This window comes from Neomonachus schauinslandi, chromosome 11 (genome assembly GCF_002201575.2).
Source record: "Neomonachus schauinslandi chromosome 11, ASM220157v2, whole genome shotgun sequence".
NCBI lineage: Eukaryota > Metazoa > Chordata > Mammalia > Carnivora > Phocidae > Neomonachus > Neomonachus schauinslandi.
The window spans coordinates 101836561-101903243 of record NC_058413.1 but is presented as its reverse complement, the minus strand read 5'-3'; the positions used below and the strand labels follow the sequence as shown (position 1 = coordinate 101903243).

General features: G+C 41.0%; 2 pseudogenes; one reads left to right on the top strand and one right to left on the bottom strand.

Moving 5' to 3' along the window:
- Nucleotides 1-10325: 10325 nt before the first annotated feature.
- On the bottom strand, nucleotides 10326-10730 carry LOC110586407 (annotated as a pseudogene).
- A 1987-nt stretch (nucleotides 10731-12717) lies between these two features.
- On the top strand, nucleotides 12718-45280 carry LOC110586408 (annotated as a pseudogene).
- Nucleotides 45281-66683: the final 21403 nt, after the last annotated feature.

Sequence of the window (66683 nt, the reverse complement as noted above, 5' to 3'; positions counted from 1 at the left end):
CTCACTGATATGAGGAATTCTTAATCTCAGGAAACAAACTGAGGGTTGCTGGAGTGGGGGGTGGGGTGGGAAGGATGGGGTGACTGGGTGATAGACACTGGGGAGGGTATGTGCTCTGGTAAGCGCTGTGAATTGTGCAAGACTGTTGAATCTCAGATCTGTACCTCTGAAACAAATAATGCAATATATGTTAAGGAAAAAAAAAAAAGAAGAAGAAGAAGGTAGCGGGAGGGGGAGAATGAAGCGGGGGAAATCGGAGGGGTAGACGAACCATGAGAGACGATGGACTCTGAAAAACAAACAGGGTTCTAGAGGGGAGGGGGGTGGGAGGATGGGTTAGCCTGGTGGTGGGTATTGAGGAGGGCACATTCTGCATGGAGCACTGGGTGTTATGCACAAACAATGAATCATGGAACACTTCATCTAAAACTAATGATGTAATGTATGGGGATTAACATAAGAATTAAAAAAATTAAAAAAAAAAAGTGCAAGGGGTGATCTGCACAAATATCGACCTACTGAAGTGGCCCAGGCTTGTAAATCACAACAATGCTGGGGTGTTGGAGCAGATGTCAGCTTTGTAGCTGCTGGTAGGTGGGGAGACCTGAGGAAGCTTGGAGGAGGGTTGGGGTGCACAGAGTGATGGGCACTCTTGTGAGGTTCAGGGAACTGGCTGGGTATAGCCAGTATGACATATTTCAATACTGTAACAACACATATGACTGTACTGCAGAGTCCTGGCTAATGTTTGGCTGGCACCTTCTGATGAGCTCCTTGGAGCCATCCACCTGTCCCTGGAACACACAAGTCAGACACTAAAGAAGAGAGGGGCCACAGAATACACTCTCCCATTGCATTAGCTCTCCACTTCTCTTCCTTGTTCCCAGTTCTGTCCTACATTTGATGTGCCTCCTGCCGATCTCGCTTCCTCTCCTACTTCTGTTCTCCCTTCATCATTGGATTTGACACTCGGCACCACTCTCCTGGCCACAGGCCTGTCTTCCCTGGACAAGCGGGTCTGCTGCTAGCCCTTGGGGCCTCGGGTTGCCTTTTGCAAATACCCCTTGTGTTTTCCCTTGTCTTGGGTTTCTCCAATCTCAGCTCTAAATTTCAGGCTCATCTGGTCTCAGGAACAAGAAGGGGCTCTGCCCATTCAAATCTCACATGTCTAAGTCAAGATCCTCCTTGAAATTGGCCTCCTGTGAAAAGTTTTCTCTGCTATTCCCAGTTGTCTAAGTGGAAAAAATGAAATGCTACTCAATCTGAAGCGGGTTGTGACACATGGCAGTAGTGATACATGCTATGGGAGCTGAGGAGCATGGAGCAAATGCAGAGGGCCAAGATGTTGAAGAGTTAAGCAGACCTGGAGGGGGGAAGGGCAGGAATCTTGGTTTGTTCATCCTTGATTGTGTCATCTTGGGCAAGTTCTTTGTGTTCATCCTTGATTGTGTCATCTTGGGCAAGTTCTTTGTGAGTGCTATAGTTTCCTTCTCTGAGAAACAAAGGGTCCATGTGGGAATCAAATCAGATGATGTTTGTAAAATGTGTAGCACAGGGTCTGGCATACAGTAAGTACTCAAAATGGTACTGGTTGCCCATTGTCCCATGTCCCATTTCTGTTTCTTCCATGAGAAGTGGTCCGACATGGTGGCAAGTGCATGTACTTTGAAATCCGGACAGATCTGAGTTCAAGTACTCATTCGGCTGCCAAATTGCTGTGACACCTTGAATATGCCACCAATCTTTCTGAGTCCTCTGTTGGTAGGACAGGCCACTCATGTCTTCCTTGTGATGTTTGAGGGAGTAGTAAAGGAGGCAGATGGTGTTAAGTGGCAGGAGAGTGGCTGGTGTCCAGTAGGTGTTCCACGATGCTGGTCCCCTGCCTCCCCTTCTCTACTGGTGAGCAATCTGTGGCCACAGTGACTGAAAAAGAGAGATGGATCCATTTGCTTGATAAGGGGTAGCTTTCTGTCCTTGTTTTTGAACCTGGCATAAAGGTACTAGAGGAAATGGAATTATGGGGGAACCGTCTTGTTTTCAGAAACATTAAATAAATTAGGTTACATATTTGTTGTTCCTGAATACTGTGCAATTATTTATTTCCCTCCTTTGAAGGTGCCTGTTCCAACACCCCAAAGCAATGCTTTATTTTGTTCATGCTTGATGTGATCAGCTCATCTGATTTACACCTTGTTCAAATGAACTTGCTTTAATACAATTTTAATTGTTTCTAATGCTTTAAATTAATTATAGCCATTTGAGTGGCTCCTCTGTGTCTTTGCTGTTTCTCTGTTTAATCTCCATGGCAACCTTTCTTACAAAGAGGGAGTGGGTGCGAGCATGGGAGCATGCGTGCGTGCGTGTGTGCGTGTGTGTGTGTGTGTACATGCATATTCTGTTCTAGATGTTCATTTCAGTTTGCTTCTAAACTCTGTGATATCTGCTCCTGGGGGAAGGATTCTGGGGTAACATCAAGTGAAAGCTGTTTATCATTTTCCACTGGGGAACAATGCCTGGCCAGGAATATTAGCTGTGAACTCTGCTCCCCTCTCCCTGCCCTGTCTTCTCAGCCTGGAAGCATCTCAGAAGGAAGACTGTGTGGGGTTAATGCTGAGATGACTTTAGTGCAATGCTCAGAATTAATAAATTAATATTCATGGAGCGCTTTTGTGTGCCAGTCAGGGCTCTTTACAAATGTTGGCTGATTTGATCCTTGTAGCCCCCTTGTGAGGCTAGAGTTATTATCCTCACTTTAGAGATGAAGAAAAGGCACAGAGGTTAAACAACTTGGCTAAAATTGCTCAGCCCGTGAGCGGTAAGCCCAGGGTTTGATCTCAGGTTTTGCTGATGTCCAATGGCAGGTTCTGTTCCCTCCATCACAGCGTCTCGCTCCAAAGGGTGGCCACACTTTTGGACTCTTCCTAAAGCTTTCCTGACAAACCAACCAGCCCACGTGCCCCTCCTATAACTCCTATGACTCTCTGTTTTCTGTACTTTGGACCCTTCTCTATTATCATTTGGATTCATCCCTGGTCAGCGCCTAGAAGCAACTTGAGGCCAAGCTGGTGAGCCTTGTGGTCCCTGCTGTCTTTGTACCCAGCATGATGCTCCCCATAATAGTAATAGTATTGAGCCAATTTGGGGAAAACCACAGATGGAAAGGCACAGGTGTTTTGGACAGTTATCCTATATTGTAAAAAGGATAGTGGTTATTCCTTCAATCACTATGTTTTGCTGATCTGTGTAGATGCTGGGTTCCATGTTCAGACGTGCTTGGGAGAGCAGGGTGAAATTCAGTCAGGCACTCTGTGAGATTAACTAGTTTCCTGCATGCAGGGGCCTTGGGCTTTGCCTTTGAAGCACCTGAGAAGGTCACTTTTGGACAGCCTAGTTGGAGCAGAATTGAAGAGCTGGTGAGCCCTGGTGTCAGGATGTGGTCTGACTCAGGAAATGGCAGGAGGTCCAGGTCTCTTGGTTTGGCTGCCCAGGCAGGAAGGGAGGTGAGAGATAATGGGAAAAGCTATGCGACATGAGTGGGCGGTGTGGATCTGGGGTACCCTTTGTTCTTCCCCTTAGCTCTCCATGGGCTCAAAGAGTAGGTACCAAAGAGGTTCCCAAAGAGGAAGTAGGAGAATTTTACAGGTAAGCAGAGCTACGTGAGGAGACAAGGGTGTAAAGCTGTATTTTGAAAAATTATTTCAGCACACACATCCCAGTGGACACATGCCCAATCCCTTCCCTCAGCCTGAGGCGTGCACTGATTCCAGAAGGGCAGCCTTGCTCAGAATGGTACTGAGAGCTTCTCCATGGGAACAGCCTTCAGGCCTGGCTGGTTTATGAGCTGTGGAAGCATGGGTGCTACACCTCATGAAGCAGCTCCGTGCCCTGCAGTGTGCAGGTCATCAGCCACCCTCCAGCCCTCTGGAAAGCCTCTCACCTGCCCGCCCTCATTCAGTCTGAATGTATGCACACCGCCTGGCCTGCCCCCCAGCCTTTGCCACTGCTGTGGCTTGGTGGCAAAGAATCCTTTGGGTCCTTAGCAACACGGTGGAATTTGGCAGCAGTTTTCTCAACTAGTGTCACTAGGGCACCTGTGCACTTGGATTTGTGGCTTGAGGTGGCTTCTGCCCCAGGAGGGCTTCCTTTTGTTATTTGTGGCTCTTCTGTTTGGAGTATTCCACTGCCTAACACGACGGGCTGCCTTTGGGGCTTGATCTTGGGGGCAATGAGCTGGCAGGGGCTTGGGGGGCTGACATCTGCTGTGTAGGTTTCAGTTCTGTGACCACCCTGACCCGGCCAGCACATTGGTCTTTCATGTCAAGAGCATGTCAATGAACTATCAGTTTAGTTTCCTTGAAGGGACGGCTAGTTGACCATTGCCTCTGCCGGCATCACCCAAAACTTCCTACGAGATTAGTGGCCAATGGGGCTGCCAGTCCTGGATCTTGGGCATCTGTGTGGGTGATTAAGGCGGTCAACCTCAGCAGCTTTGCCTGGAAAGTAAGGGAGTTACCCCCACCCAAACAGATGTCTGCAGGAGGCAGAGGCATCGTGCCGACTTCTGGAATTCTGTCATCTAGCAACCCCCCTTTCAGATGTCTACTCTGACTCTGTCCCACACCATTGGAACAATTCCCTGATCAGCCAGTTGTGCCTAGATTGTTGCTCATGGAGCTATTTGGGCCATCTTCTCAGGCTCTGAGCCCTTTGCACAATGATTTGTTCAGGGCATAGTAGAAGGGAGGGCTTCTGGAAGATCCCCTCTGAGGCTATGCTAAAGAGAGAAGGGGGTTGTCCTGTTGCTGTTTTTCCTTCTCCCTGTCTCTTTAAGCACTGAAAGAGAAAATTCTGCTCCAACTAGGCTGTCCAAAAGTGTCATTTCAGCACAAATACAAGGAAGTACACATACACAAGCACACACACACACACATACACACACACACACAAGCTCAGTGCTTCGGCGTCCAGGGCTCAGCACCCACTCTCCCCTAGCATGACTCTGAGCTGCTTAAGCTGCCAGTGGGTGATAGACCAGTGGCCTCTGGTTTCTTTTCTCCCATGAGGATCCAAACCTCTTTTGGCCCAGGGTTATCAGCAAACAGAAGCTTGGAGGGAAGAGCTGCTGCCCCAAGCCCTGAATACAGAGCATGGAGCGAGATCCAGATAAGCTTGGGGTGGGAGGGGGCTTGATTGGGTCCCCCCCTCCCCTTTCAGAACCTTCCTCCCCACAAAATTCTGTTTTGTCCTGGTCATGGGGGGGGGCATGGAAATTCACAAAGGGGGAACATTCAGAATAGAAACTGATGCTTTAATCATTTTGTCAAACCAGGTTTAAAGGGAAAATACCCTTTAAAATTCCCAGCAAATATGTATCACCTCTGTTTGACCCTCATCCCTTCCTTGGCCTGCACTTCATCCAGATGCCCCCTCCATCTTGACCCCTTGCCTTTGGGGTGAGGCTCCAGGCACGGGGAGGCTGGAAGAGAGAGTTAGGGTGGGTTGAAAGCTCAGGAGTGGGATGGAAGTGTCTAAAACTAGTCACAATTTACTCATGTTGTCTAGGCTTAATGATTTTTTTATTGACATATAACATTATATGTGTAATTGACATATAACATTAGTTTCAGGTGTACAACATAATGATCTGACATTTGTATATATTGTTGGCTTAATGACTTACAACACTCTTGCTCTCAAGAGTATCGTAATTTGGATGAGTTACACGATCACCCAGTTTAAAGCCCACTTTACTTGCCACCGATCTGCATAACTTGTTTCCATATTATCTCAAGAGGTCCCTGTATCTAAAAGGTTGCTTCAGAATGTCTCACAGCCATCAGCAGAGCCCAGCTCAGGTAGGGAGGATGGAGACAGTAGTACAAATGACCTCAAGCCTGCCCTGGAGACCACACCTGGCTTTCTAGGAGCTTCCTGTCCATTTTTACAGGAAATTCCTAAAGAATGCCCCTCCCTCCCCCAACTGTCAAGTCTGCAGTGTCTCAGCTGGTGCTAGAGAGTGTAGGTTGGCAGTGGGCTGTTTTGGGGAGTCTCCTGAACCCTTGAGCTTCCCCAGGGAGCCAGAAACTATCTGAGGGCTCCTGGGCCTGTCCTGGCAGCCTGCAGATGCGGGCAGCTGGGACTCTGAGGAGCTGGAGTGGTGGGGATCTTTGTGGAATAGCAGGCCCAGCTGGGGCTACCTTTGAGTAGATCTCTGGGTCTCCTCAGAGAAGATGGTTGATTTTTTTCCAGTAACTCACAGCTTTGCTGCAGTAGGACTGGCTGCCTTACCATATTAATAGGAAACAAACACATTGTTTTGTTGTCTTTGATTTCCGTGTTAGGCTGGAGTCTTCGAGGGCTGTTTAAAATTTAATAAGTGAGAATAAAATAAGAAGAAAAAAAATTCCTTTGGGGCACTGACTGCATCAGATTTGTTAATTCTGGCTCTGCATTTCCAGCAATAGATAGCTGACCCAGCAGGTATGGAGTGTGGCTGCCCATGTTCCTTCAGGGCTCAGGGCTGGATCCACCTTCTATACTGGGAACAGACTCAGCCTTGGGAATACCACACAGTTGTGGCTCAGGAGATAATCGTTGCTCTTACCACCCCTCAACCCCCAACAGTGAGCAGAAGCCAAGCTGGGGAATGACTTTACGGACGTCCAGCTGATATCAGAGGTTTCCACAGAAAAGATTCAGGACTGGGGCAGCCCTTCCATGTGAAAGGGGTGGAATGTCCTCAGAGAGGAGAGGAGAGATCCTGGATGGTGAGGGCTTCCAGAAGAGATGGCTGGGGGAGTGAGGGTAGTTAAGTAAACCTCCCCCTGATTTATACCTTATACCACCCTTATACCAGGTGGTAGGGGCAAATTAGCCAGGTAAAGTCCCCTCACCTTTTCCTCTGACACTACCAGGATACTTTCTAGGGCCCTTCATTAAAGGGGAGCTTGACTCTGTTGGAACAGAGGCTATGCTTTGGTTCTGTGAAGATGGCCATAGGGGTCTTCCAGGTGAGAGGCGACACTCATCTCTATCAGATGACAAGATAAGACCCTTCCTGTGTGGATGAAGAGGAAGGTGGGTTCCACACAGGAGAGCCTGGGAGGCCGACTCCTTGGATACCCTCCCACGTGGATCTCTTCAGAGGATGCAAACATACACAACAGGTGAAGAAAAGCACCTCTCCCAGCCACTGAAAGGACACTTGGGGAAATGTCAGGTTCTTTGAGGAGGACACCTCTAGGGACTTGTACCTGTGCTTGAATGAGGCCATGTTAGACATCTGCAGATGTCAACCTAAAAAGCAAAACAGCCTGCTATTTTATTAGCAAAATAAATTTAGGAATGGCGATGGAATTGCAATTCGGGACAAGCAAACTATGGAAGAATCATAGCCAAGTCTGAAGAGACAAAAGGAAGGTCAGCTTTTTTAGGTTTTAGGAGAAAATTGAGGAGGGTTGAACAAAAGTTCATTAGACAAGAACAGGAGTTTGAGGGCGTGGTGGTTTGTGCATCATTGCTGGGGTAGGGAGTGAACGTCTTTCTTCCTGCTGGTTCTGCAGGCCGCAATGAGTGGTGTGTGTGAGGGCTCCCCCTTCAGGGCTTCCTGACTGACTCCATTTTCAATGAGGTTTACTCATTTTTACATGGACCCAATGCTATTTTGGAGGGAGAAAGGCCAGCTCAGAGCTTGCCCAGCCCTGTGGCTCCACGTGGGCTGCACACACAGGTGCATAAATTCTCTGTGTCTGGACAGATTGGTGGTCTCACCACATTCCATAGCAGCTGCCCCAGAGCACCGCGCAGCATATTTCCGGCAAGTAGTCAACCTTTCCCGGCAGCCTTATAATTTAAAAACAAATTGATATGCTATAATTGCAAATGTCTGGATTGTTTGGCCCTGGCAGGAATCATCTGAAAGGCAAACAGTCTGGTCCAGCTGGAGGAGGTTGTTTCCTGACAAATGCACTCTGCTAATACGAGGATACTTTTGCATCCTCAGTCCTTCCCCATTTTACTGCAGGATGTTAATTCTGCATAGGGGATTTTTTTTATGATTCCTTTTCTTGACGCTTGAATTCTGAATTTCATTTCTCCTGAGAGAGGCGCTGGAATCATCCAGCCATCCTCCTCGTCAAAGTTATGGGTAATTTGACCTGCCATTTGGCCATTTCCAGGAGCGGTTGAGTAGTTCTTTGGGCCATTTCTGCCTTGAAGACAACACAGGGCGTGTTATCGTCCATGCAGCTGAGGACCCCAGACCGCTGGCTGGCTAAGAGTGGTTGCCCTTGCGAATGTTAATTCTGCCTCCACTGGCTGCTGAAGGTTTTACCAAGTTCATGGACCCTAAGCTGGGGCAGGGGATCACTCACTTCCCCTAAGTGACGGATTTAGTTTCAAACAGCAAGCAGATTGAATAGGCAAAGAAGGGAGAGGATCAACCACAAAGAATATCATGTTACAGAGAAATTTCCAGAAGCCAGAGTAGGTTCTTCGGGTCTGTCCTGAGTCTAAATTGATAGGGAAAATGTGAGCCGGCTCAATGTGTAGTATGCTCCTGTAATATTGTGATTTATTATATTTGGTCTTCATCCTGTTTCTGGCCCAGAGCTCCTAAAACCCTTAGAATTTCCTAAGTGATAAGAGGAATGGAGGCGAAAGGAATATTGTTATTCACAACAAGCCCCTTTCAACCACACCGACTTTATGTTAATGAGGTGATTTTTGGAAAGCCTCTAGGTAACTACAGGTGGAAATGGGTTACCAGGGGAACCAACCAAGTGATTAGTGGGTTGGAACTTTCTGCCACACCCTTCCCCAACCTCAGGGGAGGGGGCGGGGAAGTGGGAGGGGCTAGAGGTGTGCTCAGTCGCCATTGGCCAATGATGTAATCAATCTTGTCATAAAATGGCGCCTTTATAAAAGCCGAGGAGCGCGTCTGGGTGGCAAATGCCGAGGCGCTAGGAGGACTGAGGTCTCTTCCATTTGGCTGTTTCTAAGTTTCAGTGGTTGCCCCCTCTGGCCACCCTTACCGGCAGTTTCGCTTTCCACAGCTTTAGTTACTTGGGGTTTACGGAGGTCCCGCAGCCGGTCATCCTCCTGACGAATAATCAGAAGCTCAGTAGTGGCCTTGCCGTACCTCAGCGTGCCTGCGTCCTTCACTTGGCGTCATCCTGTCACGTAGGCGCTTTACCTCCCCTCAGGAGAGGAACGGTGAGTACTGGACCACAGCTATTCTGAGAGAGAGAAACCATATGCACATAACCTTTATTATAGCATAGTTTGATTGTATTTTATTACTAGTCATTGTTAATTTCCTGTGCCTAATTTATAAATTAAACTTTATCGCAGGTACATACGTGTGGGGGACAAAAGTCTGTATTGGTTCAGTTCTATCTGCAGGCATCCCCTTGAGGTCCTGGAATGTGTCCCCGCCGATGAGGGGGGGCCACTGTATATCCTCCAATAATTATAGTAAACTGGAAACGCATCAGCCATCTAGTAAGTCAACTGTTTGCCTGAGTTCTGTGAGCCACTTCAGATTAATTGAATCTGAGGCGGGGGCGGTGCTGGGAACCTCTGACCTGTAGCCATCGGGTCAGAAGCACAGCTGACAACAGTTGGCATCTCAAGTGGGATGGGGGCAGTCTCGTGGGTCGGAGCCCTTAACCCGTGGAATCCCACGGGCCCTCCAGGTAGGTAGCAGCAGAACTGAGTTAAATTGTAGGACAGCCAGCTGGTGTTGGAGAATTGCCTGGGGAACCCCATGGCATTTGGTGGCCAGAAGGATTTCGAGCATGTGGAAGTCAAGGAGAAAAAGTTTTTCTGTCATAGCTTCTAACTTCTTTCATTTGCCAAAGCATTTCTGAGCACCCGTAGTGTGACAGGTGCTGGAGATGGAGAGTAGCCTTTTCTTTTTTTTTTCCCCTTGGTAGTTGTGAAACAGGCCTGCCTTGATCATTTCAATCCAGTGTGGTTATGTGCTCAGATGTAGGCATAGCTCAACATTTTGTGGGAGTGGCGGGTTTAATCATATCAGCTCACCTTTGCTGAATTTCTACTGTGCAATAGGTATTATGCTCAGTGCATTCCTCCAACAGTCACATGTGCTGCAACAACCCTATGTGGCAGATTTTATTCTGCCCATTTTACAGATAACAAAGCTGGAACTTAGGCTAAATAACTGGCTAAGCCACATAGGTAGTAAGAGGCAGAGCTGGGATTCAAAAGTCAGCCCTGTGCTCTTTTTTTTTTTTTTTTTAGCAAATAATTTCTATTTTTTTTTTTTTTTTTAAACAAATGCACCAAAGAATCAGGCAATGCTGTCAAGCGTTGGATATAGTCCTGGGCTACAAGTCTGCACACTCCTTTGCTACTGGTCCTGTGATAGCAGAGTCTTTCATTTCACCTTTATTGTTTACTATGACCCCTGTTATCTTCAAAATAAAGAAACACCATCTTTTTCCAGTATGATTTCCGTTGTTGAATTACCACTGCTGGATGTACCTTCTTTTTGAGCTCTGGTTTGCCTTTCTTTACTGTGGCCTTCACGATGTCACCCACACCAGCGGCAGAAGTCTGTTCAGTTGTCCCTTGAACCCCTTCACAGATATGATACACAGATTTTTGGCTCCTGTGTTGTCAGCGCAGTTAATCATGACTCCTACCAGAAGACCCAGAGAAATCTGGAATTTCCCACTGGAGGACCCACCACATCTGTGCTTCAACATCTTGAACACCAGAAAGGGACCCAAAACCAGCCTTTGGGTGTGCGTTTCCCACCTCCTTGGCCTGCAAAGGTTTAGAGAAGGCTTCGGGACACCCAAGGTGAGCCTTAAAGGCAGGGTAGGACACCCCAGTGTTAGTCAACATGGGTTTGCCTGAGGGATGTCTGCTCTGGAGGGGTGGGGTTGGAGGAGACCTTTGCCCCCAGAGCTGCTGTCCTCCTCTTTCCAGCCACCCTTCCTGGCTCCTCCAGGAAGACAGGCCAGAAGCCCCAACAAGAAGCTGTGAATCGGTGGCAATTGAATTGAGTTTTACTGAGATTGGAGCCAGCTGGAGATGAGGAGAAAGCAAAGAGGGTCTTTGAGCTGGATCTAAATATAGCCTTGCTAATGTGCTTAATTTTTTCCCCCTCACCATTTCGTTGTTGACTTTGAAGGATCTCAACTCCCTGGAGGAAATGTTTAAAGCTGGAGAAATAGAGTTTTTCTTAAGTTTGTCTTTTGTGTAAATAAGAGGAACACGAAGCACAAATGTTACACTGGTTCTTATTGATTTAAGTCCTAACAAGTTAAACAGTTTTACAGTTGCCAGCTTAGTGTCTTTTCATGGCAGTTCTGCAGCTAATTGTGAGGAATGCCATGCCTGAGGTGATGAAACTTAATGCCCTGGGTCCCAGTTCCCCATGACTTTCCTGTGTCTTTGTCTCTCTACATATTGTTACTTTTTCCTGGTTCTCTTTGTAATGTCTTTCTCGTCATCAATGTCTCTTCTCCATTCTCTTAAATCTCCACCAGTCTTTCCCTTTTGTTCTGTTTTCACTTGGGATGCTGCAATGAATAGAGCAGACACAGACCCAGACCTCAAGAAGTTTGCAATATGCTCTTTCCATATTGTTCAGTATCTGTTAGTGGCTTGGTGCAGCTGGTTGCTGTCACGTCTGCTTTTGTTGCTGTCATCCTAAGGATCTGAGAAGGAAAGAGAAATCATGCTTTTTTAAAGTGACCTAAGTTCTCAAGAGCACACAGCTCACATAGCTGTCTGTGAATCTTGGTAACTACTTCATGCTAGGTCAGGGCTTCTCAGCTTGAAGTCTGTGCATGAGCTTCAGGGGGATGAGGGAGACTCTGAAATAGTAAGCAGGTTTTTAAATACATGTGCATGTGCATCTTTGGGGGTCAGTTTCACAACTTTCATTGTATTCTCAAGGTCAGTCATGAGCCAGATACTGTCAAGAACAACCCACCCCCCTACCCCAACTAGTGAGGCCCCAGGTGGGGAGCCCAGGGACTTAAAAGAGTCAGAATTTGTTCAACTCTGAACAAGGGTTCTTAGTGGTTCTCTCAGTCAGGAGCTGTATTTACCTTCTCAGGGCATCAGTGAAGAAATAAACCAATAGCCACATTTGACCTTTCATTTTATCTTAAAAAAAAATAATTTCCTTTGTATTTAGTCTTGTTTGTGGGTTGATTTAATACCGAAATACTAAATTATTGAACTTCGTTAGGCGATTGAAAGAGCAGAATATTTTCCTTCTATGAGAAGGATGGAGCTACTATTGCTTTATTCTTTGCTATATTCTAAAGCTATAGAGTTGGAACAGAGCTAAAACTTCATGTAGTCCACCTTGAAGCATCAACCCCTGTTGCCTCATCCACAATTTTCTCTAGAGCACTCCCATCAAATGGCCATGTAGCCATTTCCAGGGACAGAGAATGCTATTTATTCATTCATCCATTCACCTGTGTCCTCCCATATGCCATATACTCTGCTAGGTTCTGGGAATTTGATGATGAAGATGACAACAACACCCTTGTGTTCAAGGAACTAAAATTGGCAATCTAGAAAGACAAACATGGAAAAAGGAGGAGTTTTAGAACAGGGACAGCTCTGAGGCTGATGAGGACCACTCTGGTTTGTGGGTGGTAGTGGTTCTGGAAGGGTTCCCAGAGCAAGTAACCTCCAAGCTGAACTGAAGGAGTGGGAGCTAGCAACATGAAGGCAGATGCAATAGGGAGTGTCATAGGTAAAGGGAATGGCATATTCAAGGATCCAAAAATGAAAGTGGAGCAAAGCTTAGTGGGGAAAGTGAGAGATTAACATGGCTGAAACAGAAAGAGAATGAATGAAAAAACGGATTCCATGGCAATTTTTGACAGCACTGAACCAGAAAGTCCTCCCTGACCATTAAACTTTCCATGTATGCTCCCAGGTAGACAAAAGTCTTCATGAGATTAAGACAAACAGCCAGAAGTTTCCTCTTTCCATTGATCTAATCTGGGTGGAACTTTTCAACAATTTTTGGCCCTGCTATACCCTTGCCATGCCCACCACCTGGAATGCTGTCCCTAACCCCATCCATTCCCCTCGAAGGTTCTGTATGTGTTTACTTGTTTACTTCCCCCATCAGACTGTGCTGTGAAGGGCCGGGATTATGACTAATTCTCTGGGGTGTTTGGTGCAGGGCCTAGCACACAGCATGTGCTCAGTTAGTAGTTTGTGGCTGACCAGTGAATGGATGAATGGCTTAGATGCTAGTCAGTGATAAATCTCATGAACAGAAGTCAGGATGAAGTAGAGACCAGCAGGAAAGCTGGACAAGTCACAGCAGGAGCTGTCAGTGCCACCTTAGAACATTGAGGTTCTTTCTAGGTCCTGGATTTCATGGATGTCATGATTACATTTCTTGGCATGTATTTTTCTCCTCCAAACTACAATATTTCCCCCAGTTATATATTACTCAAATTTAATATCCTGAAAAATGGTTGTACAACATCCATAATTAGATTTTAGAGATCTTGGAAACCTTGCATGACCAACAAACAAAACAGCCCAATGTGTCAATACTGCAAAGCCCAGAATGTGAAACTGGCAATAACTACCTTGAAGAGCAGGCCTTTACAATCTTGTGTATTTGTTATTCTGTGACTTCTCACTGTTTGGGCTCTTGTTGTCTTTTATTTGTGATTATTCTACTATGGTATAGTGCTGTGGTAGACAGCTCCAAAATGACTGCCAATGATTCCTATATTTTGGTCTTCATGCTGCTCTTGTGTAATTCCCCGCCCGCCCCCCTCCCCCCCCACCCCCTCATGGGCTGGACTTAGTGTCTCACAACTTCCCAATAGAATATGGGAAAAGTGATGGCATGTCCCTTCTTAGACTAGGTTATAAAAAAGACTGTGCTTCTGCCTTGGGCTTCCCTCTCTTATTTGCTTTGGGGAAAGCCAACTGCTATGTTGTGAGCTGCTCTATGGAGAGGCAGAGATGTGGCAGAGAATCAAGGGAAGCCCCTAACCAACAGCAAGCAAAGAACTACAGTCCATGAGGAGCTGAATCCTGCCAAGAGCATGTGTGAGAGCTTGGAGGTGGATCCTCACCCAGTTATGTTTTCAGTCGAGGCTGCAGCCTCACCTGGCTCCTTGATTGCAGCCTTTGAAAGACCCGGAGGCAGAGGCACCCAGCTAAGCCATATCTGGATTCTAGATCCATAGGGAAGATGAGATAATAAAAGTTTCAAGCTTCTAAGTTTGGGATAATTTGTTATTCAGCAACAGATACCTAATATAGATTTTGGTACCATCAATGGGGTGATGCCATAAAATACCTAAAAACATGGAGTGGCTACCTAACTGGCCAGCAGATGAAGCCTGGGAAGATTTTTTTTTTTTTAATTTTATTTATTTATTTATTCATGAAAGAGAGAGAGGCAGAGGCAGAGGGAGAGAAGCAGGCTCCCCGCCTAGCAGGGAGCCCGATGCGGGACTCGATCCCAGGACCCTGGGATCATGACCTGAGCCGAAGGCAGATGCTTAACCGTCTGAGCCACCCAGGTGCCCCAGATTTTTTGATGTATTAGAAAAATCCTAAGTTAAGTTGATCAGACAGTAGAAAACTGAACTTTGATGTTGCTGGTGAGTGAGGTCTCAAAGGGAAGTGGAGGAATACCATTATGGGAACTAGAGGAAGATATTTGATGTCATGGCAGAAACTTAACCTTCTTGCCTGCAGTGATAGGGAAGTGGAAGATGAGTCTAATGAACTGAGTGACCAAGCAAAGTGTTGAAGGTGCTGCCTGCTTTCTTCTTGTTGTTTATAGTAAAATGCAAACAAGAGGACAGATAAATTGAGGGAAGTACTAATAAATGGAAAAAAGCCATGACTTTGATAAATTCGAAAATTCTGCCTCTGGATGGCAAACAGTTATAAAATTAAGAAATATCTTCTGAGCAAAGATCAAATCCAGGGCACTGCCAGTATCTTTTTCTAGTTGAGCCTTCAGATAAGGCTGCAGCCCCAACTGACATCTTGTTGCAGCCTTGTAAGAGACCTTGAGGCAGAGGCATGATCTGAGTTGTGTCCAGATTCCTGACTCAGACTGAGATATTTAAATTACTAAATTTTGAGGTAATTTGTTACATAGCCATAGATAACATTATTATCTGTGCAGCTGGAAGAATGTCCATCTCTAACCATGCTAAGTCAAACAGAGTCTCTATACCAACAACACAGGGCAGTTGAAGGGAAGATTACTGCACATAGGGAGATAAAGTAAAAGTAATATACTGAATGTTGTTGTCTTAAGATATTTCTGGGAAATCTGACCAGTCCAAAGGAAAGACCTAAAGAGACTAACACCAAGGGTTCTGTAAGGATAGTGCAGACCTCTTTTGTTTATCAGTTGTGAAAACCAAGGTTGACAGGCCCCAGCCATACACAGAGCTTTTGATCTGTTAGCATGCCACTCTGAAATATGAGCAGACACGGATATTTGGGGAAAACGTGTAATATGAAAGACATAAACCAAAACCAACAAAAGCAACTTTGAGGAAATGGGTACTGTGGAAGAAGGAAAAAATGTCAAGTCTATCAAATGCTCAGAGGTAAGATAGGATGCTATGAAGAAGGAATAGTTAGATCACAATCAGCTCTTGGAAATTGAAAATGTGGTAGCAGAGACAAAGGTTCAATAGTAGGGTCTAAAAACTGTATGATCAATGGTGACAGGGATTGTTTTTTTTCTATGGCCTTTTCTCTTTTTTTTCCTGTGCCTTGAACATTGCTTTGTACATAGTAGATATTCAGCAAAAATTTGAGAGAAGGAATGAGTGAAGAAAAAGTTGGATAAATCTCTCTGTGGTAGAGCAGGAAGCTAGGAAAGCAAAGTAAAGCAAAAGACTTCTGGGAGTCTAACATCTGAATAATGGGAACTCTAGAAGGAATAAATCAGATGGGAAAAAATAATCACAAAATTCAGTAACAATTCCTCAAAATGAATGTATTTTCAGAATCGGCATGGTGGATGAAATAGAGCAAGATCCGTTATTGTAAAATTTCAGAACATCAAGGACAACCACACTGAGAGCTAAAAGAAAATGGGGCAATGCTTTCAAAATTTGAGGGTAAAATAGTTTCCAACCAAGAATTCTATACTTGATTAAAATTAAAGATATTTTTAGATATTCAAGACCTCAAAAAGTTTGTTTCCTGTGTACATCCTTTCTTTTACTATGAAGCCACTAAAGGGTGCGCTTACCAAGACGAGGAAGTAATCCAAGAAAAACAAAGACTTCGCATCTAAGAAATGGACTCCAACCCAAGACGAAGGTGAAGGAAATACTCGGCATATGGGTGAAAGGGAGGGCCCAAGATGACAGTTGTGTATCAGGCCGGAAGACTCCAGAGTGATTTCGTCTTTGGACAAAAGAAAATGACAGAACACATAATGTGGCTGAATGTATTCAGGGGATTTACACAACTGGGGGAGACTTTGGGGGTGAACTAGTGATAAGTACATTGAGAACCAACGTGACCATTATTAAGTACAGAGCAAGCAGTGTTGTGCAGGAATGGAAGAGCAATAATGGTATACAAATGACTTGGCTGTGAAAAGCATTTGTATCCTAACAGGAATGTAGAAACTAAATGTCGACCCAACCAAATGTACTTCTGACTGCAGGAGGAGAACGTGAGGGAGGTGGGAAAGTGTGCACCTATGCAGTGGAATCTGGAGGAGGTTGAGGAGTTAAATCTTCATCTTTCAGATGAGCCAGTAGAGTCTAAAAGTCAATAAGGTAGAATTCCAAGCAGGTTATTTAGTGACATAGCAATAAATTCAAAAGAAAGTCAGGTAAGAGTTGAAAGTGATTGCCTCCAGGGAGTGGGAAATGAAATGGGGATTGTGGTGGAGGGACATGCTGTTTTTTAATAATAAGCCTTATAGAACTATTTCCTCAAACTATGTGCCTGTAATTCTTTGAAAAGATAAACTTAATTAATAAAAAAAAGTAACCGGGTAGTAGCAAAAGCACATGACCAATTTATAAGTATCAGAACACGGATTTAGAACAGAAAATGAAAGTACTAAAAAAGCTATGAAGATAATGAAATGCTTTTCTTCCATTCTCTATGAAATAGATTTTTACTCCCTCAACTGAGAAAATTATTTTGTGATGCTAGTGAGTTTATAAAAGAACTTAGGAAAGTGAAATGTCTGTCACGTTAAAGAAGTAGCATCTTTGACTTGGGCAAAAACATGGAAGACTCTAGAACAAAAGGCTGCAGATCAAGTGTGTCTATTGGCAGAATGCTTTGAAGGAGGACTGTAAACTTTTCAAAGAAACCACCTTTCAAAGTGAATCTTAGGATGTAGAACCAATTTAAGATGTTTATTTATTAAGCACCTAATGCATGTTAAACTCTTGCCAAGAGCTTTGGCGTAGACCATGTTATCTATTTTCACATCAACACTTAGAGAAGGATATCAAACCCTCAGTATGTAAGTGAAGAATCTGAGGCTCAGAGGCGTTAGCTCACTTGTAGCACTTCACTAGACTAGTAGGTGGTACCAATTGGATTTAAGCCTGGGTTTGTCTGAGTCCGAGGCTAGGGTTGGGGAAGAAGAAGCAGAGGTTCCTTCCTGTGACATCTGGGTGTGTGTTCCTGATTCTAGTCCTGTGGATTTAATGAAGTCTAGGGTATGATCCCCTGTTGCCAACTTCGTGAGAGGCAGGGTACAGAAAAAGGAATAATGGACCAGGCGGGAGGAGATGGAGGTGTAGAGTCAGCTCTACTCCTAAGTTGCTGGGTGACCTAGGACAATTTCCTTCATTTCTCTGTGCCTCTGGTCCTTCATGTTTAAAATGAAGAGGAACCATATGATCTTAGTTTTCCTCCCTTTTTGAATATTAGGTGATTTTGTACTTCATCCCTGATACATAAGAAATGTTATAGTGAGCTAAATAAGGTCCAGGGCCGTGGGCACTAGCTTCAGCACCTTCTAGGATGCTGCCTGGGGCTTGATGCCGTTGGCGTAGCTCCACAGAGGCAGGTGAGGATTAGGGCAGAATAGAACAGGTGGTTTTCTGCTTCCATCCTGCTTCTCTGACATCGCATTTGTTGGTTCAACTGTTGTCATTGGGTGTGCCTGATTGTTGTGGCAGAAAGACCATGGGTTTTGCCTTGCAAGACTTAGGTTAGAGTCCTCGATTAGCCACTTGGATTCATTTTCTTTTATTTGGTGAATATTTGTTAGGCATTTACTGTGTGTCAGGCACTGCTAGAGGATGTGGAGATGAATAATATGGGATCTCTGCCCTCTGGAAGCTCCTAGTGTAGGGGGGAGTGATAAACAAATGACTATAAATGCTCAGTGTGTCTATGAAAGAAACTTCTGCAGGGCTTATGACAGAAGGAGGTGGTCAGAAAAGGCTCCAGAGAAAGAGACATAAATTACTCATGACAGATGGGAGTGAGGGTGGCATAGAGTGGCAGAAAGAGCATTTCAGGCAGAGGGAACAATGTGAGCTAAGATAAGGTGGTATAAAGCAACAGGTCCTGTTCAGAAAACCACAGTGAAAAAAGTGGGTCTCTCAGCTTAGCTGGGTGGCAGCAGCCGGGGGTGAGGGGGGGGGAGGGGGTCATCTTCCTGGGAGAGAAATTCTGGTGCTATTAAGGCTAGGAGGTGGAGGGGGTGCTTTACGAAAGGGCGGAGAATATAGTGGTATATATTTTTACAGTGGAATGAGGGTTCCATCTCTGTATAGGTTCTGACCTTTTATTCCTTAGGAAGCTGAGGGGAAAAAACCAAAGTTCGTTTAATCCTAGAGTATTATTTGGGACTGGACCTGGTCACAACACCTTTTCTTCTCCACAGCCTGTATCACTCTTCTCCTCTAGAATGTGGATCTCTGCCCTCAAAGGCAGTACGGCCAGTCTCCTGAGGGTGGTATTCTAATGTCAGAGAAAGGAATGGTGTGCTCAATGACTTCAAGGCCTGGAGGCTCCTGCTAGACATTGGTTTTGCTGCATCAAGTATCTGCCTATTCCAGTTACAAAGACTGGTGTCTAGGGGAAGCTTCTGGGGGTGGCCAAGAAGCAGCGTTTTCCATTTTAGGCCTCTGTTCAATGCAGAGGTAATTTGTGAAGCCTAGCATTGCTGTGGGGATCCCATAGACTGGCACCAGTTGACAAATATTTATGCAGGTGATATACTCTGATGGCATTCCAGGTAGTATCTATTCTGATGAATACCACTCACTCTCATACATCCCTTTCTCGCCCATTTTCTCTTTTCCCCTCACAGTTCTCCCTGTGCTTTTTACAGTGTTTGCAAGACACTTTCTCAAGTGAAGGGGATTTTATTCTAAGACTATAAGTTAGAATAAAACCTGATCCTTCTAGAATGGAGGCTGCTCTAGCAATTGGTGTTGATTCCCAACTGCTCTTTCTCTTCGTGCTATCCACTGATTTCCTCCCCTACTCTGTATCTTTTCTCTACCTCAAACCTATTGCTTGCCGAGATACTTAATGGCTCTGTGTTACCTTATGGTACTTTCCCACCTTGGCTCTGTGTTACCTTATGGTACTTTCCCACCTTCAGCTCCCACAGCTAACTGGCCCATTCCATCAGTATTTTGTGGTTGAAATCATGAGAGATGGAATGTGATTGGCCCAACACACCAGTTTATACCAGGATCACTGGTTATGCCCACTTCTATTCCATCACCTCTGATTGTGAGGGGCTGGGACTCTGTATGACCAAACATCATCATCTGTGTTACAGTGAAACTGTGGTGGACAGGTCCTGGATTGACATCTCCAGGACGGGCAGTCTTTACTTGGAATAGGAGTGTACAAGAACTGCAGTGGCCTTCCAACTAGAGAACTGTGATTAAACATCTTAACGGACAGGGGCATCTGGGTGGCTCAGTTGGTTAAGCCTCCGACTCTTGATTTCAACTCAGGTCATGATCTCAGGGTCCTGGGATGGAGTCCCGTGTTGGGCTCCGCACTCAGCAGGAGTCTGCTGGAGATTCTTTCCTTCTGCTCCTCTCTCTCTCTCTCAAATAAATCTTAAAAAAACAAAACAAAACAAAAAAACCCCCAAACTTTCTTAACAAATTAAATCTAGACCCCCTGGTAGGACTGTAGGTAATGACTGTTGTATTTATGTTGTATTAGAACATTTTAGCTTTAGATTCTATGTCTGGTCCTAACAGTCTCCCAAGTAGTTAGGAATGAAGCATCTTGAAAATGAAGCCAATTACTGTCTTTTCCAAATATGTCCCTGGGTTCTCAGAGACCTTCTCTTTTGCTACAGGGCAGTTGGCCCAACTGAGATCCTAAGTGCAGACTCAGAAGTGCTCATGAGATAGAAGTTTCTGCTAATTGAAGGAATCCATCAGTTGAATACCCCGAGATACAGAGGTAATTTCTAGCAAAGGTTTTTGTGGCATTAATTTGTTTTACTTTGACAACTTGATTAATCAGTTTTATTGTGACAACTTGTTTGCCGCAATGCTGCCTAATCAGGGAGCTGTCACCAAAATACTTTATGGCTTCCCTGTTTTCCATCACAAATGAAAAACTCCAGCGACAGTTCACCAACATAAGAAGCAGTGATAATTAAAATGCATTCCGACAGAATTAGGAGGCATTCAGTTGGGTGATGTTATTAGGCGAGATTGCACTTGGAGAGAAAGGAACAATCAGACTGCATTCTTTCTAAGTAATTATGCAGCTTCCCTGGCGTATCCCAAATGCCACACCTGTGTAAAAGTTCAGGGTGGGAGCTGAGAATACTGTACTCACCTCTGCTGGATGCCTTGGGTTTTCCCTGCTGGATCTGGGAAAAGCAGAGCCTCTGCTCTTCACCGATCATTAGGAGGCAGAGCCATTAGGATTCAACCAATAGACAGCAGGAAATAGAGAAAACTTGTCAGGAGTGGAGAGTGTACTACTACAGGAAGTGCTTAGGAAACCCATTCCCACCTGCTCTCTAGGAGCTTTACAGCAAACAATGGGAGGATGAGGGAGAACAGTAGGGAGAAGAGTATGAGGATATGCATCTTCCAGAGGGGGCAGAGCAAGTGACCATTTTATTTTTTTTATTTTTATATTTTAAAAAAGATTTTGTCAGCATGCATGTGTGTGCACCCCCCCCACCCCGCCCCGGCACAAGCACGGGGCAGCAGGCAGAAGGAGAGGGAGAAGCAGGTTCCCCCACTGAGCTAGGAGCCCAATGCAGGACTCCATTCCAGGATCCTGGGATCATGACCTGAGCTGAAGGCAGACACTTAACTGAGCCATCCAGGCGTCCTGCAAGTGATCATTTTAAAGAACTCAGGAAATTAATGTTTCTGCCTTTTGTTTATACCTATAGCAGAAGTGGTGATATGATACACTGAAAGTGTGTGGTCTCTCAGCAATCTGAAATCCACTAGATAGTCAATATTTATAAAACACAAAACATCATAAGCTTACTTTTTCTCAAGCACTTAGAGAAACTGCTGGATACTGGGTACTATATAAGCAGCTCTGTACACATTATATTATTAATCATCACACTAAATGTATAATAGGCATTATCAACTCCAATTTCCAGGGAAGGAAACTGAGGCTCAGAGAGGTTAAATAACTCATTCAAAGCCTTGTAGGGAGTACCAAGATTCGAATGCAGGTTGGTGCCTCCAAAGATCATTTTCACTGGGCTTCATCAAGGCTCCCCTCACTGTCTGCTGGCCTGGGTAATCCCCTTGGCAGCCTGATTGCCTTTTCACAGGGAATGGCACTGCCTGCATGGTATGGTCTGCCATCTGTTCAGACATAGGTGGGGAAGCTTCCTGACTCACCCATGGTCAGGTGGGTGGGTGCAGCAGGTCCAGCCAAATGAGCAGAAGTGCGCAGGGCAGGGGAGACCAGCTCTGTTACATCAGGTAGCCTGTCTTCTTGCCATTCTAAATTACGAATGGGTGATGTGTGCTCTCCTGGGGAGGGTCCTGATTTGTAAGAACTATGGAGATGAGTGTTAATGATAAGCAGGACATTTATGGCCCCAGATGCCACAGGGCACAAAAGTCAGTATGTTACATGCTCATTTAGCATGTTTGGTTCTAATGGAACAGGTTGGAAATAATTGGCTTTTTAAGAAATGCTGCATTTCATTTCCTTTCTGTCAGAAGGCACATACCCGCTGGGTGGTTATAACTCCAGCCTTTACCAATTTACTTTATTCTGAGATTGGCAAGTGGGGGGAACAGAAGTGTATGTGTAGAGGCAAGATGGCAAAGAAGGTGCTCCCATAAGACATGTACAAAGCTGGATATATTTTCATGGTTGTGCAGGGCTCTGGAGTTCTTTGGTGGTTCGACATTTTCAACCTGGTAGTATTTCCTCAGATATGCGATCAGTTATTTCCCTACTAGCTATTGAGGCCTAGCATCCCTGGCCTGGGATGGTTGGAAGTAAATCCCTTCTCCTCCTTCACCAATTCCCAGATGAAGTCAGTCTGTGAAGTGGTGAATGGCACAATGTTTTAAAGTGTTAAGTTTTAGAATCAACAAAAGGATATACTTTTGTCATCAGTCTAGCTGGTAAAGTGGAAACTACACTAGTTATTTCTACAGGGGGAGTTGGATGTAGGGAATTGGTAAACAATGGAAGATAGAAAAAGCATCAAGGTAACATGGAGGGAACACAGAGCAGTCACTGCATAAAGCAGGTGCCATCCTAGGACTGGGGGATCTAAGGGACTAGGTTGTTACCAGAATCCAGAAGCCCCAGGAGGATCCCACATTATTGGGACTCAGACTTTCGGAGGAGGGGTCTCTGCCTGGCTGGTACCAATACCCCAGGAGCTTGGAGCAGGGACCTTAGTCGTCCTCTGGGTCTGGGGATCAGATCTCTGAGGAGGGGGCTCTACCTGGATGGTGCTGGTACCTCTGAATGGTGCAAGGGATCTGATTCTAGCAGTGTGGAAAGAAGCTGGAAATGGAACCAAATCCTATAACTGCTGCTGCCTGGTGGAGTTATTGCTGTGGGGGTGATGCTGTTGGGATATGGCAGTGACAGGAAGGGAGCGCTCCTCCCTCTAACCTAGTGTCCCTCCAGCTCCCCCTATTGGTAGAGCCTAACAGGGCACCCACTGGCAAAGGGGAGATGGGGTCTGCAGGTTCCCAGCCCTGGAACTCACAGTGGAGCCTAAGAGCAGGTACGAAACTGAGACAGTAGTTGAATAACAAGTGCAACTGTCTGTACAAGACAGTAGCATGGTGGCTATAAGCATGCAAGAAACAAGCTTCTCCAATCTGATAAGACCCTAACTTGTGTGTTTAATGTCACTGACCATTGAGGACAAAGAAGATCCTGCTGAGTTGTGCTGCCTTTGCTCAGATGGAGGCTCCATGTGGGTCCTCTTCTGATAAGATTCTGTATCCGTGGCTAAATACATTGATACTTCTACCTGTATGTTTTCTTCTTGCTAATTTGGAGTGCTCAGAAATTGCAGTTGGTGCCAGAAGTATGACTGGCACCAAACCCCCCTCCCCTCATGTTTAGATTTTGGAGGGAGTGTCAGGAAAGTAAAGGAGAAAATGTGGTCCTGAGAATGTTTTAATAAAGGCTATTGCATGAGAGCCACAGGGACCCCTTAAGATAGGGAGGCTGACTTCAAAGAGAAAATTGAAGAGCTAGTGTTCTGTTATTACTTTAACATGTGTGAGTTAATCTTTGTTTTTATAGGAAAGTCTTTTGAGAGCTACGACCTTGGCTTTCACTGTTCTGTGCAAGCCAAATGAGCTTTTTAAAATGGCTTTCAGAGAATAGAGTCTCAGAAATAATTCTAAACTTCACAAAGGTGACTTTTAAGTAGAATATTAAAAATACCAAATTAAAACAATCTCAAGATAGCTCAACTAAGGTGTTAGGTAACTAACTTTGGCCATAATCTGGTTTAGAAAAAGATGTCTGTTTTTTGGAATGGAACTAAGAAACAGGAGGTGATCACAAGCCTGGATAATAATCACCATCAATTCATCTCCAGGATTAGTGGTCTTGGGAAGGTCATATCCTCTCCCACTTTATTTGGATCACTTTAGAATCTTGACTTGAGGCCATGGCTTCTGCAACTTCTGCACTTAGGAATGACAATTTCTGTCCTGCCTATGACAGATTCATACCACGACCTACCTGGCTTAGCTGAAAAAGAGGCAAAGAGCTAGATGGTGGAGGAATCTGATGGAAGCCATATTCTCTAGCTTCTGAAAAAGAACTGAGAAAATGGACAGTTGTTGGCTTAGATGAGGGTCTGCTCAGAAAGTTGTTCTCCAAGACGGGAGGCTGACTTGAGTCTGCCCAAAGGTAGGCTGCAAGTTAGCTTAAGTCATCAGGTTTCTTTTCCTGTGGGAGGCTTGATGGCTCCCAGTGGAAGTGAATAATAGTGTCCCTTAAGTGCATAAAACCAATAACCAAGAAAATCTTTTCATTTAGAGCTACTGGATATGCAAAACGGGAAACTCTACTATTAGCCTCTAAAGACGTAGTTTATCCTAAATATGTTTCTAGGGACCAAATAAGTAGAGATTTTTCTCAAAAAAGGGGGGGCCCTCAGTCCCATCCAGTTCAAAGGTAGTTTAATACCTGATCAACTGGATTTGGATTTGGCAAAACAGTCTTGTATATCTAGTTGTGTCCTACCCATGGAGTTCCTCTGAAGAATAGGACTACATTTCTTTTTTGTAGTTGAGCAGTTAGCACAAAACATAGACTAGCCATGGAAATCTTTACTCTGTGTAAGGATGCAGGTTTCTTACTGTACAAACAAAATGGCTAAAACCTATTTTGATTGTTTGTGAAGTCGACTTTGGGTTGTATGAGAATGTGACCTGAATCTAATGCTCAGATTGAAGTGTGTTCACCTTAAATGTCTTTCTTTGAGTTTGTTCTGAAGGAGCCCAGCCAATATTGCATAAATCTTAAGGGGGTCTTACAGAAATTGTTCCACTTGAACTTTGGGGGAAAGTATGAAAAGTCATTTTTTAATTTTATTTTGGTTGTTTTCTCTGATACGAGTTGGATTTTGAAAAGTTGGGCTGGCACAGGACAAAAACAATATCAATATCAATTTATCCAAAGGAAGTTGTAGTTCAAAACTAAAGCTACTTTTGATAAAAATTAAATAGTAACTCTAGTGATCCTGAAAATGAAGAATTAGAGATTTTTTTTTTTTAATAAAACCTGTGAAGCTGCTATAGGCTGTATTTTACCTTTTCTTGCTATTGTTGCTTATTGCAGAGATATTTTTCAGTGACACTTGGGCACAGCCTCAGCTTTGTCCCCCTGTAGAACTGTGTCCTCACTGACAATGAGTTTGATTCATTCTGTGATGCCAGGTATTTTAAACTTGGGGTTTTTTTTTTTTTTTTTGGTGGTTCACTGGAGGGAGGTTGGCACATTGAAAATATAGTGGTCCTCCCCCTGCCCTCCTGCCATTCCATGGTTTTGCTTTCTGTGGTTTCAGTTGCTTGCAGTCAAAGGTGGTCTGAAAGCAGATGATCCTCTTACTGACATACTGTCGGAAGGTTGATAGTGGCCCAATGCTATGTAATAGTGCCTTTGTCATTCCGCTCACTTCAATTAATCACACAGGCATTTTATCATCTTACATCATCGTAAAAGGAGGAAGGGTAAGTCTAGTACAATAAGATATTTTGAGAGAAAGACCTTGTTCACAAACTTTTATGACAGTATATTGTTATAATTGCTCTATTGGTAATCCCTTACTGTGCCTAATTTCTTAATTAAGCTTTATCATAGGCATGTATGTATAGGACAAAACTGTGTGTATATAGGGTTTGGTACTACTTGTGATTTCAGGCATCCACTGGAGGTCTTGGAAAGTATCCCTTGTGGATAAGAGGGGAATATTGTATCAACTTGAACCCCCCCATTTTTTGAAAGATAACTTCCTTTCTGATGTCATGAAACCATCTCATGTGCTTCTATGAAACAATATGCTTGCCTAGTAAGCCACATTTGGGTTTCTGTCATTTCCACAAAAAGGAGCCAAGTTTCCTTGGGGAAGAGCTGATTCTGTATTTGGGGCATGAGAACTTGAGCTGTACTGAACTAATAATGTGAGCTTCAAAGAAGTAAATAATGACTACGATACATTATACAAGTTTATGCAAGACCACAAGTCCACAGTGATGCTCAAATAGGGCAAATAATATGAATTGTGCTGACATGAGGCAGTTGTTTGGTGCCAGATTACAGAAATTATAAATGTACCAACCCATGTGGTGGAAGCATGATCACTTCTAATGGTCAGAGGGTGGACTGTGGGGATGTAAATTGGTCATTGTGGTGTTCAGTACATACTGAGGATCACAATTACTCAGATCAAGGGGTATTAAATCACAGAGCTAGGAATTCTTGGAGAGAAATGGACTTTTTGGATTCTGGAAAGCTGCATACAGAGCTATTGTTCAGAGGCACTTGAAATTGGCTTTAGCTTTCTCCCCTAGTAAAGCTGTCTTCATTGACAATGAGTTTGACTTGAGAGGTAGGAGGGTCCCTACATCTCAAACATTTCTTAGTAAGAATCTGAACTACTTGTATAAGGTCTTCCTCAGTGGTAGTTTCAGAAGTTTTCTTTCTGCATCCATCTCTTTCCTATATTTTCAATGTCTGTCTTTCCACTGATTACTTCTCCTTAGCCTGTAAACATGTTCAAACCTCTATTTCATAAATAACAACAAAAAGACCAAACAAAACAAAAAAGAAATGAAAAAAACCTCAATCAAAAGAAAGGTCCCAAACCAAAACCCACAAATCCTCCCTAGACTCCACATTTCCCTTTACTTTTTTTTCCTTGATCTATCTTGTCATCTGAATATTTTTGCTTTAAAAAAAAAGCTATCAAAATTTTAATTCTGACTTTAAGAAAAACCCCATAAAGTCCATAAAACTCCATAAACTTAGAGACAATATTTATATTTAACACAGGCAATGGGTGCCTGAGTGGCTCAGTCGTTAAGCGTCCACCTTCGGCTCAGGTCATGATCCCAGGGTTCTCGGATCAAGCCCCGCATCAGGCTCCCTGCTCCGCGGGAAGCGTACTTCTCCATCTTCCACTCCTCCTGCTTGTGTTCCTGCTCTCGCTCTCTCTCTGTCAAATAAATAAATAAAATCTTAAAAAAAAACCCCACAAATGATATATTAATTGCTTCTACTTTTATAATCTCAGATCATATTTTTGGGGGTCATTTTTCCTGTTCTTTTTAATTGATGGTTTTAAAATTTTAATTGTAAAACACATAAAATTTGCCATCTTAACCATTTAAGTGTAGAGTTCAGTAGTGCTTAAGTACATTCACATCGTCATGTAACCCAGAACTCTTCATCTTTCAAACCTGAAAGTCTATACCTATTTAAACAATTCTGTTTTCTTTTTCCCCCAGCCTCTAGCAAACTTTCTACTTTCTGCCTCCGAGTTGACACTTTATATAAATGGAATCCTACAATATTTGTCTTTTTGTGACTGGCTTATTTCACTTAGCACATTGTCCTCAAGGTTCATTCATCCATGTTATAACGTGTGTCAGAATTTCCTTCTTTTCAAAGTATAAGTGATACTCCATTGCATGTCTATACCACATTGTACTTATCTATACATTTTAGGATGGATTTTTTAATTTCTGTAAAATATGCCATAGAGAATTTGATAGGGATTGCATAGTATGTGTAGATCACTTTGGATAGTATTAACATTTTAATAATACTAAGTTTTCCATTTACATGGAATATCTTTTCATTTATTGGTGTCATTTTTAATTTCTTTTAAGAATGTCTTGTAGTTTTCAGTGTACAAGTGTTTTGCCTCCTTGGCTAAGTTTATTCCTAAGCAGTTTATACTTTTTGATGCTATTGTAAATGAAATTATTTCTTTTTCAGATTGTTCATTTGTTAGTGTACAAAAATGCAACTGATTTTTGCTTTTTTTTTTTTTTAACCTGCAACTTTGCTGAATTTATTCTAACAGTGCATGTGTGTGGTATCTTTAGGATTTTCTATATATGATATCTGTGAACAGAGATATCTTCATTTCCAATTTGGAGGTCTTTTTCCTTTTTCTTCCTATATTGTTCTGGATAAGACTTTTAGTACTACGTTGAATAGAAGTGAAAACAGGCATCCTTGTATTCTGTTCTTAGAGGGAAAGCTTTTAGGTTTTCACCACTGAGTATGTTATATGAGCTTTCCATATAAGGCCTTTATTATATTGAGGTAGTTTCCTTCTATTTCTAGTTTGAGTGTTTTTATCATGAAAGTGTGTTGAATTTTGTCAAATGCTTTTTCTGCATCAGTTGAGATAACCATGTAGTTTTCTTTCTTCATTCTGTTAATGCAGTATACTACATTGATTGCTTTTTGAATGTTAAATCACCCTTGTATTCTAGGAATAAATCCTACTTGGTCATGATGATCCTTTTAATGTGCTACTGAATTCTCTTTGCTAGTATTTGGTCAGGATTTTTTGCATCAATATTGATTAGGGATATTGGCCTGTGATTGTGTTTTTGTCTGACTTTGGTATCAGGGTAATGCTGTCCTCCTAGAATAGGTTTGGAAGTTTTTCTTCAATTTTTTAGAAAAATTTGACAAGGATTGGTATTCTTAAATGTTAAGTAGAATTTACCAGTAAAGCCATGTGTTCCTGGGTTTTTCTTTGGTGGGGTAAGGGGTAGGGAGGTAGATTACTGATTCAGTCTTTTTACTAGTAACAGGTCTGTTCTTATTTGCTATTCACAATTCATTCTTGGAGGTTGTATGTTTCTAGAAATTTGTCCATTTGATCTCAGTTATCCCAATTTGTCAATGTATAATTGGTTATAGTGTTCTTATAATTGTTTTTATTTCTGTAAAATTATTTTTAATGTCCCTTCTTTTGATTTTAGTTGTTTGAGTCTTGTCTTTTTTCCCTTAGTTAATCTAGCTGAAGCCTTGTCAACTTTAGGATTTTCTTTTTCCCACCAAAGAACGAATTCTTGGTTTCATTGATTTTTTTTTTTTTTTTTTCTCCCCACCCCCCATTTTTTCCTTATTTTGTTTACCTGCTCTAATCTTTCCTTCCTTCTGCTAGTTTTGGGTTTATTTTGTTCTTTTTCTAGTTTCTGAAGGTGTAAAGTTAGGTTGTTGATTTGAGATCTTTATTCTTAGTATGAGCTTTTATAACAAAATTACTTAGTACTGCTTTCATGAGATTTGGTATGTTGTGTTTGCATCTTCATTTTTCTTAAAACATTTTCTAATTTCCCTTGTAGTTTCTTCTTTCACACTTTAGTTGTTTAAGACTATTGTTTGCTTTTCATATTTGTGGATTATCCAGTTTTCCGTTTGTTACTGATTTCTAATTTCATGCCATTGTGATTGGAGAAGATATTTTTATTATTTCAATATTTTAAAGTTTATTAAGGCTTATTTTGTGGCCTAATACATGGTCTATCCAGGAGTATATTCCATGTGCACTTGAGAAAAATGTGTTTTCTGTATTTGGGTATTCTGTATATGTCTGTTTGGTCCAGTGTTCAAGCTGCCTTTTTCCTTATTGATCTTTTTCTGGTTCCCTTTTACTACTTTTAAGTGTACAATCCAGTAGCATTAAGTATACAGTAATACACCCCCTTATCCAGTTTCCTTTTCTGTGGTTTCAGTTACCTGTGGTCAACTATGTTTTGGAAGGAGATAATCCTTGTCCTGACGTATTGTTAGAAGGTCAGCAGTGGCCTAACACCACGTCACAATGTCACTTACCTCACTTTATCTCATCATGTAGGCATTTTATCATATGTCATCACAAGAAGGGTGAGTAAAGCACAATAAGATATTTTGAGAGACCACATTCATGTAACTTTGTGTATTGTTGTTTTATTATTTTACTGGACCTAACTTATGAATTAAACTTTATCATGGATATGTATATATAAGAAAAAACATAGCGTATGTATATATATGGTTTGGTACCCCACCCATGGTTTCAGACATCCACTGAGAGTCTTGGAATGTATCCTCCACGGATAAGGGGGAGCTGTGGTATTCACAATGTTACACAGTCTTCACCACTATCCAGTTCCATAACTTTTTCATGATCCCAAATAGAAACTCTTCACCCATTAAACATAACTCACTGTTTCTCTCTCTCCAGCACTTGGTAATCTCTATTCTCCTTTCTGCCTCTGTAAATTTGTCTATTCTAGGTACTTTAGATACATGGAATCATAAAATGTTTGTCCTTTTATTTCTGGCTAATTTCACTTAGTTTTCAAGGTTTGTCTATGTTGTAGCATGTTTCTGAATTTCATTCTCTTTAAAGGCTGTAATATTCCATTGTGTGTATATACCAGTTTTTGTTTATCCACTCATCTCTTGAACATCTGGTTTTTTTCCTACTTTTTGGAATTGTAAATACTACTAAGAACATTTGTACAACTCTAAGTTCCTGCTTTTAATTCTTCTGGGCATCTACCAGGGAGTGGAATTGCTAGAGCATACAGTAATTCTATGTCTAACTTTCTGAGGAACTGCCAAACTATTTCTCACATTGGCCAAACCATTAGCATTCCCACCAACAGTGCACAAAGAGTCCCACTTTCCACATCCTTGCCAACACTGTTTTCTGTTTTCAGAATAAGTTATCTTAATGTGTATGAAGTGGTATCTTGGGCTTTTGATTTGCATTTTTCTGAAATCTAGTGATATTGAGCATCTTTTCATATTCATTCCTTTTTAAAATTGTTATTTTACTTCTACATGTTTTGTAAACATCATAATACATACTTATTGTCTTTCTTTAAACAATCATCCTTTAAGGAGATTTGAAAATTAAAAACATTTTTTAGTCTTTCAGATTTACAGTTTCTGGTATCCTTTGTTCCTTTGTGTAGATTAAATTTCCATCTGGTATTGTTGTCCTCCTATCTGAACTACTTCTAACATTTCTTGGGAGGGTCTCTCAGCTTCTGCTTCTTAGAAGAAGTCTAGTTTGCCTTCATTTTTTATATTTTTGTTGGGTGTAGAAATGTAGGTTGACAGTTTTCTCTTTTCTACTTTAAAGATAACACTCCATTTTCTTCTGGGTTGCATGGCTTCTAAAGAGAAGTTTATGAATTGCCTTATTTTCCCTTATGTAATTTTTTTCCTGTTTGCTTTTAAGATTTTCTCTTTATTCCTAGCTCTCAGAAGTTTGTGCTATGCTTTGTTGTGATTATTTGTATTTATTCTTGGCTTTTTTGGGCTGCCTTGGATCTGTGGATTTATAATTTCAATCAACTAGAAATATTTAGCTTAATTATTAAACATTTTTCTGTCTTTCCTTCCCTCTCTCAGACTTAAATTACATAAATTTTAGAATGCTTAGCATTTTTTTTTCATTGGCTACCTGCTCTTTTTCCCTTTTGCCTTCCATACTTCATTTTGCTTATAATTCCTGTAGTACCTGTTAATCTGATCCAGTGAATTTTTCATTTCAGCTATTTTATTTTTTTTTTGTTTCTAGAATTTCCATTTGAGTGTTAGTGTGTGTTTTCCATTTGTTACTTCACCAAGTTCACGTTTTTTCCTCTATATTCTTGCACATATTAATTATACTGGCTGTTCTGATATTTTTCTCTGCTAATTCTATCAATTCTGTAATTTCTGGGTCTGTTTCTAATGACTGACTTTTTTTTTTTTTTTCTTGGTTATGGGTTATATTTTCCTGCCTATCTATATACTTGATAGTTTTGGATTTGATACCAGACCTCATGAATTTTATGCCATTGACTCCTGGATTTTGTAATCCTTTAGAAAGTGTTGGGCTTCCCTCATATGGCTAAGTTATTTGGAGTTAGCTCAGTCTTCTTAAGGCTTACTTTTTGCATTATTGGGATGAATTCAGAGCAGTCTTCAGGGTTAGTTGGTCTCACTACAAAGATAATACCCAGCTGAGTACACTATCTGATGTCCCATGTATTATGAGATCTTCCTACTGTGACTGATGATAATATGAACTATTCCTAAGCCAATGTGAGCTGCAAAAGTTGTTTGACTTATTTCTTTGTAGAGTTACAGATCATGCATATGTGGATAATTATTCAGCCAAAAATTTGAGGACCTCCCCACCCCTCAGTCTATAGATTTCTGGTACTCTTTCTCTGGGCAGTTATCCCCTCCAATGTTCCTTCATATAAATTCTAGTGACTTCGACTTCCTTGAGCTCCCGTCTTCCTCTGTACAACTCAGAATGTTGAGCTCCTTTTGGATTTTTCTTCTGTGTTCTGTGGTCTGGGAACTGCCTCCAGGCAATGACCTGAAACAATCACAGGGCTCACTTCATTGGTTTCTCTTTCCTCCAGGATCACTGCCCTGTGCTCCTTATTGTCCAGTGTCTGAAGTCCACTGTTAAATCTATTTGGTCCATTTTTCTAGTTGTTATAGTAGACGGTAAATCTAGACCCAGTTATTACATCCTGGTGAAAGTAGAAGTTTTCACCTAAACTTTTATTTTATTTTTTTTAAAAGATTTTATTTATTTATTTGACAGAATGAGAGAGAGAGCACATGAGAGGGGGGGAGGGTCAGAGGGAGAAGCAGACTCCCCGCCGAGCAGGGAGCCCGATGTGGGACTCGATCCAGGGACTCCAGGATCATGACCTGAGCCGAAGGCAGTCGCTTAACCAACTGAGCCACCCAGGCGCCCATCACCTAAACTTTTAGAACAATATTTTATTGCTTTTTTGGGATAAAATATTTTACTTTCTTTAGCTGAATTCTACACATCTTTCTAAAAAAATTTTGAGTAAATAAAAACCCAGAATTACAGACCAAGATTACAAATCCCTATATATACAACACTAGAACTAAATGTTAATTTGTTTCAAATCTTTTCCCCTCAAAATTATATTACATATTTGGTGTTTGTTATAATTTTATGCCTTGTAGCAGACATTCTAAATGTTTATATACATATATGTGTGTGTGTATATAATTTTTTTTTAAAGCAGGCAAGGAAAACTTTATTCAAGGCTGTTGCAATAGGGGAGAGGCACCAGAACTAAAAATCTGAATTCAACTCTGCTGAAACAAAGGCTGGGAGAGCTTTGAATCGCTGTGGTATGGAGGGAAACTTCCTCTTATCTTCGTGACAGAAGGTCGTTTTACTTGGAGCAAAGTGCCCACGGAAATTGTGCTCCTACCCTCTCCTGGAAACTGGGAGATACCTCTTGGTGTTAACATTTCAAAAAGATGGCCCTTGCTTCCTAGATGTAGACATTCCTGGATTGAAAAAATGGGCAAAAGGTCTTTAAAAAGATTTACATATCAAAGAAATTACAGGTTTTCTTTTTTTTTAATTTAAATTCAGTTAGCTAACATATAGTACATTATTTTCAGAGGTAGTGTTCAGTAATTCATCAGTTGCATATAAAACCCAGTGCTCATCACATCATGTGTCCTCCTTAATACCCATCATTCAGTTACCCCATTCCCCCCACCCACCTCTGCTTCAGCAACCCTCAGTTTGTTTCCCAGAGTTAAGAGTCTCTCACGGTTTGTCTCCCTCTCTGATTTTTTTCTATTCAGTTTTCCCTCCCTTCTCTTATGATCCTTTGCACTATTTCTTTTTTTAAATTTTTTTATTATGTTAATCAACATACATTACATCATTAGTTTTTGATGTAGTGTTCCATGATTCATTGTTTGCATATAACACCCAGTGCTCCATGCAGAACGTGCCCTCTTTAATACCCATCACCAGGCTAACCCATCCCCCACCCCCATCCCTTCTAGAACCCTCAGTTTGTTTTTCAGAGTCCATCGTCTCTCATGGTTCGTCTCCCCCTCCGATTTCCCCCCCTTCATTCTTCCCCTCCTGCTATCTTTTTTTTTTTAACATATATTGTATTATTTGTTTCAGAGGTACAGATCTGTGATTCAACAGTCTTGCACAATTCACAGCACTCACCATAGCATATACCCTCCCCAATGTCTATCACCCAGCCACCCCATCCATGCCACCCCCCCACCACTCCAGCAACCCTCAGGTTGTTTCCTGAGATAAAGAATTCGTCATATCAGTGAAGTCATATGATACATCTTTCTCTGATTGACTTATTTCGCTCAGTGTAACACCCTCCAGTTCCATCCACGTTGTTGCAAATGGCAAGATTTCGTGGGGTTTTTTTTTTGATGGCTGCATAATATTCCATTGTGTGTGTGTGTGTGTGTGTATATGTATGTGTATGTGTGTATATATATATATGTGTGTGTGTGTGTATGTATATATATATATATACATATATATATATACGTATATATATATACGTATATATATATATACGTATATATATATATACGTATATATATATATATATGTATATATATACACACCACATCTTCTTTATCCATTCATCTGTCGATGGACATCTTGGCTCTTTCCATAGTTTGGCTATTGTGGACATTGCTGCTATAAACATTGGGGTGCACGTACCCCTTCGGATCCCTACACTTGTATCTTTGGCGTAAATACCCGGTAGTGCAATTGCTGGATTGTAGGGTAGCTCTATTTTCAACTTTTTGAGGAACCTCCATACTGTTTTCCAGAGTGGCTGCACCAGCTTGCATTCCCACCAACAGTGTAGGAGGGTTCCCCTTTCTCTGCATCCCCGCCAACATCTGTTGTTTCCTGACTTGTTAATTTTAGCCATTCTGACTGGTGTGAGGTGATATCTCTTTGAGGTTTTGATTTGGATTTCCTGATGCCGAGAGATGTTGAGCACTTTTTCATGTGTCTGTTGGCCATTTGGATGTTGTCTTTGGAAAAATGTCTGTCCATGTCTTCTGCCCGTTTCTTGATTGGATCATTTGTTCTTTGAGTGTTGAGTTTGAGAAGTTCTTTATAGATTTTGGATACTAGCCCTTTATCTGATATGTCATTTGCAAATATCTTCTGCCATTCTGTCAGTTGTCTTTTGGTTTTGTTGACTGTTTCTTTTGCTGTGCAAAAGCTTTTTATCTTGATGAAGTCCCAATAGTTCATTTTTGCCCTTTCTTCCCTTGCCTTTGGCGATGTTTCTAGGAAGAAGTTGCTGTGGCTGAGGTCAAAGAGGTTGTTGCCTGTGTTCTTCTTTAGGATTTTGATGGACTCCTGTCTCACATTTAGGTCTTTCAACCATTCCACATATGAGTGAAATCATATGATAATTGTCTTTCTCTGACTGACTTATTTCATTTAGCCTAATATCCTCCAGTTCCATCCACATCGATGTAAATGGTAGGTATTCATCCTTTCTGATGGCTGAGTAATATTCCATTGTATATATGAACCACATTATCTTTATCCATTCATCTGTCGAAGGATATCTTGGCTCCTTCCACAGTTTAGCTATTATGGACGTTGCTGCTGTGAACATTGGGGTGCAGGTACCCCTTCATTTAATTACATCTGTATCTTTGGGGTAAATACCCCGTAGTGCAATTGCAGGATCATAGGGTAGCTCTATTTTTAACTTCCTGAGGAATGTCCATACTATTTTCCAGAGTGGCTGTACCAGCTTGCATTCCCACCAACAGTGTAAGAGGGTTTCCCTTCCTCCACATCCTTGCCAACATTGGTTTTTTCTAGCCATTCTAACTGGTGTAAGGTAGTAGCTCATTGTGGTTTTGATTTATATTTCCCTGATGACAAGTGATGTTGAGCATTTTTTTCATGTGTCTGTTTAACAGATTGAGTTAATCCTTAAAACATTTCTTTGATTTCAGTATAATGAATGACACTGTTGTATAAATGAAGATCATAAGTAATACAATGGTTAAGTAGTATGCTTAAGGTCAGACAACTAGTAAGTGAAGCGGAGATATGAATCCAGAGAATTGGGTTATAGAATTTGAACTCATAACCACTATCCTATATTACTACTTAAAATTATTGAAAACCTGAAGATCAAGTAGAAATTCCCTATCCTTGATTCCTCGTCCTAGTGCCCTTATCCTTTATTCATAGACAAATCAAATGTGAAATTTTATATCCTTCCAGTTCATTTTTAATGCTTTAACCTTAATTTGTACATATTAATAAATAAGTTTTTTGTTTTAAAAACTTACATAAAGTTACCACATTCTACGTATAAAATTTTATGATTTAAATATTCTTGAAAGTAATGCATGTTGAGAGATGTATAATATTTATTAATGTAATTACCTATGTTACATATCATTGATTTGACTTAAACACTCCAAAAATTAGTAAAAATCCATTCCAGGGAGTGAAACACATTAGGTAATCTATGCCTGTTCCTTCTTCCCCTTCCCTGGAGTTCCTTCCTCTTTTCTTCCGCTCTGTATTATTTGCTCTCTAGCTCTGCTGAGCAGCTGTCCTCCTGATCTTTTGCCTCTGTCCTGTGTAGGATCCTCCATTTTCTAGGTTTTGTGTATTCCTTTTCTGGTTTGCTTCTTTTTGATGGATGCACTCTCTACTTACTTCCTAAGAAAGGGAAACTTGCATAGAAAGCAAATTTATTGAAACCATACTTTCTGAAATTATCTATACTTAACAGATGATTGGTAAGTTGTCTGAGTATATGTTCTAGCTAAAATAATTTCCCTCTGACTTATGAAGACAATGTCTCCCTGAATATGGAGCCCATTGGTTTAGTTTCACTTAACAGATGATTGGTAAGTTGTCTGAGTATATGTTCTAGCTAAAATAATTTCCCTCTGACTTATGAAGACAATGTTCTGTTGCATTCTAGCTTCCAGTGGAGCTGATTCTAGATAGGTTTTATGTGACCTATTTTTTTTTTCCCCCTCATGTAAGCTTTTGAGAACAAAATTTTAGCCCTGGTATTTTAAGATTTCAAAATTTATCTGCATTGGTATAGTTTAGCTTTGTTTTTTTTTTTTTTAACCTTCTAGACACAGGTTGTAACTTTTTAATCAAACTTCTACATTTTGGGGAATTTAAAATATTTTTTTAAAAAACCTTATCACCTCTGCTTTTCTTTCTTTCTGGATATTTTGATGTTGAACTTCCTAGATTGATCTTGTCCTATTTTTTTTCTAAATTTCTTTGTCTTTTTGTTCTATTTTGGGGGACAAGTGCTCAACTTTATCTTTCAAATTTTCCATTTTATTTCAGTTACTATATATATTTTTTTAATTTCAAGACTTTTATTCTGACTATTCCTTTTTATAGCAACCTATTTTTGTCTTGTGAATATAATCCTATTTCTCTGAGAATATTACAGTTTAAAAAATTCTCTGTTCTTCATTGTCTCCATTTTATTTCTTTTTCTGAGTGATTTGGTTTCCTTTTTTATCCTGGAGAATTTCTCCGAAGGTCATGATACTCTTGGTCAACCCATCCTAATTGAGGGTAAGGCACTTAGAAGAGCTCCATTATGGGTGCTTCTTGCTGACTGTTGTGCATCACTGTGGGGTGGTCAAGTGAAATTCCTGATGCCTTATTTTGAAACTCAAAAATACCAGTATCTGTAGGTTTGTTCTCTTGAGGTGTTCAATTTCCCCGGAGAAGAATCCACCAATTTCCTATCTGGAATCTATTCACCTAGGATTATTTCTTAGAGAAAGCAATGAAAGGAGGCTGGGAGTCTCACTTTATCAACTCCTGATTTTAATTAGGCATCTGTCCTTCAATCTTTGTTGGCCTTGTCTCCCTGAATATGGAGCCCATTTGGTTTAGTTTCATCCCAAAATGAACCATTTATCTCATTTTGGGTTGGGGAAGTATTGTCACTTGGCTCTGCAAGAGCGGGGAAGAGTACACAGAAATCTACTTTTTCACTGTTATTTAGTCCATCTTTTTCAGCTCCAGACACCACTCCTGCCCTGATAGCTTCTGGTGTTGCAGACCATGGAGACTTTCCAGTGTTCTGCATCATGGTTTGACATTGGTGCCTGTACTTGGTATTCAGCTTTCTAGAGTCTGTTAATGTTTTTTCCTCTTTTCTGTCATCCATCATTTGATGCCATCTCTCATTTTCCATTCTCTTTGTCCTTGTGGGTTTATAGCATTTTAAATTCTATAATATCTTTTTACTGGAATATTGGAAAGGAAAAGAGATAAATTTATGTGTTCAATCAACCATATTTGATACTTGGCCTATCTGTTTCTGTCCTTTAATTTTCAAACTTTTGTTCTCATTACCTATGCTACATGAAAAAAGCTCATTTTGACCACAATCCAAGCTTCCATTTTTAGGTGGGAATACAGTTTCAGTTCTTGGCTTCTTGCAGGGAGACAGACTCCAATCCTTTGCCATCTTTTAGGCACACTTGGTTCCTATTCTATAGTGTTAAAATAGCCCCATTTCTAATTTCTGGTCCTGTTGCCTTGAGGACCCAGTCATGCCATGTCTCTAGCCTACTGTAGTTTCTACTCCATTTTCATAGAGAATTTTAATCTTTAAAATTTTAGTTTTTAATTTTCTTTGAAATGCATATGTATACATTCCACCCCAGACCCCCAAAATGTAGTTTATGAAGGAGGTCTCAAGATACTGGCTCTACTCTCTTGATCACAAGCCTTCCCTGTGACTTTCTGACATGAAGTTCCATACTTGTTGCAGTGAATTGTAATTTTCCTTCCATCTTTGTCTTAATTGAAAGTACTTTTGCTATAGTTTCCTAATTTCCAAATCCAATAGACCCTCTTTAATTCTTAGTAACTTGCATGTTGCATTTGACACTTCAGGTTGTGTCCTCCTTGAAACAATCATTTTGGCCTTTGTGTGCCATGTTTCTCATTCCCCCCTTATACATCTTTGACCAGTCCCCCCTATGACTCATTTGCAGCCCCCCCTTTCTCCATCTGCTGCTGGAATATTCGTGCTCCTTAGGGTTTCAACCCCAGCCCTCTGCATCTTACTGTATACTCTTGCCCTGGTTGATCTCCTTCATGCTTGCTATTTCAGATATTAACCATATGCTGATGAGGATGAAATATCTATCTCTAGTTCAGACTTCTCCAGATTTCAAATCTAAGACCAACTCTGCTGGCTGCCTTTACCATAGTCCTCTCAAATTCAAGAGGTCTTGGGATAAACCTGTCCTCCTCCTTCCTAACATTGTTCCTTTTCTTTGTTTCAGTTGATGACACCAACATTTACCTGTTTACCCAAGCTAGAAGCCAGTGAGTCATCCTTGAACCCTTTCTTCTTGTTGTTATTCTAGTTATGTCTTTAGGTTGCCCAAGGAATGGGTTCTAATGGCAGTGAGACAGGCCTTATAAGAAGTGTAGCTGGACCCAAGGCAGCTCTAGAAACCTCAGGACCTGCAGTTTGTAGAACTTCCTGGTCATTATTGTAACCCCAACATTTCTGCTGTATTCACCTCTGACAGTTAACTTCCGTATTCTTTTCTTTCATTCTGTATATTTTCATAATAGATTATCTTCAAAACTTTAGCTTGCTATGATCTCTTGTGGTTTCAGCCTGACTTTCTCCTTCATATAGCTTCAACTTAATCTCATTTTGGGCCTCTGGTCCTATTGCATCCTGCTTTTCTTTATATTCAGTATTTCTGATTCATGGGATCAGGAATCAGACTGGCTTGGCTCATCTCACTAGGTCCCATTTTGGGGTACTTAGCCTATTGAAAGCCTTCCCGTGTGACAGGCACTCATCCTACTCTAAGCACCTGCACAGGAGGAGCAAGTTAATGGGATATGAAGTATGACCACTTTTCCCCAAATGATATGAATTGGACAGTTACCTTCATAAGGGAAGCTGGCATAAAGCTACTGTGATTTGACATAGTTAGTATATTACCTATTTAATATATTGAGTCCTATCAAATTTATCTCATAAATAGTTTTTAAACCTCTATTCTCTTCTCCAATCTTAATCTTAGTGTCTTGGTTCAAGTCCTCATCTTCTTTCACCTGCCCTGTGGCAACAGCCAGTCTTTCTTCTCCCCACCCCCTTTTCCTCATTGCTTATCATATTGGTTTTAAGTGATGAACAATGACATCTGTTACTTATCACTAGGAAAAGATTTTGAACACTTCTGCACATTGAACCTTGGCCTTGGAGTCACCAAGGAAAACTCAGCATAGGTATTGGAACTGGATGGAACAATGCTCTGCTTACAAAGAGAAGAGACAGGGCAAGGTCATCTTCAGTATTGGGCATCAGTCCCCAGTAGCCAACAGGTTCCTCTCAGCAGCCAACACAGGGCAGGTGGCCTGCATGTGCCCATCTTGTGCTACAGCAGGACCCTGACCCCTCCCCACAGGGGACAAATATGGCAGTGGGATTGACAAAGTGCTATATGACACACATGCTTCAGAAAAAGGAGCATATATTGGGTCTGAAACAGGGAGAGATAATCCCACACAAGGCACTAAGTTCAGCACAAACTGTAGGGCTCTTTATCTTGGTAAGGAAGCGTTCCAGGCCCAGGGCCCATTCTTACATGGCTGATGGGGGTCAAAAGTGGAGGACTGCCTTTCCCAACTTTAAGTATACTTAAAATCTCTCCGTATTTATTGAATACAATTTGTTACTTGTTCTAAACTAAAATATTAGATGAATTTGAGTTTTTGTTTCTTAAAAGGAACCCAGAGAGGCTAAGCAAATTAAGTTGTTTTTTACTTTCACATGATTAATTTTTCCTCCCTGAGGGTCAGTGCTTCATCAGCCATGTCTGGGATGATTGCAGAAGCCTCCTAATTGTCTGCTGGGCCTCAGCCTCATCTCAACTCCAATCTGTCTTCCAGATTTATTTTTCTAAAACGTATATCTGATCATGTCCCTCTTCAATTTAAAAACCTAAGGCCCATTTTCTGCCACTTCCTCCCTGCCCACATCAAACACTCCTCCCTATACTTTCCTTTAGAGTTTCCCTATTCACATTCCCCACACTGAACTCAATCCTGCAGGATAATATTCCTGCTCTGCTCTCGGAGAACACTGCATAATTTAAATTTTGGTGCCAACCTCTATGTGTCCATTTGATGCAACCTAATTCTTTGAAAAGTGAAAAATTCAGTTATTTAAATTAGTGGTTTTCTTGCTGCCACCAAGATATTTATTTAGCTGTCAGAATGCTGAGCCCAAGCTCTGAGCCATTGTGGCACATTACCTGTCAGGAAGGATTGTGTTCTATTCATTTTTACTGGTCCCTTCCATCGTGCCTCTCTACCCCAATAGGTACCTAGTCCTGTGCTGTGCCTGCTGGTGGTCCGTAAATAGCTGTGGGCACAATGGCAATGCATTCTTTTCTCCAGAGTCTTTGGTTACCAGCTATCTGGGCAGAGGAGTTAACAGAAGTAGCCAAAATAAAAATACTTAGTGTAAATTTATTTAAGTCCACATTTACTTACAAATTTTATCTAAAGAATTAATCTGAGGGTGAGGGTAGTCAGGGTGGAGCTTAAAGCACACAGTTGGGATTGGCACCACCTGGTGGGTGGTAGCGGTGGTACATGAGGTGATGTATGGGGTCAGTGACTTGAGTCCAGTGACTTTTCAGGATCAGGCCATTCCTTTCTGGCAGGCCATTTAGGTTTTTATACTTGAGGTACAATAAATTGTGTATGTTTCAAATACACAATTTGGTAAGTTTGACATGTGTGTATTTGTGAAAACATCTCCACAGTCAAGATAATCAACATAATCTTCACCTCCCAAAGTTTCATTGAGCCCCTTTGGAATACCTACCACCTATCCTCCTTTCCTCCCTGTTCTCTCTAGGCAACCAATGATCTGCTTTTTGTCACTATAGATTAGTCTGCATTTTCTAGAATTTTCTATAAACAGAATGCTATAATATGTAGTTTTTTTTTGGGGGGAGGGGTCTGGCTTCTTTGACTCAGTATAATTGAGATTCATCCACATTGTTGCATGTGTCAGTAGTACATTTTGATGAATCTGTTGCATGCTGTACGATGGTGAATCATTGACTTATTGGTGGACATTTAGATTGTTTGCATTTGGGGCCATTATAAGGAAAGCTGCTGTGAGTATGTGTAACTTTCTGTGCTTTCATTTTCATTTCTCTTGGGTAAAATCTAGGCATGACATGGCTGGTATATGAAATGGTTACAGATGATAGGTGTTCGCTTAACTTCTTACATTCCCATCAGCACTGAGTGCAAGTTGTTCCACATCCCCCCAACACTTGCTATAATAGTCTTTTTGATAGCCATTCTAGTAGGTATGTAGTAAGCTATTTAGATTTTGAACTTAAATCAGTTACACAAATAATGAATCATGGAACACTACATCAAGAACTAATGATGTACTGTATGGTAACTAATATAACATATTAAAATAAAAAAATATATAAAAAAATCAGTTTCCTGGGTTCCATTCTAGGTCTACTAAATCCTGGGGAGGGGCCTTGGGGTGTTGTGCTTTTAGAAAGAGAATGGATAACCAGGTTTGGGAGCCACCACACTATATGGCATTGACTGCAGCTTTGAAGGGGGCTCAGGTAGGACTTCGACAGAAGTGGTGTGGGAAGGCAGGGGATGGAGACAACTTTTCTTCAGGATGAAATATGTTTAATTAGTTAAGCTCATGTTGGATCAGTCCTCATCCACCAGAGCCAAACCTGTCGGCTTGGAAGAGCCTGTAATTAGAAGAGAAAAACCTTGCTTTCCCTCCTCTGGATGATTCACATTGGAGAGAGTGATGGAGTGATTGGAGAGAGTGACGCCCTGCTGGGTGGTGCAGTGTAGCTTAGTGGGACCAGCATCAAAGTCTGAAAAAGAGTCAAGATGCTGCTGCAACTATTGGTGGGAATGTAAACTGGTGCAGCCACTATGGAAAATAGTGTGAATTTCCTCAAAAAAGTTAAAAATAGAACCACTATGTAATCTAGCAATTCCACTTGTAGATACTCATTTGAAGGAAATGAAATCACTGTCTTAAAGCTATCTGCCCCCCCCATGTTCATTACAGCATTATTTATAATACTTAAAATCTAGAAACACAAGTGTCCATTGTCAGATGATTAAAGAAGCTATAGTGTATGCATATACAATGGAATATTGTTCAGCCATAAAAAGGAAATTCTTCCATTTGTAACAACTTGGATAGACATTATGCTAAGTAAAATAAGAGTAAGACAAATACAGGATGATCTATTAGTGGAATAAAAAAACCCCCATAACTGTGAACTCATAGTGGTACAGAGAACAGATTAGTGGTTGCCGGAGGTATGTTGAGAGGGTGAAATGTGTGAAGGTGATCATAAGGGACAAACTTCCAGTTATAAGAGAAATAAGTCCTAGAGATGTACAGTATGGTGACTATAGATAATACTGTATTATATATTTGAAAGTTGCTAAGAGAGTAGATCTTAAAAGTTCTTTTCACAAGAAAAAATTACAACCATGTGTGGTGATAATCACAAGTTTAGTTAACATCTTTTCATAATATATACATATATCAAATCCTCATGTTGTACACTTAGCACTAACACAATGTTACATGTCAATAATACCTCAATGAAAAATAAAGATGGTGTTGCAAGTCTGTGACTAGGAGGTGAGCCAGAGCCAAATCCCTCTCCACCTTCCCTAGCCAGCAGTAGGTAAAAATAGAAAAGAGAAAATGTAAAAGACCTGCCAAATGCAAAAACAAGATCCAACCTCTGGCTACAAATGGTACAGAAACACATATAAAACACAAGGCCAGTGGGAGGATGGGGTGGCTGGGTGGTGGACGTTGAGGAGAATATGTGTTGTGGTGAGCTCTGTGTGTTGTTTAAGACTGATGAATCACAGACCCGTACCCCGAAACAAATAATACATTATATGTTAATTAAAAAAAAAAAAAAGCCACTGCTGTAGGCCTGCTAAGCTCCAGGACCAGAAGCAGGTTCAGGCAGCAAGGAATTCATTATCTTGGGTAGAGAGATGAACAGTGCTCCCAAACAAGAAAGGGGCCTAGGGTTTCACCTGAAATCAAGAGTTAGGGTAGGGTTTCCCTGTCTGGGAAGGGAGACAAAAGGAGATGTTTAGGCTGGCTCATTGGAATTAGAGCTATTACATAGCACCTGCTACGTGTCATGCATTGTTCTGAACTTGGTTGGATTAATGTATTCTCACAATCCTCCCAATTATTATCTGCACTTTAGAGACAAGGCAAAGGAAGATGTTTCTTGCCTTAATCTACACAGCTAATAGTTCAGAGTTAACACCTAGGGAGCATGCCTCTCTGGAACATGCTCAACCATAACCCCAGGTCCTCTCAGGGTGTTACAGACCAAGGGAAGTTGAAGGAGGCAGATAGTCTTGCAACCAGCCTGGGCAGAGCCACATACTATGATGGGACCTGTGACCCCAATATCACTCTAGGGCAGACTGATGGAAGATAATTTCTATTCTAGGGGTCTCAGGCTGCCTGGAGGCCAACAGAAACCTTTCTGGAGTGGGAGGGAGGGAGAAAGCAAGAACAAGAGTGAAAAATCAAGTGAGAAAGAGAAAAAGAAAAAGCTTTCTTATAAAACACATGAGGAAGACTAATACAGAGACCTAGCCAAAAACAAAAATGGTGTATGAGTTCATGTAAGATGAAATGAGAATAGTAGAGCAATGTGAAAATGATTTTAGAATATTTCTGATCAAAGCCTGGAGATAAATTATACTGCAGACTCTCAATCAATACACAGCTGTTAGCACATGTGGTCCATCTGATGAAAGTTGGACAGAATAACTTCAGGCCACCACCCAAGGTAGAATCCAGTGTCTTAAGAATAGAACCTGAGAGGGCTCCTGGTTGGCTCAGTCGTTAAGCATCTGCCTTCGGCTCGGATCATGATCCCAGGGTCCTGGGATGGAGCCCTGCATCCGGGTCCCTGCTCCGCGGGAGGCCTGCTTCTCCCTCTCCCATTCCCCCTGCTTGTGTTCCTGCTCTCACTATTCCTCTCTCTGTCAAATAAATAAAAATCTTAAAAAAAAGATAGAACCTAAGAATCCACCATCACTTATCAATTTTCAGGAATGGGATGGCCTAGTAAGGATCACCTTTGTTAAGAAAAACAAGACGCTCCCTGCTGCATTTAAGTCAAGCGCAGTGCAACAGCTATTGGAAAATTACAGAATTCACTGTTTGGTCCATAATATAATAGCGGAAGATTTCAGCATAGCAGATAAAATACAGCAAATCCTAACCAGCACAGGTTTTAGTGACAGGCGGACCCGACCTGCTCCATGGACATAGATGACTTCATCAGATTGCTACATGGATTCAATGCAGAAGTTATGCATTTTTTTTAGGTATCTGGAAAACAGAATTTTCTAAACTCAAGAAAAAGAAACTGGAATTACATATTTTTAGTAATTTGAGAAGATGAACTATGCCTTTCCTTCACTGGAACACTATGTGCTTGACTATTTTTGACTTAATACTACTGTCACCATTTATTACTCTGAATTTTTATGGTAGTAAGTCAGTCAATTCTAATTACCCAAGTTTTTTTGGTTGTGGTGTGTTTTTAATATCTAACGTAGGGCAGGGTCCAGTCTATGCACGATAATCTTTAAGAGCTGCAGGCACGCACAACTTTACACTTAAACTTATCATTTCTAACAATTTATTGCATAAAGATGTTACTGTTCTGTTTTCTATGTTATATATTACTATGAGGACTTCTGTAGGCCTTTGCCCTTCAAATAGTAAAAAAGTTAAAATATGTTTAACAGTCACATACTTCCCATACTATTTCTTTTTATTCATGTGCACAATAAAACAACTGTTTCTTAAAAAGAATATTTGATTTTTAAAGAAAGGATATAACCATTAAAAATATATCTTGAAATGAAAGGCAGAAATTAAAAACAGCTTTGAACAAGGCTCAATCAGGTAGAAGTCCTTTAAATTGAAAAAATTTTCATTAAAATAACATAGTGGTAAACTCCTGCCTGAATCCATTGAGGGAATTAGTGATTTGGAAGGTCATATTGAGGGATTCAACTAGAATATACATTTTAGGCAACACTGAGACCAGTGGCCCAGGGAGATGTTTAATAGGGGATAGAAACTCTATCAAATCTTAGCTTTCATCCAGCATTGAGTAGAAGATTCCAAAGTTGCTTCTGAGCCAGAAACACTTCTGTGCAACTTGATGTGGGAAGAATACTGAATGTGACCTGACAGGACCAGGAGTTGTGGACTGGCTTTGTCATTGCCCTGACCTCTCTAAACTTTAGTTTTCTAATCTGTAGAATGGCTGTAATGGTCTTTCTGGTAGCAGAGGGCTTAAATGAGAAAATTTAGTGGAAACACTTTGCAGCTATATATATGCACGTGTGTGTGTACATATGTATATATATGTGTTTTAAAAACTATATTTAAAATATATAAAAATATTTTTAACAAAAAAACTTTTCCAGCAAAGGAGAGCAGAAGATTCTCTGTCATTATCAGTTTTTATTCCAAGCTCTCCAGTCTTTAGCTTCTGAATAATTTTTCATTGACCAGGTGTGCTGTGTTAACTACCCAAATGCAGTTTTACACTGGTAAAGCTAGTGTGTGGGCTGATTCAGCCTTTTCTTGGTAGACAGTAGTCTTTTTTTTTCCTTCTGTTTATTATGTATTTACCTTCTACTCTAATTATAAAAGTTGTACATATTCACAACAGAATAAAGAAATTTTGTATACAGAAATCATCAAGTGGGTCAGGATTTCGCTGCATTTCCTCTAGTTTCTGTTCTGTTGTCTTAGCTTGGATTGCTTTTATAAAATATCACCACCTGGGTGGCTCAAGCAACAAATTTTTTTACAGATTTGGAGGCTGGGAAGTCCAACATCAAGGTGCTAGTAGGATTGGGGTCTGAGGAGAGCTCTCCCCTTGGGTTGCAGACAGCCACCTTCTCTCTCTTGTCTTTAGATAATCTTTCCTTGGTGCCTAACTATGTGTGTGCAGGGATGGGGAAAAAGAGAACAAGAGTAAGCTTTCTGGTGGCTTATTGGACACTGATCCTATTGGATCAGGGTGCCCCTATTATGACCTCATATAACCTTAATTACTTCCTTTGAGGCCCTGTCTCCAAATACAGCCACACTGGGATACATAATGAATTTTGCAGGATACAGATATTCAGTCTGTATCCTATGTCATACACATATGTATATATACTTGACATTATTTGTAGTTATGGTATGTAATATGTAAAATTTGATACCATTTTAACCATTAATATTTTTTCATGCCATTAAGATTTTTAGGACAACTTCCTATCAGCTGCCTAATAGAAATACTATAATATTTTTAACCATACCTTTGTTGTTAAGCTTTGATTTAATTAAAATATTGAATTAATATAAATAACTTTGTACATGTACCTTATTTTGATATTTTCTTTGAGGTATTTATTTTATTATTTTTTATTATTATGTTACTCACCATACATCACATCGTTTGTTTTTGATGTAGTGTTCCATGATGCATTGTTTGCGTATAACACCCAGTGCTCCATGCAGAACGTGCCCTCTTTAATACCCATCACCAGGCTAACCCATCCTCCCACATCCCTTCCCTCTAGAACCCTGTTTGTTTTTGAGAGTTCCATGGTCTCTCATGGTTCATCTCCCCCTCCGATTTCCCACCCTTCATTCTTCCCCTCCTGCTATCTTCCTCTTTTTTTTTTCTAACATATAATGTATTATTTGTTTCAGAGGTAGAGATGTGTGACTCAACAGTCCTGCACAATTCACAGCGCTCACCATAGCATATACCCTCCCCAATGTCTATCACCCAGCCACCCCATCCCTCCCACCCCCCACCACTTCAACAACCCTCAGTTTGTTTCCTGAGATTAAGAATTCCTCATATCAGTGAGGTCATATGATTCATGTCTTTCTCTGATTGACTTATTTCGCTCAGCATAATACCCTCCAGTTCTATCCACGTCGTTGCAAATGGCAAGATCTCATTCCTTTTGATGGCTGCATAATATTCCATTGTATATATACCACATCTTCTTTATCCATTCATCTGTCGATGGACATCTTGGCTCTTTCCACAGTTTGGCTATTGTGGACTGAGGTATTTAATTAGTGAAGTGTTTTTAAAGTGTTTTTCTTTTCCCTAAACATTTTGTTCTTAATTCCTAGTCTTATTATGTTGTCAGAGAATGTTGCTTACATGATATATGCATTTAGGGACTTATTGAAGTTTTCTCTGTAGCTCACTATCAATTTTTATAAATGTTTCATGGGCAGATGAAAAGGTGTATTTGGTGATTGTAGGGTATGTTGTTTGATGTATTTCTATTCCATCCTATTAATTTTATTCATTCTCTGTCTTCACTTATTTTTCCTCTTAATCTATCAGAGATTTGGCATTTAAGTCTCCATGATTATGTGTTTATCAGTTTTCCTTTGTTTCCAATAATTTGTGCTTTTTATAGTTTGATGCCAAATTATCTGACGTATGAAAATTTAGGACTATTTTCATAGTGGACTGTAACTTTTATAAATGACATTTTATGTTTTGTTGAATTCTTTTTGCTTGGAATAAAACCTTTTCAGAATTTAACTTTGCCATTTCTGTGCTGCATTGTTTTGCACTGGACTGAAAAATCTTTATTCTTTATTTTACACCATTTAAAAAAAAACTATTTTGCTTTATGTCTATTTCTTATAGGAAGCATATAGTAAGATTTGAATTTGTAGCACAATTGGAGAATATTTTTATTTTAATGGGGTAAACTCCTTATATTTATTTTATGATTTATTTGTTTTTATATTTCATACCTGTTTTGTGCTTCCTATTTTTATGCTTTTTCTTTTCTAAGCTATATGGAATATGTTTTATATCCTTTTCTATTCTTCAGTGATTTGGAAAATAGGTCCTATTTTAAATTATGTTACTGATTACCTTTGAGTATTAGAAATATTTAAATATGTACTTAAAAAGTTTGTGCTATTAAAGAAAATGCATTAAGTACATTTAGTATTGAATACAGATGGTCCCTGGCTTATGATGATTTGACTTAAAATTTGTTTGACTTTATGATGATGTGAAAATGATATACATTCAGTAGAAACCTTACTTTGAATTTTGAATTTTGATTTTTACCTAGGCTAGCAGTATGTGGCATGGTCCTCTCTCATGACGCTGGGCAGTGGCAGTGAGCTGAAGCTCCTAGTCAATGTGATCACAAGGGTAAATAACCAATACAATGACAACCATTCTGTACCATTCTATTTGTCACTTTCAGTATTCAGTAAGTTTTATGACATACCCAACACTTTGTTGTAAAATAGGCTCTTGTTAGGTGACTTTGCTTAACTGTAGGGTAAGTAAGTGTTGTGAGCACATTTAAGGTAGGCTAGGCTAAGCTATGATGGTCAGTGGGTTAGGTGTGTTAAATGCATTTTCAACTTCTGATGGGCTTTTTAGGATGTAACCTCATCATAAGTCAGGGAAGACTTGTAGTTTTTAAGCAAATAACCATAGAACCACTGTCTTTTACTTTCAGCCTTTCTTTATCCTTACGGTTTTGATGTGCTTCTTGCAAGAGTGATATTTTTTATTTAGGTTTTTATTTTTAACCCAGCATTTTTAACCCTTTTTTTATTTGGAGCATTCAGTCCATTTAAATTTAATGTAATTACTACTATGTTTTCATTTAAATCTACCACCTTATATTTTGTAGTTTCCATTTATTCAGTGTGTTCTATGTTTCTTGTCCTCTCTTCCCTTTTGTTTGGTTTTATGGAATATTAAAATTTAAAACATGTTTTTTTTTTCAGCCAGTTTGGAAGTGCTGACTGGGTTTTTTTTCCTTTGGTGTTTACCTGAGATACTATTATACATGTACTTAATTTATTAAAGTCTGAAGTTAATTGACATCCTTCATCTTCTGATAATGTAAGAACCTTAGACTATTGTGTTTTTATCACCTTTCTGGCTTATGTGTTACTGTTGGCATATATCTTAATTCTTTATTTTTTTTTAATTCCTTGAGGCAATTAAAATTACTGTTTTATGCAGTCCGTATTTAGATTTACCCACATATTCACTATGCTCTGAGTTCATTTCTTCTTAAATCTCAGTCCTTCTATCTGGAATAACCTTCTTCCTACCTGAAGTACATCCTTTAGAATTCTCTTTGGTTAAAATCTGTTCATAGTGAATTCTCAGTTATTGTTGGTCTGAAATTGTCTTTATTGCACTCTAATTTTTGAAAGTTTTTTTTTTGGGGGGGTCCAGGAATAGAATTCTAGATGGGCACTTGCTTCCTTTCAGTACATTGAGATGACATTGACTTTTGGGTGCCATTGTTGCTGTTGAGAAATTGGTTATCAGGGTAACTCTTACTCTTTAGGTAGAAAAGTAATCTGCCTTTTAGGAATAAAAATTTTTTTTTTCCTCTGATGTTCTTCAATTTATGTATGTTGGAATTGGACATGGATTTCTTTTTATTCACACTTTTTAGGATTTGTTTGGCTTTTAAATCTGTGTATTGTTGTCTTTCATTAATTCTGGAAAATTGTTAGCCATTATCATTTAAAATACTACCATTCCCCTATTCTCTCTCCCTTTTCCTGTTGAAACTTTGATTTATATTCTAAATTATTTCTTCTGCCCTGTCTTGTTCACTAATTCTCTATTTAGTTATGTCAGTGGTTATAGCCATCCATTGTTTTTATTCCAAGAAGTTTCTAGACATTCTATTTATTTAAAAAAAAAATGCCATTACTTTTTATAGCTTCCTTGCAGATATTTATTGCAGATATTTTAAAACTGGTATTTTATTTCTTTAAACACAATAAGGCTAATTATATTATAATCTAGCCTGATAATAACTCCATTCTCTGAAGTCTTTGTGCATCTGTTTCTGTTCTTTCTTATTTCTGCTGGTTCTCACTCCTTTTACTTAATATGTTTCATTATTTTTGACTGGATGAATGTCCTTGTCCTCACAGAAATTATTTTTAGAGATTGTTTGAGGCATAGTATGAAGGTGTATTGCTTAGAGAAGATTTATTTTTATTTCTGCTGCATGCATAGGGGAACCACCAGTTTAGAACCACATTAAATTCATGCTGTGAGTTTTTTTTCCTCCCAACCAGGTTATGTGAATTTCATTTACAAATATTTTCAAGATCTGTTTGTTTGCAACTTCTCAGATAAGTTTTTTAAAAAATGTAGTTGACACACAATTTATGTTAGTTTCAAATGTACAGCATAGTGATTCCACGACTCTATATGTTATGCTGTGCTCACCACAAGTGTGCTACCATCTGTCACCATACAATGCAATTATAATACCATTGACTATATTCCCTTTGGTGTACATTTCATCCCTGTGATTTACTAATTCCAAGGCTGGAAGCTGTATCTCCCATTTCCTTCACCCACTCACCCATTTTGTATCCCACTCCCAACCATCAGTTTGTTCTTATATTATGATCTGTTTCTGCTTTTTGTTTTGTTTAGTGAAACCATGAGGTATTTGTCAGATTTATTTCACTTAATATCCTCTAGGTCTATCCATATTGTTACAAATCGTAAGATCTCACTTTTTTTTATGCCTGAGTAATACCTCAATGTATATGCATACTGCATCTTCTTTATCCATTTATCTGTTGATGGACACTTGGGTTGCTTCCATATCTTGGTTATTGTAAATACTGCAATAAACATGGGGGTGCATATATCTTTTTGAACTAGAGTTTTTGTTTTTTCTTTGGGTAAATTCCAAGTAGTAAAATTACTGAATCATATGGTATTTCTATTTTTAATTTTTTTGAGGTATTTCCATACTGTTTTCCACAGTGGCTGTACCAATTTACATTCCTAGCAACAGTGCATGAAGGTTCTTTTTTCCTCCACATCCTTGCCAACATTTGTTTCTTCTTGTGTTTTTGATTCTGGCCATTCTGACAGGGGTGAGGTGATATCTCATTGTGGTTTTGACTTGCATTTCCCTGATGATGAATGATATAGAGCATCTTTTCATGTGTCTATTGGTTGTCTGTATATATTTGGAAAAATGTCTATTCAGGTCCTCTGTTAATTTTTTAATTGGATTTTTTTTGGTGTTGAGTTTTATAAGTTTTTTTATATATTTTGGATATTAATCCTTTATTGGTTATATCATTTGCACATATCTTTTCCCATTCAGTAAGTTGCCTTTTTGTTTTTCTGATGGTTTCCTTTGCTGTGCAAAAGCTTTTTTAGTCCCAATAGTTTGTTTTTGTTTCTTTTGCCTAAGGGGACTTGTCTAGAAAAATGTTGCTAAGGTTGATGTCAAAGAGATTATTGTCTGTTTTCTTTTAGCAATTTTATGGCTTCAGGTCTTACATTTAGGTTTTAGTCCATTTTGAGTTTGAGTATAATGTTAGAAAGTGGTCCAGTTTCATTCTTTTGGATGTTGTTGTCCAGTTTGCCAGCACCATTTATCGAGGAGACTGTTTCTTCCTTATTGTATGTTCTTGCCTCCTTTGTTGTATGTTAATTGACCATGTAAGTGGGTTTATTTCTGGGCTCTCTATTCTGTACTGTTGATCTGTGTGTCTGTTTTTGTGCCAGTATCATAGTATTTTGATTGCTACAGCTTTGTTGTATACCTTGAAATCTGGGGTTGTTGTAACTTCCTCAGCTTTGTTCCTAGATTGCTTTGACTATTTGGAGTCTTTTGTGGTTCCATATAAATTTTAATATTTGTTGTAGTTCTGTGAAAAAAGCTGTTGGTATTTTGATAGGTATTGCATTGAATCTGTAGATTTCCTTGGGTAATTTGGACATTTTAACAGTATTCTATAAGCATGGAATATCTTTCCATTTGTGTCATCCTCAATTTCTTTCATCAATATTTTATAGTTTTCAGGGTACAGGTCTTTCACCTCCTTGGTTAAGTTTATTCCTAGGTATTTTATTCTTTGTGATGCAATAGCAAATGGAATTGTTTTCTTAATTTCTCTTTCTGCTACTTTGTTATTAGAGTTTAGAAACACAATGGATTCTGACTATTAATTTTGTATCCTGCAACTTTCCTCAGGTTTTTGTTTTTACCTCCCTCCTCCCCCTTTAGATCAGTGATAAAATAACTTTCCTACTCGCCTGGGGTTGTGGTGAGAGGTGATTTACTTCTTGCTCGCTCTTACCTTGAAGTTTGCAGTCTTTTGGGGTCCCAGCTTTATGTAAGGAGGGTCATCAGATAAATGTTGAAGTGACATCTGCCCATTTTGTCTAGTTCAGGCCCTGAAGTTTAATGCCAAAGTAAAGCTCAAGTTTGAAGGGAGGGATGTGGGGGGGGGAAGGGAGAGACATCCTCAGGACAAAGACTCCTTTGTTGCTCTGTTTCCCTGACTGCGTTTCCAATCCCACACTTGGGCTGGTACTTCACTGGTATGCTATCAGGTCATCTTTGCTTTTAAAGAGATTTAAGTAATACCTTTCTGGAGTTTCAGTTGTTTCCAGCAGGAGTGTTGTTCCAAATTATTAGCCCATGATAATCTCCCAAAGGATAAAAATAACAAAATATTTTCAACTATGGACATATAGGATAAGGAATTTGATGTGCATTTTACTTTTTTCCAGTATCAGCATTTTATTCTGCTCTTAGATTTGTCTATTCTTTTGCCAGTATCACACTGTCTGGATTACTGTATCTTTATAGTAAGTCTTGAAGTTGGGTGGTGTCCGTTCCAACTTTGTTCTTTTTTCTTCATTATTATGTTAGCTATTTTAGGTCTTTTTCCTCTCCATATAAACTTTAGAGTCAAAATACCTTGCTGGGATTTTGATTGGTATTGCATTGAATCTGTAGAGCAAGTTCTGAAGAACTGGCATTGTGACAATATTGAGTCTTTCCATCCAGAAGCATCTCTGCATTTATTTGGTGATTCTTTGATGTCTTTCATCAGAGCTTCATAGTTTTCCTTATATAGTTTTTGTACACATTTTGTTATATTTATACCTAAGTATTTCATCTTGGGGGCGTGCTAATGTAAATGGTATTATTTTTAATTTCAAATTCTACTTGTTCATTGCTGGTTTATAGGAAAGCAGTTGACTTTTGCATATTAATCCTATATGGTGCAACCTTGCTGTAATCATTTATTAAGTCCAAAAATGTGATTTTTTTTCCTTTTGGATTTTCTACATAGATGATCATGTCATCTGTGAATAGGCAGTTCTATTTCTTCCTTTCCAATTTGTAGATCTTTAATTTTTTATTGCATTAGGTAGGATGTTATATATCCTTATATATATTTTATTTTTTACAAAAGAAATAATGGAGCATATTTTTAAAATTCCTGCTTATCTCATATTATCTTTCCTTTACACATTAAAGAACACTTGATTGGATATTGAATTATATAGAATTTTCTCTTTAAAAAAATCTAATTAAAAAATTTTTTGAATATAGTTATCACACAGTGTTACATTAGTTTCAGGTGTACATCAAAGTGATTCCACAACTCTATGCTTAAGCTATGCTCACTGTAAGTATAGTCACCATCTGTCACCCTATAATGCTATTAGTGTCATTGACTATATTCCCTATGCTGTACCTTTTATCCCTGTGACTTATTCCATAACTGGAAGGCTGTATCTCTCACTCTTCTTCACTCATTTTGATAATTTCCCCAACCCTCTTCCCTCTGGCAACCATCAGTCTGTTCTCTGTATTTATAGGTCTGATTCTGCTTTTTGTCTTCTAGATTCTACATGAGTGAAATCATGTGGTATTTGTCTTTGATTTATTTCACTTACCTGTTACCCTCTAAGTCCACCATGTTGTTGCAAACAGCAAAAAAACAAAACAAAACAAAACACACACACACACACACATACACCAAACCTCATCCTTTTTATGGCTATGTAGTATTCCACTGTATGTGTATACCACATCTGCTTTATCCGTTCATCTGTTGGTGGACAATTAGGTTCGTTCTATATCTTGGCTATTGTAAATAATGCAGTAAGTGTAGGGGTGTATATATCTTTTCAAATTAGTGTTTTCATTAAAACTGTTTAGTTTTGAGACTTAGTTATCTATTGACACTCCTCTCTAGAAGAGTAGAAATTAGCACTTTAACATTTCAGCCACTTCTCATCTCTACCCTACTTTGCAATTTTTATTTAATTTTTTACTGGCGAGAATATTTTCCTTTTAAAAATCTCATTTTCTTCTGACCCTAAGAGTTGGAATGAAGCCTGATGTCAGCTCAGTTTCTATCCTTTGTAGGCAACATTTTTTTTTTTTTTGACTAGATGATCATCTGATTTTTAAATTCATCCTTAAGTAATTAGTATGTACTAGATTTTACTCATTGGTGAATTTTGACATCTTACATTCATAAGAGCACCCTAAATTTTCAGTGCCCCATGCTTCCGCATACTATTGGCACTGAATTTCCAGGGACACTTGCATTTCAGCCTCAGTGTCCCACAGGTCTAACCAGTTTCTGAGTCCAAAGTCAGAAACTCGAGGGCTCCCAGATGTTGGTTTCCCATTTAATCAGAGCCAATTCCTGCAGCTCTAATTATCCCTGTTCCATTAACTGCTGATATTGTTCTCTGTGCAGCAGACAGCCTCAAACTGCTTATACCAGTGCTGCCCAAGGGCACTGCCTGAGGTACTCCTACTGACATCCTCTGGGCTGTCAGCCTCCATGGCCCCTTGTCTTTCTGGCCAGCGTGGAGTCATATTCCTCTGCTTCTGTCCAGTTCTGTCAGCGTGCGTTTCCAAAGCAGAACTAAGCATTAATGCCCTTGTCTCTCCCACTGGGCTCCAAAGTTCTACAAAATTCAAGAGAAACTTGAGAACTTGTTTTAAGTGTTCTTGAACATTCTGCAACAGTTGAGAGGCTCTTAGAACATCCTATGACCAACAGTTAGGAGGCCCATCTGTCTGGGGGATGCAGACATGTTCTGGAGGGTCCGGAGGAGGGCATGCCTTCCTAACTTCACATGTCAGCCTGATAGTCTGTTCTGACCTAGCTAAGATGCCCCGTTATAGTTTCAATTAAAAAAAAATGTTGGGACATGTGTATAGGTGGGAATCTTTATTATTAATTGTGCTTATTATGGTTTTGTGTATTGTCTAACGAGCATTTAGGTAGGGCTTGGGTGGGGACTGAGTGGGGATTTCTTCTGAGTCCCATGTCTCCAATGTTTTGAGCAGATGCATAGTATAATCCAGAATGCATTGCCACCTGTACTGCCTCCTGCCTACACATTGAAGGACACCATGCTCCCCTGCTAGGTCCATTTGATTAGGAATTCTAGCCCTTGGAATATAGGGAGGCAAGGAAGGATTGTACCTTTAGTGCTATCACTGTGGTTTTCTGGCTAATTCAGATGTTACATCTCTGATCCATGAGAAGAGGCAGAAATAGTGCAGTGGACAGTGTGCTGTTCTGCCCAGGGGCCCCTTCAGGATGAAAGATATATTCCCGCAGCTGCTGGAGATGTAGCTTGCAGACAGCCATCAGCTGTCAGCTCTCTTTGGAGTTGCTTCACCCATTGTCATGCTCCCTTCTGGGGACAGCCTGCTTTCAATGATTGGTTGATGTGGGGGATAAGAAGCCTTGTTCCTCTTGCCCAGCTGGCAGACTCTGAAGGGCTATTGCAGCTTTAGAGGTGCCTGGGTGGGGGAGGAGCCTACATCATAGTTTCTGTCTTTGATCATCCTGGTTCCCTCATTTTCTCTGGTGGAGCCCCAGGAGCATTTTCTTCTAACAGCCCTGCTCCCCAGTTTCCACCCTAGTGCCTGTTTTCTGGAGAGCCCAAACCTACAGCACTGAAGGAGGGAGACTCCTTTTTTTCCTGGGTGGGGGCCTGGCCTCACCACCTATTTCACACTCGCATCTTTACTGACCTGGTAGGTAGCAGAGGCTCCTCCAGGTTCTGAATTCAAGCAACAGGTTAATAGTAAGTCATAGTTTTTATGATTTTTTGGGGTGTCTTTGATTTTTCCCTGTGATTTTTTTTATATTTAGGGACAAATGAGGGAAGGTTTGAGTTAGGACAGCCAGCCATACAATATTTTAAATGAGAAACCCTCCTCCTTTCCTTACTCCCTCTTAGAGAGTAGAAAAACTTTTCTCCTTTTCTAGGTTTCTCGGCTGGTCTAATAAATTTACATAAGATGGAACCCCAAAGATATGAGCCTCTTCAACAGGCAGTTGAAGCTTATATGCCATCCTAAGCTAAGGAGACGGGGGTAGGGGCCTGGGATTTAAAGGCAGGGGAGGCAGTTTAAAGGAAGGTAGGAAGAGCCAATGTTGGTAAACAAATCTTTGCTATGATAGGTAGATAAGTCTGTCTGATGTAAAAAGTTATCTCTGGTAATAAATTTCTTCTTGGTACAGACCAGACTATCTAAATTCCTTTAGGCCATTAAGAGGGAGGTAAAAAGCTCTTTTGAGTCTGTTGGGCCTTGATTGTCTTCAGCTTAAAAATATCCAAATGAGGGCGCCTGGGTGGCTCAGTTGGTTAAGCGACTGCCTTCGGCTCAGGTCATGATCCTGGAGTCCCGGGATCAAGTCCCACATCGGGCTCCCTGCTCAGCAGGGAGTCTGCTTCTCCCTCTGACCCTCCTCCCTCTCGTGCTCTCTCTCATTCTCTCTCTCGCAAAAAAAAAAAAAAAAAAAAAAAATCCAAATGCTAACATGGCCCATTCTGGGGCAGTCTGCCCTAAACCCCATCACTTTTCTTTTAAACCTAACAGTAAGTGAGGATGATTTATCATAAAAAGTGAAATACATTTATTCAGCGCTCTCTGCACTTAAAGTGCAAAAAAAAAAAAAAAAAAAAAAAAATCTATTAAGGCAACACAGTGCCGGGGAAGGAGACTTGAGCTGGTATTTGGAGCTTCATCTCCTGGTCCCGGCTCCATCGCAGGCTTGTAGGAGAAACCTGCATGGCAGTGTTGGGGCAACATTCAGCCTTGAGTTACCTCTTCTTTGTAAAGTTTGGTGATTGCATGGCCTTAGAGGCAAAGATGAAAGGCAAGGGGCAGTTGCTGGTAACATGATGGAGGGAGGTAGGAGCCCTGGAGCCTTGCCAGGCAACCTGTGGAATTGCCTTTCATGGACCTAGGATACTAACCTTCTAGGGTCTTCTGTTCTCTGCATCCTAAAGAAGTAACGCAAGCACTAGAAGTGCTCATGTTCTTCCATTTCCAGAAAAAAAAAAGGCATTGAGAGGTGTGTGTGTCACTTCCCCTCCCAGTATGAGATTGGGGCCTGGGGCTGTGATCTGACCTGAAGCCCCTGGAAGCGAGAATCAAGAGGGGCCACTGTCTGGGTTTTGTATAAGATGGGGCAGCTGTGGGGAATAGGTGTATGTCCACTTCTCAGGGCATGGGTGCTCCAGGATCAGGGGGAGGTTTGATGCATTGAACCCTGGGGAGCAGCAGAAGCAAGAAAGGGATTCAAACCAAGCGTCAGTAGCTGAGAACTAGCAGGTGGAAATGATACACTAGAAGCAGAAACCAGAGAGAATCCTTGTGATGAGAGAGAGAGAGAGAGAGAGAGAGAAAGAAAGAAAAGAGAAAAGCCTTCAGAGGGGCTATGTGCTGGAGGGAAGCTTGGTGTGCTAAGCTGATTTGGAGAGGAAGGAAGGCAAGGGAAACTGAATGGGGCCCATGACAAAAGCGGAGGTGGGAAGACAGTACCTGCATGAGGAAGCACAGGAAAAAAAAATGGTGTGGTGATTTAAACTATGTTTGCAGGTGTCTGCCTGAGAGGGGAGGGGGCTGTAATTGAAGTTCCAGAAGCATGGAGACATTTAGTGGAAGATTAACTCGAGAAAGCGTTGTACTTGTAGAAGGAACAAGGCAGCTAGACTGGGGATGGAGACAGTGATGGGGGCTTCTCGTTCCCCACCTCTGAGTGGGAACCAGGTGGCAGCTCTTTGCTTTGTCCTCATAGTGCTGGGCTCTGTCTTAACCCCCAAAGACAAACACATTCCTCACAGTAACATTGTGTTCCAGCTCACTGGTGAGTAGGAACTTCATCTAGCTGGAAGACCCATGTGTCCAACACCTTTGGGAAGTCATCAGTTGTGTCCTGGAATGCAGCTGGCTGCTGGTTTCTCTAGCTAAACAATAATGAATGACTGAATGAGTGGGTGGGTGAGTGGGGAGTGCTTGTGGAGGCCACAGAGGTCACTGTGAACCTTGGTGGACACTGTCATTGCATGAGCAGCCCCTTCCTTTCCTGCTGCTCATTCTGGGTCTCCAGGCTGTCCACGTCTGGACATGTCTGCTTCCTCTGGAGCCTCTCTCCATTCTGGGGTGGGAGGGCAGGTGATGAACATCTGGAAAAGCAGAAGGGTGGATTTTGTTTGATTTATAGACCAAGGAAAGCTGAAAGAAGTTTGGGGAAGTTGTTGTTTGGGCCTTAACTGCCATATCTGTACCAGGCTTAGGGCTTCTTGTAACAAACCTTGACATCAACAGGCTTGGTTCCTTGATGCACAGACTCACACATCGCCACAGAGTTTTCTGATGAAGTGTGAGTTACATGGCACATATACAACTTCCTTCTGTAGCTGGGTCTTTTGGGAGCTCCTCCCAAGAGTACTAGAAGAGCAGGCCTTACCTGATAACTTCCTGCCTGGCACCCAAACCAGCCCTGGCACCCAAACCTGGCCTGAGCAGGGTTGCCAGTCGTGGGCAGAGGTCTCCTGTGCTGGTGTTGGGCAGGTGCCTCCTTTTCTTTCTCTTTCTGCCCTCAGGGAGCTCATTCTCTGGTGCAGAAGAGGAAATTAAGCAAACCACTATCAAAGACTTGTTTTGATTGCACGGAAGAATCTTATCTGCATATATTAGAGTAATACAGGCATTAGCCAAGTGCATTATAAGTATATTTTCTTAAGATAGAAATCTCCAAGTTTTAGAGAAAGAATTGTCTTTGGTGCCTCTTGGCCTGTGAGATACTTGATGATCTGGAGAAGCAGATGGGACCTTCCATGTCTGACCTCAGAGAGGCCTGGAAAGGTGTTACCATTTTTCTAGGCTCCTCTGCTGGCCTGCTACAGTGCTCCTTTGGATGTAAGCCTCCAAAGCTACTTTTAAAAATGTAAATGTTGTCTGGGAAGGGTAACTTATTAAGCCATAATTTACATTAGCTTGAATTAATTTATCAGGTTAGCTAGTCTCCAACAAATGATCAGAAGAAGTGGAAATTGGTTTTGATTGGGGCTGGGGAGGAGGGTGTAGGGTGCTAGCTGGGAAGGTGGGCAAGTGTGGCCCCCACAGGGGTGCCTGTCCTGGGCCCTGGCTGGCTGGAGGTATGGTGTTTGAAGAGAGGGGGCACTGGAGCCAATCTCTATAGTTGTTTTTTAGGGGCTAACCTATCAGTCACACACACATAACCAGCGCTTTATGTGGTTGTCTGCTGATCTCCATATCTGTTTCCTCTTCTCTGCCAAAGCCAAACCTTAGCTGTCTTTGCACCAGCTCTTCTCTTTCCTCCACGTGAATAGCAATATTTTTAAGCCAAGGCCAAAGTCCTTTTTATTAAAGCACAGTGGCTTGTTGGTTTTGTTGAGTTCTGTTGAAATGAAGAATGCAACCCAAGTTTCTGTGAGCTCTACCAGGTGGAGGAACAAGTGGGTCATTTGTTTTTTACTAGCTCATGCCTCCACCTGCTAATGCGAGGCTTCTAGCCCACCTCAATGTCTTACCAGTGTGATAAAGCAGACATGGAGCAGTTCTTGAATACCCAGGGGGAAAATTCTCATCAGGAGCCTCTATTTGCTTGGAGGCTGGGGGGTAACCCAGTATTTTCCTGTATTCCTTGGTGGGTAGAACTGGTCCCTCAGGAAGAGGTGGGTGCATAGAGAGCTGAGGACCTTCCTGGGAAAAGAGTCCTAGACCCCAACCATTCCCCTTGAAGTTCAGTAGTAGTTTTTTTTTTTTTTTAAAGATTTTATTTATTTTTTAGAGAGCGAGCGAGAGAGAAACAGCATGAGAGGGGAGAGGGTCAGAGGGAGAAGCAGGCTCCCCGCTGAGCCGGGAGCCCGATGTGGGACTCGATCCCAGGACTCTGGGATCATGACCTGAGCCGAAGGCAGACGCTTAACCATCTGAGCCACCCAGGCGCCCGAAGTTCAGTAGTATTAAGGACTTCCCTAACAGATTGGATTGGTCCTTCACTGAGGTTCTTAGACAAGAAAGAGGAAGTCCTGAAGGAAATTCACCACGAGGCCGGAGGACTTGATCTGTGCTCAACCCCAAGGACTTACCTAGATCTTGAACTCTCTTATGCCACATCCTTCCCTTCATATCTATGCTAGTTCAACCCAAGTCTGCTCCTTTACCCCAGCCCATGAGCAGTGAAGTGGCTGGAGAAGCCAGCACACATTAAGATGATACTGCTGGGCTTAAGACAGAGCACCACTCTGTCTGGTGCTCCTATGCGTTCTTAATTTACTTTTCAAGTCTATAAGATTCTTTTTACGATTTTTATTGTGGGAGGGAGGGCACACAAGTAGGGGGAGTGGCAGGCAGAGGGAGAAGCAGGCTCCCCGCTGAGCAAGGAGCCCGATGCGGAACTCGATCCCAGAGCCCTGGGATCATGACCTGAGCCGAAGGCAGAGGCTTAACTGACTGAACCACCCAGGTATCCCTGTTCTTTTTACATTTTACTTGCACTCTCCTTAACCTCCAAAGACGCTGCCCCATCTTGTCAACTGACAACCCTACCTTTCATTTTTCCAAGAAAATAATAGAAGGAATCCGAACAAGACTGTATTTCTCCATCACCAAATCTGTTAGCCTTCTTATTTTGGCGAGCCCTGTCCTCTGCCTCCATCCTGTATGACAGATGAGCAGTCCCTGCCCTATTGAAGGCTGATGCCTCTACCTGTAGCCTAGATCTTCTTCTCTCTTGTCTACCCAAGGATGCTGCCTTACATTTATCCCTTTTCTTCTGGATGATTGGTTAGGTCTTTTCTACTGACCTAGAGATGTGCTGTCAGTTCTTGCTCAGCTGAACGACAACCTAAAACAAGCAAACAAAACCCCCAAATTTCCTTGGCCCCAAGTCTCTCCCGGGCTTGTGCTCCAGTTTGCTGTATAGCAGAATTCTTCAAGAGAATTGTCCATCTCCAGTGTTGTCACTTCCTTGGCTTCTGTTCTTCATCCACTCTGGGGGTGGGAGGGGCTCTTGTCTGCAGTCCTTACTTTTGGAACTGTTCTTGTCCTAACCACCAGGGAGAGTCCATTTGTCAATTACAGTGGGTTAACTCTCCTGCTTGTCATACTCGAGCCCTCAGCAGCATTGAAATAGTTGATGACTGCCTTCTTTGCTATAAACATTTTATAATAAAATATTTCATCCCTGTGAAAGGTGGGGAAAAGGCCAGAATGCTGTCCTGTTTGTGACTGAGAACATTACTGGTACAGTCGAAGCCCTCTCCCTCTTGAATTATCTAACAAAAAAATCTTCCCTCCAAGACCCCACACCTGGTTTTTCTCCCATGTTATGGGCACTTCCTTTTCTATATCATATGCCTCCTGACCTCTAACCTGACTCAATCTTTGGACTTCTCATTCAGCCTGTGGCTGTAAAACACCCGTGTAGGGGTATCCCAGAACAGCTCTTCCCAATTCCCCTGGTATTCTTTCCCAGGTGGATTCTAGGATCCTCATGGAGAAGGGCTTGTGGCAAGTTGCCCCTCTGAGTTACCAGACATTCCTAGACCACTGAAGGTCAGAAGTGTGCTCAGCTTTAGCTCAGACTGGAAGCTCGAACCAATGAATGATCCAAGGACCCTCAGAGGAAAGTTGTTCTACTCTGGGATGGCAATAGAAGAATATTAGGTTAGGGGGCTCTACAAGTTAGAGCAATTCTGGCCTCCTGAAGGACCCTGGTGTTTTTGTTTTCATTTTAACTATGTGCATTTGGCTTTTTCCCAGTGCATCCTTTGAGTCCCAGGCTAAGTAGAGAATTGGAGGGCAACTCACAACCCAGAGACAGAACGGTGGAGGTAGAAGAAGCTTCTGGAGGCCATGAGAAATAAGGAGATGTTGCGTGATACTTTCCCCAACCACTAGGTTCTAGGTAGCTTAGGCCCAGGGCAGTAGACAACCTGAGGGAGCTACAGATTCTAGGGGAAAGAATCAGAGGAGGTGTGAGTTCTTCTGATCTCCCATTTTAGTAAGCCTGCAGGGAAAATGATAATTGTAGAACTGTAGTCCATGAGCTCCATGAAGATAGGCAGATTTCACTCACCTGTGGAATTTAAGAAACAAAACGGACAAACATAGGGGAAGGGAAGGAAAAATAAAGACAAAAACAGGGAGGAGCAAATCATAAGACACTCTTAACTATATGAAATCTGAGGATTGCTGGAGGGGAGGTGGGTGGTGGCAGGGGAAATTGGGTGATGGGCATTAAGGAAGGCACTTGATGTAATGAGCACTTGGTGTTGTATGCAATTGATGAAGCACTGAATTCTACCTCTGAAACCATAATACACTACATGTTAATTGAATTTAAATAAAAAATTAAAAAGACATGCAGAAAGTTGGTCTCTTTATCTTGTAATGTCCACTAGCATAGCATCTGACACATAGTAAGTGCTCAGTAAATATTGATTAAATGAAAGGAGTTATTCTAATACTGAATTAACAGATGTGGAGTCAGAATATAATGAAAATGCAAAGTACTTTTGCACAGATGAAAGTGACCTTGAGCCAAAAAATACTCCTCTCTGGGATCTCTAGATCAGATGATGGGTGGTAGAAAGAATGTGAATGTTGTAGGTCTTCTGTCCCTGGGATTGGAGTCTGGGACAGAAGTGGGGAGATGTAAGTAAATATGTGAGAAGGGACTCAAACTCTTTTTGGCAATAAAACTTTGAAGGAGCTGGGAAAAGCACAATTCCCTATGTCCAGAAGTATTAACATGCATACAGAAGCAACAGGTGATGGGTAGTAAAAGAATATTGATGATACTTTGTAAGTAGTTACAGGAACGAGGACGTTTATGTATGTGCATAGGTGTATGTTAATCTCTGATTTCCTTTATTTTCTCTCCTTTCCTCTATAACCTTGCCATTCTTAGATCTTTTTGGAGAGAGAATTCTTCATTGGGCTGCAGAGGTGAACCCTGTGCATTGGAGAGTTTTTAACAGCATCCCTGGCCTCTGCCCACCAGATGCCTATAGCATCCCCTATTTGTGAAACTCAAAATTATCTTCAGACATTGGGGACAAAATTGTCCCCAGGCGAGAACCATCGCCCTACTATTTTATATGAGGAGTGCTGGTCCTCATATAAAGTAGCAGCTAGACAGGGACTGTGTATTGCCTGGAGACCTTGGACTTGAAGGCTGTGGTGACCTCCACTGGTATCTCCAGCAACAGCCTGTCTGTGGTTCTAGCTCCTGCTGGGCAGGTCCATCAAGATTCCAGCTTCTCAAATATGCTTCTTCCTTTTGATGATGGAGTGCTGTAGTGCATGTTCAACTTTATTGATTTGGAGGATCAAATAGCACCCAGTTCATGATGGGCAGCTCGGGTCCCATGGTCACTTGATATCTCCTGGTTAGGTGTTTAGCCTCTGCCAAGGCCCCATAATAAGTTAGGGATGGCTTCTCAGAAGAAGAGATGTCAGTGAGGAGAGTATGTCTTTGCTCCCACACCCTGGAAGTCTGGGCTATGATTCTCCTGTTGGGACTTCTAGAGGTCCCTTACAGCCTCCTTATTTGCCACAGACACTTTGAACAAGGTTGAGTCTGCTGGGGCAACTTACATCCTCATGTTCTTCACTCCCTCAAGGGCAGCACCTACTCCTGTTTCTGTAGAAGTTTTTCCTGGGAGCTCTGCTATGCTAATCATTGCCCCAAAGAGGAAACTGGCAGGCACAACTCTGCTGGGTATTTTTCCAATGCCTCATTCTCATGCATCAGTCAATTATTAGCATTTGTTTTCTCCAGCTTGTTAATTAAGCACAGATACTGTGTCTGTATGTTTCAGTGCCTGAGTTGTCATAGCACCTAATTTGCAAGAAAACATTGTTAGGCTGTGTTCCCTTTTCCCAGCTCTCTGTGTGCATTGGGCAGCACCTTAGATACTCACTGGTGTATGTCTCTCTAAGTATTAACAGGGTGTAGATAAGGACCCTATAGTCAGCCTTGCTTGTGATCCCGGAATCTGCCCCTGTAGCATCCCAGAAGATGCCCAGAGGAGACAGGAATGTCACAGTAGTGATGAAAGAAGGCATTCCACTGTCAGGGAAAACTTGCATTGTTAGAAAGCTACTTCTCATATTGAACTTTGTGTAATCAGGCTTGCAAGTCAGCATTCGAGTGCCAGCTTATTCCCTCTTAGGTAGTTTAGTTTCAATTAGGAGACCTTGGTTATTAAGATCCCAAGAGTTTATTTCCCAAAGATATGTTGAGCTGAAGCTGAAAGATTTTCCTTTAAAAAATAGAGCTCTTTATTAAAAAACCACACAATGATAAAAGAAAACCCCAAAATATCAAACAAAGCCCAGTTGTTGGAGCCTTGAGTAAGAAGTATCTTTCAATTCACCTTAAATTTTCCTATTACACATTAAATCTTTTTTTATTGAATTATAATTGACATACAATATTATTACTTTCAGGTGTACAATATAGTGATTCAATATTTTTATACATTACAAAATGATCACCTCGATAGGTCTAGTTACCATCTGTCACCATACAAAACTATTATAATATTACTGACCAAATTCCCTATGCTGAACATTATATCCTGTGACTTATTTTTAACTGGAAATTTGTACCTCTTAATCTCTCTCACCTGTTTTCCCCATCTCACTACCCCCTCCCCTCTGGCAACCACTGGCTTTTTTCTGTGTATCTATTAGTCTGTTTTGTTAGTTTTGTGTTTCATATTCCACATAAAAGTGAAACCATAGGGTATTTGTCTTTCTCTGATTTATTTCATTTAGCACAATACATTTTAGGTCCATCCATATTGTTGCAAATGGCAAGATTTCATTCTTTTTTTTTTATGGATGAATGTGTGTGTGTGTGTGTGTGTGTGTGTGTGTGTAGATGATACATCTTCTTCATTCAGGTATTCATGGAAACTTAGGTTGCTTCCATATCTTGGCTATTGTCAAAAAAAGCGGCAATGGCAATGTCCACAATAGCCAAACTGTGGAAAGAGCCAAAATGTCCATCGACAGATGAATGGATAAAGAAGATGTGGAATATATACACAATGGAATATTATGCAGCCATCAAAAGGAATGAGATCTTGCCATTTGCAACGACGTGGATGGAACTGGAGGGTGTTATGCTGAGAGAAATAAGTCAATCAGAGAAAGACATGTATCATATGACCTCACTGATATGAGGAATTCTTAATCTCAGGAAACAAACTGAGGGTTGCTGGAGTGGGGGGGTGAGGTGGGAGGGATGGGGTGGCTGGGTGATAGACATTGGGGAGGGTATGTGCTATGGTGAGCGCTGTGAATTGTGCAAGACTGTTGAATCACAGATCTGTACCTCTGAAACAGTGCAATATATGTTAAGAAAAAAAAAAAGCAGGAGGGGAAGAATGAAGGGGGGGGAAATCGGAGGGGGAGATGAACCATGAGAGATGATGGACTCTGAAAAACAAACTGAGGGTTCTAGAGAGGGGGTGGGAGGATGGGTTAGCCTGGTGATGGGTATTAAAGAGGGCATGTTCTGCATGGAGCAGTG